Consider the following 72,089-nt stretch of genomic DNA (forward strand, 5'->3'; position numbering starts at 1 on the left):
TGAGTTGACGCCGTGAAAGACCATTGGTTTAGCCTACCCTAAAGATAATCTGTGGCCGTTGCTGAACTAAGCAGTGATGCTCATGGAGCATCGTGATGAAGTAATGTATTGGCCAGGAGATGATATTTGTTTACCCCACTCTTGTCAAAAGTATAAGAAATTTGAGAATTTGATGGAGGTCCCCCATCCTCTTAATTTGAGTTTTCTCAAGTTTTTTTAATTATTGTACACGATACCCTACTTACATTGGTATGGGTAAACATGTTTATCATTCTAACTGTAAAAAGTAGTGTTGTATGATGTACAATAAATCAAAATTCATCATGAAGAGTTGGTTATTTTTACTTCATTTCAAGTATTATTCAATATATAATGTATAAGTTTTCAACTGTCTTGATGATGAAAATACAAGGCCAAGGGGATAACACGCAATTCTGTCACATTTTGATTCGATGTCAGAAAATGCCCTTACGGTTTTGTTATTACAGACACGTCCATTTGCTTATCTTCAGCCACCAAAGATTCCTCCATTTACTACAGGATGTGCAGGAAGTATGAATGTGTCGACAAATGGACTGTCTCGAGAGCACATGATGGTTTGAATCTACGTGTATATAGCCTCCCTTTCCTTCAGCTAAATGAGCAATTTTTCAGCGGAAACTTTTGAGGTAATCATAGGGGTCGATTAAGAAAGACGTCATTCCATACACATTTCTTAAGGGGACTATGGACAAGAGATACTAGGGCTCCAAAAGGTTGGGATCCAGATGACTACTCGAAATCAGCAAGCTGGGTCTGCTTGACTTAGTAATATTCCTCCGTAATCCTGAAAAGTGCTGATACCGTGAGCCATTTGAGACACACTGCGGCGACTTTATTGGGTATCTAAGTCTGCCCCACCTTGCTTCTAGCTACAGTGTCCCTTTAACGAGGGGTTTACATCCACCGTTGTCAAACGCCCGGCTTTCTTCCATTCGATAAGGTACGGATTTAAAGTTGGTTGCCCGTCATCCATAATTACAGAGTTTACCTAGTACGACTCGATTGGTGAAATTAGAGATATTCGAGAAAGAGCACCGACATGACCGAGTAATTAACAATATTTGGATGAAGAGACGGTGTGTCCGTTATATATTCTGCTCTCGACTCGTACTAATTTCAGAGTGAGGGGATGGTGTAATTAAGGAGGTAAAATCGTCATGACATTCGATATCAGTGGAAAGGGAAGAGTCGGATTTTGTGTCAAAAAATTAATAAACTTTTCTGTCATGAGAAAAAATGGTGGCTTCGACATGTTCGAGCTTTTAAGCTAATATAATGGGAAAACCAAAGAAATCCTTCCCCTCCGAAGCAATAAATCTTCATTTATGAATAATCTGCAAGAGTTCTATCATAGGTTAAGAGGCATATTGAAGTAGTAATGCCACAATGGGTGAGTTTCCTGCTTAGGGATGTGTTCTTTGTCATTTCCAACTCATTTATTGTTAAATAATCCACCCATCCCTAAACAAGTTTGGAGAAAGCAACATGTGATTTTAACCCCCTTTTTCTTATTCGGTCTTTTGCACCAACCAAGTACTGTAAGCAGTGGCACACTGTGACCAATATGTTTCAGAATAATGTTGATCTAGGGGTACCTTGATCCTGGATTAATTTCTGACTTAATTTGGCTACCATGGTAATACGTCTACTGCACAGAAATGTTGGGACATGGTGACTTATTCCATCTGCATGCCATTAACACACACAAATGACGGGTGACAAAACCATTCAACATCCCATGATTCAGATTAGGGTACATAATAGAATCCGACAGGTCATTATCGTGGTGATAACGAACATTCAGACTGAGTAAATGTACATTGGTTGAAAATGAAGTGTTTGATAATTTTTTACTAACAAACCATTTAGTGAGTATATACGTAGTTAGTTTCGCCAGATTTGATTGTTTATGGGCAGCAGGAGAAGAAACCACAGTTATTCAAATCATTTAAGAATCCTTCCACATAGACCATAGCATTCAATAATAGAAATAATTTTTGATTATCTATTTCGGTAGGTGATTATTGAGCAATCGCGAAAGCAAGGCCGAAATGAGTGCAACAAGTGAGGCCGACATGAGTGCGATACCGAATGTCTTCCAGTGATACCTCGTCATGGTGACCTTTAACAACCCATACAACTCTTTTCCATTCTACTATGAATAAAACTACTAATCATGTTCCTTACTTATCCAGGAATGCTTAAAATAGTACACTACTAGTTTGCTTTAGATTGTAATCGAAGGCTTCCCCTTTTGATATTTGATAGGAAAATCATAAAACTATCGGTGAAACCCTACGTTCTTCATTAACAATGCGTGCTACACACGGACATGGCTTTTTATAATGTGGTCAGTTGACATAAATGTTACCTAATTGGAGTAGAAAAATCCTCCTTCCCGTCTCCTTGTTGTTTTGACGCCAGACGTCATTCAAGTGCAACCCACGAAAACGACTAAAATATGGCCCATTTCAACCGAGTTGAATTTCTTAGGGCGTAGATGGTAGAGTGATGTCTTGGCAAAGGGAGTTTATGGAACATACTGGCTACATCCGGCTTTGTATCTAGTGTTAAAGTTAATGCCAGTAGAGCACTTTAAATGCACCATACCATGTTGAGCGGGATTATCGCAGTTTAGTTTTAACCGTGTTCCTGGAGTGGTTGATATTTTGATGTCGTCAAAAGCGAAAAGAAAATAGTTTTCCAATTGTTCTGCCATTTTAACCGGAGGTTATTTTGGAAAACGCACACAAAAGTTCATGGAAAAATCCGCTTAACACTTAGCACAGATGAGATTAATTGTTGGGCATCCTTTCAAAAAGGCCATTTATCGCTTTTTGGAAACCTATATCAGTTTCCAGAAGGAAAACAACTGTGCTTTTTCTCAAACCTCATGCGCACGAAAGATCACTCGATGGGTTGGCTTTGGTGTTCGTTTAACAACGTCTAATCGTAGACAATACTGCCATTCAGCTTGTTCGTTGACGATGGGTGCATGGCGAAACAGAGCTGTTGACTTTGAAGTAGCAGTGCAATTACATATCGCAATCGCCTTTTAGAATCTCACTGGGAAAGTACAACGTTGGACGTCGGATGAACATCATCTACATGTTATGGCGAGGTCACGCAGTTATGGCTTAGTATGGAGTTTTTGCAAAGGCCCCCCCCCGAAACCCCAACGGACGCAAACGCCATCCATTCTTCGACATCCTGATGACCATGTTTGTAGAACATTTGGTTTACCACTCTCGTTCACGTCTCGGGCACTTTGCAAAATCTCCTGAATGGCCCACTACTTTCCCTTAAACTTAACTTCCGCCAATGCTGGATGTTTTACGTCTACGTATATTTCTCTAAATCTCCCTTTTGACAAGCCTGCTCCATTACATGATTGTTTTACATCTCATCAGCTCATGTGCACCGTGCTCGCAAGCTATTATTAAATGCACCTTTTGTGTTGATTGTCATCGTTAAATATAGTTTCATCTGCAGCTGCTATTCTCCTTTTCTGTGGGAGTGGCAACTTTCGCACAGGAAACGAGTACCTCAACTAACATCACATGTGAAAATAAGTCTCATCCTGCTGTGATAAAAGCTACTGTGGAACCTCCCTTTGATACCACTGCAGTCACCTCAGTTAGCATCATAGGGACAGGGATTTTGGCCCAAAATGGGCCATTTCTGTATGATTTGATCTCTTTTTCAAGACACCTCTCTACTAAGGACAGTATTCGACTGACGCAAGACCCAACCATGTCCTTTATAGACAGGTTCTATTATATGTATAGTTGACGAAATAGAATCAATTGATGCATAAAAAAAGTAAGCAAGTATATACCTTTTGGAGACAAGGGCGATTGTCGGCCTTGCAGCACTTATAGTTTTCCGATGTTACATGTTACACCGGAAACATTTAAAACAGCCCGTCCACAAAAGGAAAGAACAGGTATTTCCATACGAAAATATTGCATTTATTACATATCTTTACATCTGTCACAGTTTACATATTAGCTCCACCCGCGCGGTGTTAATTGGTGAGACAACATGCAGTTAGTGAGACATCCATTATTTAAACTACCACGACATCTCAGGCGGCCCATCGTATCTGTTTAGCTGCCATCGCACAACTTACAGGCCCATTAAAGCTAACAAGCTGCGATCCCTCAAAGGAATTATAATCAATCATGTTGAAATACCAAATCACTTGCCTCCGACACTTTCCTGACTTGGAAATAGTCGCCAAAGATGTTTTAAGCATTATTATTCAACTAATTTTGAACAAATTACCATTTTGACGTCAGAGATAACCATATTCTGAGAAATCCCGGTTTTTGGTTAGATCGCCCGCCCAATCCCTACATGCGCAACCTTGCCCTGATCATTGACGACTTAATCTCAGTCCAGTGTCCGTTTCTGAGCTTCATTACGTACAACCACTCACGAAGTATCGGCATAAGTACACCATAAGCCCCGAGATATATTTTTCTATGATGAGAAAAAAAACATTAACCCGCAATCAATTTTCAAATAGTTCGTCCTGAAGAGTCCCATCCTGTTGACGACAGTCACATTATTTCCTTCTCGTGATCGATATCCGTTTTCTAGTCATGTCGTTACCGCACCGACATTGTAAATCAACAGTTAACAGCCACATACCAAATTTACGCTAGTCCTCCGACCAACTTCATCTATCACACTTGCCGCTGGCAGTCATGTTGCCGCCTTGTATCATTCGATGCCGTGCTTCAGTCACCTTCAAGTTCCGCCGCGTGATTGCAGACCCGAATTCACCACGTGACAATCACAGCAGAAAGCAGAAGATGACTGAAATTGTTTGTTTACAATTGAAATTCGTACTAGATCCAGACATAAATCCTTTTCAATAAATTATATTATAAAATCGTTTTCCATCACAATTTAGCCGTTTATCAGGCCTACACAGTTTGAGTTGCCGCTCGAGCATCGTCTGCAGCCACATTCGGCTGCCTCGAACACGCGGTAAGTTCGCTGAGGATAACCCTCATCACATTCACTGAGTTCAACGTCACGGAATGCAATGCGTTGATACGTACATTGCACATGATGGCGGTACAGGTAGGGTGGTTGATACGTTCCTCTCTGAAACGACACAAAAATAAGAATTGCTGTGAGTGACAGAAAGGTATTTTGGGGTATAGCAATCGAGCGAAGGAGGAAATATAGTAGGACATATTTATATAAGCAAAACGATTGGCTATCCCAACCAATGTCAGACTGGCTTGTGTATTGTGGTATCAATTAAAAGCAGGACAACGAAGAGATCTTGAACTGTTGTAGATAATGGTTTTGAATGCGATAATCAAGGTGACTTCACCAACTCCTCTATGTACCCAAAACTCGTTCCTAGCCAGAATGACATCGTCAGAGGTATACCTTGGATGCGGTGATAAAACAATTCTTGCGCTTTTCACTAAGACTTACCTCGAAAGATTCGCATAGACCTCTGCATCCTCTCACCACTACATCCCCCTTGCATTGTAGCAGTCGACCAGAAGGTGTTTGGAAAGGCGGCTTCTCGACTCTAATCTTCCAGTTCTTTACTGTGCATGGTGTTACGTTTGACTCATAGCCTCCTAGGCCGTCACTGATTAAAACCATCAGCCATAACACAAGGAAATGTGTTTTCATCATAACCTGGAAAACAAAAGATTGATTCCAGTTAGGAACTTGAAAGATATCGTTCACCATTAGATATAGGACAAAGTGTCTTCATCATAACCTCTAAAATATAAAACAGACTTTTTATGAACTGGAAAGACAACACAACACGCCTTATTGCGATGAGAAGTAAGAACGTACACGATCCACGTCAAACAAAAATACAAGCAAAGGTGTTTTGTCATCATAGCCAGGAGAATAGAAAGCAAATTCAAAGAAGTAATACATCAGACATAAAACAAGGAAACCTGTTTTCATCATATCAAAGAAAGTTGAAATAATCCGTCGTTTCCTGTTTTGGCTGTCCCGGTGATGCCGCTGCTCTAGAAAAGTTTCTGTCAACACGGCCGATGCAAGCCGTTCATCTGCGTCCCTACTTCACGAAGACGGACATATCAGGATCGGACTGACCTACAACGCCGATAAATCGGCATGAGCTGTTGAGTGACGGATCGAGAAATCGGATGTTGGTAATGATCATTCATTTTAGGGATGCTCAGTAGTTCTTAGTAGACCTTCCGTGGTAATGGTGTCCATCAAATTATGATCAGGTTTGACCTAAATTTTACCTTGAACTACTATATTGCTATTAATACGCTAGATTTCCTTTCATCCAGCCTTCATCACTTAAAAAGGTCTCCGACCGGATAAGAATCGGGCACGATCAAATTAGATATATATCACGTACCTACCACAACGTTGACACAATCCTAATAGCAACTTTGTGACAACATCAACGTAGTTTGCACATGAAGCCCAATTCATCTTAAATAAGATAGCCACCATCATCGCCTGCCCAGAATTCAGGATGCGATGAACTTATTGTAACCTGTCAATTTTCATGATGACATTTACGTCGGAAGTGAAATCGAATGGTTATAGGAGATGTGAAGGTCGGGAACTAAATACAGAATGGCATTTCATTAACAAAAGGGCAAGCTAGTGCTACCACTCCCGATCCAGAGGTGAAAGTGTAGGTGAACAACGGTACCTGATAATCCAAATTGGTTTAGACACGGCACTGGGTACAAAACCTTTTTACTTCACCGCCAACAACTCCTACAACTACAGTTTCCAGGAACTGACAAGAAAAAATGAAGCTGGGATACATGTACGTCGTTAAATGATTTAGGACGAGAGTTGTTTTATGAGTAATATTGACACACCATTGCCGATATTTGGGGTGGGGGTGGTGGGGGATGGGGGTGGCGTGGGACGGGCGTCCGAATATCAAACTAGAGAACATATAATATATAATGAGGTTTCGATGTGGGCGATGTATAAATACGTTATCTTTGGGGAAATGATTTTCGCTTGCCATGTGCTATTCCGATGAAAAATATCGATTTTATCTTAATTTAATTGTGAAAGTAAGAGGCCACGATTAAGAAAGCACGTTCAAAGGCGCAAGAGTGACGGTTTCCTTATAATTTACATCTTTCTTACCAAAAATAAAACGTCCACTCTCCACTTCCAAACACGACACGTACACGTCTGATCAAATTCGAAGAATAACTGCTCACGGCAACTCTTTGTGAATGCGACAGTTGTGAGAGCCCGCCGTAAATTACTCGACCACCAATTATCAATTATTCCCAGCCGCAGATTCAATCAGGTGACGTGACCTGACCAGTATCCCAACATCATGGATTGCCCGAGTCGGCAAACATTAATTCACCAAACGAATACTCCACCTATTAAGGAGGCGATAACACATCAAGAGGACGATTATTTCGAGGATCATTTACAAGTGATGAGATTATCAACGACCAGCTGGAATGACGTGACTATTTTATTCTACTTCCGCGGCAATACACCGGAATGTTTCTCCGAAAAACCATGTATCAGAGGTTGATATGGCAAAGCTTCATTCAATCTTTGATGATGTCATTGAAGATCACAACAGCAATGATAGACGATATGATGAGTTTTCGCTATCCAGGCCGTCAGGAATGTCAAGGTAAAAAGTCAGGTCAAGAATTAGACAAGCGCGGCCAATCGCCATTAAACTGATGAACTGATTGCCACCAACCTTATAGTATTGGCCGTGCTCTTTCTCTTATAAAAAACGAGACGCACGTTTCTGGTATTTTTGTAAGAGACATATTAAGATCATAACTAAGAATCGTATAAGGACATTAGCGGGGCTTTCGACTTCGGTTGTAACCAGTCTATACAATTTATTCGATAAGAGTCTGCCCGCAATCACTCCTCTCATGAGAATTAGTCAGATTAGCCATAGGACAGGGCCGCTAATGACAATAACGTCCAAAACCTCAGGGGAAGCCAGGCGATTTTGAATGAGAGTATTGACCACAGGATCGTTAGTTGATTTCCGCGTTTGGGTCACTGGCTCGTTCCAGCCCACACTGCGACGGCTGCTGACAAAGTGGAAGAAATACTCAGGCTGCCGTGATTTGGTTATTGTGGAGCTACGACGGGTCTAGGCCGCCGTGATTTACGACTGACCAGGCTGCCGTGATTTGGTTATTGTAGAGCTACGACAGGCCTAGGCCGCCGTGATTTACGACGGACCAGGCTGCCGTGATTTGGTTATTGTAGAGCTACGACAGGCCTAGGCCGCCGTGATTTACGACGGACCAGGCTGCCGTGATTTTGGTTATTGTGGAGCTACGACGGGCCTAGGCCAACGTGATAAAATTTCATTTGACCACGCTGGATAAAAACATTTTGGAATCAGTCCGGACTGATTTATTGAAAAAATCAAGCCAGTCTCAGATGACCAATAAAGGGAGACCATTCTTATGCATGAGATATTTTAGTTCACCGGTAGACCCTAAAACGTTTACATGTAATATTGGTGATCGATGAATTTTAAGATTGGGCAAAAGTGTTTCCAAAGTTAGCACCATGCAAACGATCTGTACATATACGCTTTGAAAAATGTAACCTGCAGAAGAGGAAGAAACACCCGCACTTATCAATAGAATTTATGGCAGATCAAGATAGAGTGACACACCTCTGAACCCGTATCTTCTATCTATATATGAGTTGGCACATGGTCATATCTCAAATGTCTCCTGTGAGTCTCAAATGACACTTGAGTGCCGGACGGAAGACAGTCCTCTATCTTCAGCAATCGCAAAGATCTGTTTACTTAATCGGTCATCAAATATTGATAAAATCGAGACATGCTTATCTGCTTAAGGCGGCAGATTTGGGTTCACGCAGTCATACAATGAGGTATGATAACGATGGAGCTGTAATGCACCGTTCTCCCAAATCCTTTAGGGAATTTGCGTCTATTTCAGAACTCAGCAACGAACCAGTTAAACTTCTAAACAGACCATGCGTCTGTGACAGAGTTCAGAAATTTACCATTTGAGCACTTCCTGTAATGAAAGGTTTCTGTTTCAGAAGTCAGCAAGCAACAACTAACCAGGAACGAATCCTTCCTGTCAAGAAGGAGCTTCTGTTCGAGAATAGAGCAACTAACTATTCGAACATTTCATATACATGTAAAGTGCCTCTGTGTTTCAGTGTGAGAATAAGAATTTATAAGATTTTGTACCACGAATGAATTCATGCATTCAAGCAATTGTTTTAAGAGACATCACGTCATGTATGTCTCTGGCAACGCTGGCTTCCATGTGGGTGATACGCAGCGCTTTGCCGTTCAGAAATCGCGTCAATTGATCGAAGGCAGAACGATTTAACAATTTTATCATAAAACTAACAAGACAATCATAGCCCTTTGAAAAGGATAAAAATGCATGCACGTGAATAAATCCCTTGTCGCCCCTGTCTGTATGTATCCGCGTATAATGTTACTCCTGAATCAAGTACATGTACTTACTAAATTGGTTTTCATGAAAGCGAAGGAAAACGCCACGACCGAATTATTGAAAACGAAATTACATGTACCGGGTATTAAAGACAGCTTATTTGAGGTACATGTACATGTATTTCGTCTTGTTAGTGGTGATATGCAGGGGAATATCTAGAGTATCATCTGAATATGTACCTCAACTAAACACGTGTTAATTACATTAAGTAATTAGGAGTAATTAAATACCAACTTACCTTCCCTCACTTCGACGCCTCATATAGAATAAATGACCAGGCCCGGTCTTAGGTTCAATTCCTCTCTGGCACCATGCTCCTAACATTAAAAGCCACACTAAAGTTTCGTTCGAAAAATTATCCTAAACCCGGCTAACATTTTACGTGACTCTTGAATGAACCCCTGCGGTGGCTAGTTTTATTGACTTTTAATACTGAATGTTACCAAGGATCCTCCTACGGACGATGAGAAACCGACTGCGGCTGACGTATCTGGTGCACAGTTCGGCAGATGAGTTACTCGGGCGGCATCTTTGGATGGCTCGTGGTACTGGAACTGTCTTTAGAACTGCTGAAAACGTTGGGGCTGCTGATTTCATATTCCCCAATTGCTTAATCCCGATCACCGGACGATATTGGTTGGGATTAGCCTTTAGTATTGCGCCACTGATACTCACTTCATGTATCTTAATTTTAGCTCTCGGCTAAATTTCATCTTGCTTAATACAGTGATAGAAAATGATTGTCACCGTCATAAAATAAATGCCCTAGTCACTATTTGCCAAATTGACATTTTCGCCTAAGTCAGCTCTTTACCATAAGACGATAAGAGTCACTTGTGGTAAAAGTGCTTGACTCGATGTCTCATCTCCTGGTGTGTAGGAAGGTCAATGGAATAACTGCCTAAGTCAAGCTGGGGAGTCGGGCAGTTTTACACCAAGCAACATGGCCGCCAGAAACAGCACACTCAAGAAACACATCTCACTTAATGCTGTTATTACTTTGATTGGAGATAAACTCTCAAGTGGTAGGTTGGAAGAGATACTACAATAACTCTGAAGTGGATGTAAAACCCACAGGCTGGACTCTTTGATATGCTTAAATTGCCTAAGTCAGATATAAAACTGCCTAAGTCGCATTTTGAATATTTGTCCAACTGCCTAAGTCATCTTGGCCCGATATGAAACGCCATTAAGACATATTATCAATTGCAAGTTCATTGTCATGTTTTTACATGTTAGGCTATTCTTCGTTAGCTGCAAAATAAATATGAAATAGTTAGGAAATGAATAAGTTTTTTCCATTTTTCAAAAGTAGAAAATATGACTTGCGCAATTATCTTATTGAGGGTGACGATATAATAACATGCTGCATGCCGATCTACCGGCGTCTGTGTATTATCTATCAATCAAAAAGACTTTTAGGATCGATGTTCACCGCCGGTAACAGGCTTAACATGCTGTCGTTCAGGCCCGTCATTTTAGTGGCGCCATCTCTCTTCAATTGACTTAACTAAATCTCCAATCGCCTGAACTAAATCTCCAATTGAAACTCCGGAGGAGGGAATAAAGCTTCTCTAATGACGTCACTTCCCAAATCTATTTCGGATTTTCTTGTTTTTTTTGAGAATAGCTGTGATATTTCTTCAAAATGCCAAGCAAAAAGAAAAAGTTCAATGCTAGGTTTCCGCCGGTTTGTAGATAACGTTGTGGTGCATCCACTGATACATTTGTCATCACTGTTTTCGGCGAAATAATGGAAATATAGGTCGATGAAGTTGAGACTGTCGAGAGAGATGTAAACAACAACTTCACAAGCCCAGCAATGCACCACCGTGACCATGCATGCCACCGCCACAAAATAAAAAAAGCATGACCCTCACCCCCTAGCCTCTGTGTACTCTGACACATGACTCTAGCGTAGTTCATCTTTTCCAGGCTCGAATCAAAAAGATCATGCAGACTGATGATGATGTTGGCAAAGTCGCTGCACCTGTTCCTGTGATTATCTGTATCCTTCGTATTACCTTCGGCCTATATGTTTTTATTGTAAAGAGTCTTGATGGAATGGGCACCGCGACCAACTGACCGAGGCCTTGCTATGTTAGCAACAAAAGCTGCCAAGAAATCACACTTAAAGTTATATATACAAATATTGTGCAATTGTGTTTCAGTTTATATTGCATGTATTGTACAATGTTCCTTAACAGACATTCTCAGCTCGTGCACTTGAGCTCTTCTTAGAGTCCCTAATCCTGAAAACAAATGAAACAACGCGTTCAAGAAATGCACGAACTCTCACGTGTTCTCACATGTAAGTATAATTGCTCAGTTGCTGGTTATCAAAAACAGTTGCTGAGTAGTCTATGTGACCCACACCAGCATTTGAAAAGAGTATTTTTAAATGACAAACCATAGCAAGATTGTAATGTAAAGATACGTGTATGTTGAAGCGGCACCAAAAATCACGGTGGGCTCTGATGAGAATCACATTATCGAGCCTTTAAGAGCCATTGGCAACAGTGGCTCTCTTCATCATGGAATATTCTCGTTAGTTTTTCATTATTTCATCATTTATGTCTTTAGAAAACAAACAATCCTCTCTGAAGGCAAGTTTGACTTCCTGAAAGACCTTGTAGCGAATGTGCCAGATGTTCAGGTTGAAGAGGAGGATAGTAGTCCACCCAAAGAAGCTGGTCAAGCTAGTGGGACAGGCAAACCCAGAGGAAGGTATGTACTGTTATAAACCTTAATATGCTATGTACACATTGCAGTTTATTACTCATTTCCAAGCTGTCACTCAGTTACAATTGCAGAGAAAACACCCCAGCTGAAATCCTGAAAACATTTCTTTGAAAACTGAAAGCTTACACGTTCTTCATGTGCATATCTTTAGAGCCAGCATTGAGATATTTGTTATTACAAAATGTATGTATCATAATGCAGACCTCGGAAGCCACGTCCTGAGGGAGCGCCACCTCTTGGCCGACCTAGAAAGAGAAAGACGCCCACTTCTTCTACAGATGAGTCATGTGACAATAATGAGGTAGGTTTGGTCATAAAGTCACGCTTGTCTTCTTCTGTGTACATTCTGGAATACTCCAGCCTTCTTACTTGACCTACCGACTCAGACTTTCCCTCAGGTTGCAAATTTAAATTCTCCCGAAAATGAAACAGTTTACAGTATTATTGTGTTGTTGGTGCAGGCAGCGGGTCTTTTGGCTGGAAGTTAGGTTGCATTTTGTAGTATGTTTGTGATGTGTTTTTTTGCTACTTCCGCAGGCTCGAACAGATGAAGAGGAGACAGATGAAGCCAGCGAATATAATGATCAGGACGAAGATGCTGATGTATCAGATCCAATGCCAACAGCAAACTCTGAGCAACCGCCCCTGGTGGAGGTTGGCAAAGGTACTGCCTCAGTGCGGTCTCCTAATAATGAACACAACAGTGTAGAAGACAGTGCAGCTATTAAACCTTCAACCTCAGAAAATGAAACCGTGGTAAAACAGGAGATAAGGGAATGTGAAAGTGGTGCATCGATGCCATCGTTTATGTCAGAAAGCAGTGTTGCACCAAATTCACCTCATGAACAGGAGAATTGTAAAAGAGAGGATTTTAAACAGGTGCATGAAGAACAACAAGAGGTTTGGAAGCAGGATATTAAAACCGAGGAGAAACCTTCGGTATCAGTATCCTCACAATCGCTCTTACCAAAAGTTGAAGTGTCATCGCCCAGTGTACAAAAGAGAGATACTGCCATGCCAAATTTTCCACATCATATCGAAAACTTGATCCGGCCGGATGGACCAAAAAGAGACGGTGCACAAGTGAGCTTTCAGAGTGGGATGAATGATTCTCATCTTCCAAAGGATCACGATAATAATATTGCCGGGAAGTGTCCACCACAGTTGGCTGGGATGCAGCTGATGGATCTATCAGGGAAGACCCCTGCTGGGTAAGGTGGCTCAAAGCTGTACATAACCTTTAGCTCAAGACAGTATCTGATTGGACAGCTCATGTTTATACATGTATTAGTGGGGATTGAAGGACTTTAAACAAAAAATCATATCCCATCAAATAGGCTAAATAAGGAAAGAATGTGTTAAAAGTCTTCCCTAGAAAACATTCATTTAAATCACGTTAAACAATAGTTACTTGCAACGATTATTGTTGCGAAAATTATTCATTGCTTGTGAGTACTGAGTGTAGCTCGCTTGGCAGATGGCAATATGGAAATCTCATTTGCCGGGCATTAATGCCGAGTAAATATTGTGATGATGTGATGTTTATTTCATTCCTGACATTGATGCAAAATCTAATCGTATCCTTCCTCTACAGGTTTCCCATGCATTTACCTCCACAAATGATCCTCGCTGGCCCTCGGCCACCATGTCTACCAGTACCACTGCCAGTACTTACCGATGCTTCACCACTGGCTATGACGCAGCAAATGCAGCTGACCATGCCACCTCCTGTTGCAATGCTTCCAAACACTCAGACACAAGAAGACGATGACTATGACTCTTGACCAGTTGGAAGTGCTCATCATCAGCAAAAGACTATCAGTATGTTTACGGGTTGCAGACCTGCTCTGAGTCATGTATAGTTGGACGTTATGTCATGGGCCATCTCGAAATGACCGTCGGTCTGCTGCTTTGCTACTTAATACTTACTTTCATGCATGTACATGCATCCCCACTAAAACTCGTGGTAGGCCACGAAATATATTCTGATCCAATTTTTGTCTGTCTTTTGCCACTCTTTCCAGCTTGGTTCGCATTGGTTGGGGGGAGGGGGGTTGATGTTGGTGCAATACTACATGTTCAGGCATTACATGAAGAAATTAAGGAAGTTTTTGTGAAAGATAGACTTATTTGTAAACATCTTAGGGCCAGTAGTGACAGACAAAGATATTGGATCAGGAAGTAGGCCAGTTCAGAAACATGCATATAATGTCATGTTGTTGCTGTGTGTTATTATCAGGCTTAGTGCTGGCTGCACCTGACATGTCATGACAGTGTGTGTCCATGTCCGACCTATTTTTGGTGAACGCAGCATTGATGGGCATCTCTTGTGAAAGAGTTTCTACCAGTCTGCCCACAGCACTTTCTGGTGGCAAGTTAGATTAGGGACTGACTTTTTATTGCGACAAACTACAAAAATGTCAATGTATTTTTGTACAAATCGTGTAAATATTGTATATATTCTGTAACAGGTTACAGTGTGGTTTTCAGACTGGTGCACACACTGATATCTTGTTAGTTTGCATACCTGGATTTAACAGATTATCCTTGAAAATATTCCCCATGTTTTCATTTGAAGTTTTAGTTTTTTGTGTCTTTGAGTTTACTCTCAATAAAAATCTTTTTTTGGTCAATTAACTGTTATGTTACGTCTTGAGGGTGCCTCAGTTCCTGGAATGAAATATCCAATTATGTGGCTGTGAGCTACCTGTAACAATGATGAACGAATTCTCATAAAATCATGCTACAATACATTCTATGAACAAAAGTTAAATGAATTTCTGCCGAAGCTTTATCTAAGCTGTATGTAGCTGGCTTGGAATCAACCTCATGATCATTGTAGTAGCCAGACCTCTGATTTGTGTGTGTGCCAGGATATTTCTTAACGTCACTTTTGTATCTTGCCCACTGATGTTTTTATACTGTTGTGTTATAGTCAGTATTACATACTGGTATGTAGAATAATATTTTTACTTCAACTCCATATTACTACTTGTATATAGAATCATATTTTTACTTCAACTCCATATTGTGTACTTCCAGAGGATTTCACTGTTTACATATTGATGTATATGTTTGAAATCGTATCATGGAATATGTGTGTTCAGATGGTGTTCTCACAAGACAATATGCAGGGCGGATTTAATACTTTGCAAATTTTGTGTCCGTTGTACCGAGAATTTAGAAAGACTTAAATTCTTGGCCGCAGACGTATTTGCTGAAAAAAACACCAAAAAAGCCGACGTAAAGTCCACAGTCAGAGAGACTGTCTGGTCTATCAGCACTCCCTTTAATATGTGCACATCTGAAAAGTCCACAGTCAAAGAGACTGTCTGGTCTATCAGCATTCCCTTTAATATGTGCACATCTGAAAAGTCCACAGTCAAAGAGACTGTCTGGTCTATCAGCATTCCCTTTAATATGTGCGCATCTGAAAAGTCCACAGTCAAAGAGACTGTCTGGTCTATCAGCACTCCATTTAATATGTGCACATCTGAACTCCCATCCATAAAGCTCAATATGGCGAAGTTGTGAAGTTGGTTGAATTCTCTTTGACCAAGGACCGATTATCTACAGACCCAGTCACAGTACCCACTGCCCCTCATATGCTTGGTTCCACCCACGCTCTGGGGCTGTGTAAGCTGTATGCAGCTTAACACTGGTCGCATGTGCTACAGTGCCAGTCACAATACCCACTGCCCCGCATAAGCTTGGTTCCACCCACGCTCTGGGGCTGTGTAAGCTGTATGCAGCTTAACACTGGTCGCATGTGGCTCACGCAGAAGTGACATAGATCATGGTCAAAGCGTTTGTGCAACCTATGAGCATGGTTCCGTATAGGTCTCTTGTAAGTTTCATGTACACTGCCCCCAACATATGCAAAATTAGGGATGTCAATTGTGATTGGGACTGTAAGTAAAACAATGAACGTAACGATGAACTTCTGGTAGATCATTTAATTAAGAAAGGAAAAGACTTTGCTTGGTTGACTACAAGGAAATGTGTATCAATTGCATAATAAAAGTAGTTAGACCATAGAAACGTAGACCTGTGACTGAATTGATTGTTAATAAATGCACTCCTGTCTGACGTGATACATGTATGAATATATATGAGTTCGTTAGTTTGTATTTATTCTTGATGTAATGCATAAAATCAGACTAAACACCAGGACGTACATACTCTAAACCATGAAAGCATGAAAAGACCTCCGACATAACCTCGTAGACATTTACCGCCTAAATGCCTCCTAACCATCATATCATCTGACAACTCTCTTTATCGTGTATAATTAACAATACACCATTGGCCTTGCAGTCCTATGCGGAGCCGAGTGTTTGGGGTTCAAGACGTCTCATCAAGGTCAACATTATACACACGGTCTTTGAGATCATTAATAATGCCAATCCAGGTCTTTCGGGACTGCCATCCGTCTATGCGTCTCTGTCCTTCCAGTGTTACATGGCGGTTATGACCAGCAGAAAATAGCACATGTTCCCATGTGGGCTTTTTCTCTATGCCAGTTATGAAATGATTGTCATCAATAAGAATGTCGCCTTTGATAATAGTTTTATCAACGGTAAGAATCATGCGCCTCAACCACTCTCCACCCATGTGTTTCTCAACCCATTCGTACTTTTCTACTGTTGAACACCGGTATGTCTTCAACCAAGGTGTGGTGCAAATGAACACGCTTATACCATCCATGTTCGCCATCTCCTTCAGAGCTTCCACGGCCCCCTCTATTGGTGGTAGATCAAGGAAAAACCTTGGTGCATCTAATATTTCATAAACATCCTCCTGAGAATATATGTCCTCGTCATTTAACAGAAACGTCCGACGGTCCTTTATCGGGACAAATGGTTTATCAGGCCATTTAGTCCTGAACTGCTGCAGGAAGTAACCCTCGAGTTCGGCCAGAACACCATCCATATCAACCAGTATAATTATCTCCCTCTTGTTAGAAGAAGATGCCAAGGCCATGATGTCGGTGATCTCTTTCTGGTAGAAGGATCCTGAAAGGAACATAAAATACACAATCAGATAATACGTGTCGACACTATAATATGGAACATTCATGCTTGATTGATCTGGTGGATCCGAATAGTTCCTTAATCATTTGCGTATTTTTGACATTTTGACTTGCATCATCAACCCCTTTAGTAAGGAAGCTATAGTGAAATCCTAGTCCATAACTTCATTGCCTTCAGCTTCTCTGAGTCAGTTTGACTTATGCAATAATAGGCATTGGGTGAAAATTGGGTCTGTGAAGTTGGCTCACAGTTCCCAGTTCCCAGTTCCTTATTCGTGCCCATTTTGAAACATGGTATGTTTGGGTACGAATAAGGAATTCCGTTACCTGACGAGATGCAAGTATTAAGTATGCGAGTGTGAAAATCATGCATTAGCCGTCGGGCTGCGCGAATCATGGCGGTCCAGCATCAGTTACTGCAAATATAAGACACCAGATGGTACCAGTGTCATTCTATGAGATCGAGAACTGAAAAGTGAATAAGGGGGTCGTGTGTCACAAGCTCGTTGAAAAGTGTTTAATAGCATTGTGGCAGCCCTGAATTCACTCTTTCTGAGAAAGCTTGACAAGTTTGAGGGCAAACGGAAATTTTAACCCCCTAAAATAGCCCCTCACCCCAGAATAATCACTGATGCACAATTGACATACAAACCAATTCTGTCCACCCCTGACTTTTGCCCCCATTGCTAACCACTTGGGATAGGTTTTCATTTGATAGACAACACCCCAATCAATAAATTGGAGCGAAACGTTTACAATGGCACATCTATTCGTCAGGAAAATTCAAATTTTAAACATGGATATCGGTGATCCACCGTCGTTGTGCGTAGGACCGATATTCACCGCCGATAAGCCGGTGTGACAGCGGATATAGTCCCCCTGGAGTCATAGTCCGGTAGCATTGTATTTGACCAATTAAGCAGCATGATCTATTGTACCGCTAACCCTAACCAAAACATTTAGCAATGCGGGCTATTGTTACACGGACTATCAGCCCTAGGACTACTATCCCTTGCACACCGGCATGATATCGGTGAGCGTATATAACAAATCCACCTTTTTGGGTTCCACTTTGTGACATACTACCAAAATACACCTTTAATACAAAATGGACAAATTTTGATATAAACTAATCGTATTTACCACTACTGTGTCCACCATTTTTCGACAGTTGAACCGTGTTGCAACCTACCTTATTCAATTCTGTGGTCCGTGATGGAAGACTTGATCGAGGTAGGCTATTCTTTATAAAGGCCAAAACGATAGGCCTACAGTTTTGTCTAGACCTGGCTCGCTCTGTCCGGACAGGACGTGAAACCGGGTCAACCAATCACGTTTTTTTAGCTAGATAGTCCTATAAAACTTCCTTGTTCAAAACACGAACATGACATTAATTGTCACGTCCATGCTCCGATTGTTCGCAAAACTGGAAGCACACAGATGTAAATGTCTGTGAGATCATGTCGCTAAGGTCTTGTAGAAAACATTTGCTTTGCATGCATCATCCCGGTGGCATCATGCATGTCTCAGACTACTCTAAGCCACAAATCGAAACGTAAAAACCCCTACACAATGACACGATCTGGCAGACATTTGCCTCTTTTTTGGACTAAAACGGGTCGACTAAATGACTAATAACATATTGCGGTTGCTATGGATACCTCGTCGGACAAAGCAACCCGACGAATCTGATAGTGCGCACACGTTCATGCGATCGATGGCCAGCATGAATGAATTCGCGTGTCGCCTTTGTGCTGATTGCACACCTGGCACGCGCTGGTTAAGCCATTTTGCATTAAGGTGGGATCGAGAGGAGATATCGCCGTTGGGTTAGAATCTAAAGTAGGCTATATACCTGGAATAATGTTGTCTGGTAGCACAAAAATGATATTTTGTCGAATGGAAATATTCTAATATTTGCCTTTGTAGGTCAAAAGTATTTAGTATTTGTGAATAGAACAACTGACCCCCTGTTACCCCTATTAAACGTGTTATCGACTAACTCACATTGTGTGACGTATTCGTATCGTCTGCAGGCTGTGGCAGGATTGAGTTCTTACGGGTTGGAATTATTTGGTCTAGTATGCCGGCATACTTACAGATTACAACCCATGCAAATGCAGAACTGGCTCGTTATTGGTTGTAGTGTGGATTTATCACAGAACATATCAGTCAACAGCAGGCCTACTCTCGGGGTATATATGAGGCGTTTAGCCTTTTAGCTGTCCAAGCTAACTCAACCATTTACTCCATTAGCTGATCAGGTGAGTGGGGAAAGGTACATGTATGCATGTGTTTTCAAAACATTACTACTTCGTGCAGTTATAGGATATGTAAAGATGTATATATTACCTTGCAGCACAATGCTGGTGTTCATGTATACTTGGCTTTCATTTTTAATTCAGTCATTGTCCAGACAGTCTACTCTCATCTATATTGATTTCATGAGATCTCATTATAGACTTTATTACAGTACATGTATTTGAATATCATAATTTGTATACCTTTCTGTGATAGCCCTTGTTGGGTTCTACATGGATTGTATTACAATCCATGGAATATATGTATACGATCCATATAGCACCTATATGGATTGTATTACAATCCGACCCAAAATTCAATTCATTAAATGAATTGAATTGAATTGCATACTGGACGGTATATATCATCTTTATATGCCGAGTAAAGATGTGAATGATAGGCCAATGCGTGACTGCTGTGAAGGTGCCTTAGCGCTTTTTATTTTAACATCGGTATTACTAGTACATAGGAGCCTTCTATTCACATTCAGAGTTTCTCTAGAAATTGCAGGCCTTCGATGCATAACCTCTAATTTGTCATATTATTTTCAGAATCTTGAATTGTTGAACATTCCAAGTATGGCTTCAATTCTGTTTGTTTATGCCATCAAGCAGCAACGACCAGTCACTGTCATAGAATGCAACAGGAAGTCGCAGTCCAGTGAATTCGCCTGGGATAGTCACGGGAACTTGCCCCTTTATTCAAAAGCAGACGCTTTGAAATTTGCCGTTATGTATAGACACACGAAATACGTCAAGTTTCTCTGTGAAAAATTTCCGACAGAAGTTCTTCGGGAGGATGTTTGCTGTCCTTTGTTGTTCATGGCTGTGATGATGAAAGCAGACGACATTTTAGAGCTTCTTTGTTCTCGCTCACAGAGGACGCGCGTAATGTTCAAGGGAGTTCCATACATCGACGGCAGGGGCTGCTGCAAGCTTGAAGGCGGGAAAACTGCTCTCCATTTGGCGACAGAGACTGCGAACGTGAAGGCCGTAAGAATTCTCCTCAGGTATGGTGCAGACGCTAGCGTCACCGACCGGTTCGGAAACACTGCTCTGGACAGTGGCTTGTTGACATTTTCTACCCTAATGGGTCACCACGACGAGTTCCCACACGTGCGTGGCCCGGGACGTGGCCTCAGTAAAAGAAATTTCGACCCTAAACAGAGTGCCAAGGATATTTTGATATGTCTGTCGGAAATTTCTAAAGGTTTGTTGCAAGTTGGAGTCATCACAGCAGCCATTTTAAAAGAACTGCTGACAATTTACAATCCTCAGGAGTGCGATTTGAATTTCATTCGTTTTGTGCGGACGATCAAGTCCCTCTTGCAGCCGGCGACTCTTCTCCGAACCTGCCGCTGGACGATTAGGGAGGAGGTGGGATGTTTTCGGCTGCCGGACGGGATATCTAGTCTAGGGGTTCCTCGTCTTGTTGAAGATTATCTTGATCTACAATTAGATGATCAAGGATAGGATAGCAGCCCCTGAAACACGACAAGCGGATGCCTACCCTATCCTATAGTTTGACATCTTGATCAGGGCGTCGCCTGATGGGATGGGCCTTCGCGATGGCATTTCTGGGGCTTTGCGAAACAACTTACTTAACCCGTAATGTGGGCATACTTCCAAATTTGATTCTCTGTCTACACACTTGACAATGAGACACTGCCTGAGAATTACTCAATACATTCTGTACCACCGGAACTGATATCTTGTGGGCTATCTCATCGAGAGCATTTCTCCAGGCAGACCAAGACCTGTGGTGGTCACCCTGGGTTCATAATGTACTTTACTGATCTTCCAGGGTAACTACAGTATGTATGTATGACGGGAATGCACGGCATGATACCAGGCCAATCGTGTTTTAAAACTATTACAAGCCCCTTCGGTCATGAAAAATATCACTCGCCACGCTGTTCCTTGTGAGTTATGCTCCTGGGTGCAGCCTTTTATCATTTTGACCTATTTATTATCTGTAGGCCTACATTTTTATATTTGCAGGTGTCTTTTATTCGTCATTTATCTTATATTTAATTTTAAAGTTAAGTGAACTTTACATCATGGTACAATGTATTTATATGATAGAAATTATATTTGAATATTTTGGAGATGGGTTTATGAAACATCAGCATCTTATTACCAGTATAAGTCATGTCGTACAAAGACCAGGCAGTGTACAATGTTCAAAAAATCTATCAACATGTAAATGAATTATTTATTCTCAAATATTATTTTAATATATAACAGCATAAATATACATGTGTATTCTAATATTTATTTTAACTGATTGTTATTAATTTATTGGTGTTTGCTGTATGTATACATGTAGTTAGAATGACACGTCGCAAATTGATTGTTTTGAATACTGTGTGTATATTCGATATGCATTGAATTTGTAGGTACATGTATCAACAGATCACAAAATACAACTTATGCAACTCAATTCTAGCATCTCTTATCTGTCATGTCTGTAATTCACTCATTGTAGTCCTTGAAGGGTGGGACCATGGCAGATAGTAATCGTCTGTTAACGCAAAATATGTCGCCAGTTAACTCTGTTTGACGAATTAGCAATGCTTATTTTTTGTTGCTCTGCTTATATCGCCCACAGTTATGTCGCTGGTGTGTGCCGCACTGAAAGCCTATCTCACACCGTGTAAAAATGTGACTCGCTCTACCAAAACTAGGCGCTTGTCGCATCTGAACTCGACAGGTTGATTGAAATCTATTACAAACTGATTTGGTCACATTTCACAAAAGGTCTACAATAGGGAAATGAACAACAAGTCCGTATCAACCTGTCCAGTTCAGATGCGACAAGCGCCTAGTTTTGGTAGAGCGGGTCACAAATGTGTAATAGACCTGTCATGAACGGGGTAAAAACCTGCCAAATTAATCGCTGGATTGTTCTGGTTCGTCGAGATGTTCGAAGATGGCGTGCAAGAAATTCTCTGGGTACCAAGAGAATTATCAAGTCGGTCGATAGGTGGCATATCTAAGCTATGACATGTATACAACTGCTTCCTACATGTAGTAGTGATGAGATAATGACACCATTAGCTAATAAACGTATCAACTGTAACTGGACGCACTTAAAAGGAAACGCTCGGTTACTGGAGTGTTGAGACAATGGTTCGGTAGGCGGTGGCGAGAGTGCAGCGCGGGCAGGGGCGCGTATCGTGGCTTTCTATCAAGATCGTGATGGGACCAATTAATACTGATTTTAGATTAATTAGAATGAGGTAAATGATATTGATAACAGTTTAATGTTTTAGGTGAAGATGTATCTTTTGGTGATGCCTTCTTTACTTTATAGTACAGCAGGGGTTAACGCGCTTTGGTCATACTCTTTGATCATACGTGGGCAGATTGTGGTTTCTGCCAGTATCTTTGTAAATACTTGGAATATTAAGCTTAGCATCGAGTCAGGCGTGGAGCACTCTCAGCATGAGTCAGAAAAGCCCAATAGGTGAATTTCACAAAAAGTGAAAATACTGGCCTTGGTTGATCAGTCGCATGCGTTCTTCTTTGTCCGTGAAGAAGTAATGAAGTCACGGGCGCGATATAGAATACACGGATTTCTTCAACTGTATCAATTGCGAGCAAAACAAAATCGGTCCAGTCTGATTTTTTCTTTGAAATTTTTAAATCTTCAGTAAAATTTAGGTATGTTAACTTCTTCTTCTTCATCGTCACTAGTCCTTAATCGTCTTCGTTCTTCTTCTTCTCCTGCGCCAGAAGGAGCAATGCCAACCCTGATGGCTGAGGATTCTGGACCCTGTGGATCAAAGTGCCGAATCACCCGTACGAAAAGGCTTGTCATCCCCAACACACTGATTCACACCCCGAACAGCCATAGCCCGGAGGCTATCGGTTTCCTATTGACAAGCAGTGGGAAAATAAACGCTGGGTCCAAAATTGTAGTGTACATGTCGAGCGAGTCCCCAGCGTCATCTGTCACCAGTCAGGGATCATGCTGGTTTCAGTAATGACACATTTTCCGGAATATACTGCCTGGAAGAAAAGGTCAATAAACCTGAAACAGCCAACGGGGAGTCCGTTTAGACCAGACAATTCAATTCGCATTGCTTTCGTTGCAGTGGTTAATCGGTAAACTTTGGAGAAGGTAAACTTACCGAGCCCAGGATATAGATGCATAGGCTACTAGCTTCGCCCGGCCGCGCCAGCCGCGGCTGCGGGTCTAGCCCGGCGGGACATGCGGACTGAGTCGGTTCTTCTGGTCCCGGAATGTCACCATACGACTAGCGGAGGAAAACACCACTCAAAATTCATCGTTTACACATCTTGACAATGCTTAACAACATCATTATAGGGTACAATGGCCATTGAGGCCGCCTTGTAAGCTTCCGCTTAAGACCAGCCTCACAAAGCGGACTGGTCCATGACACAAGACAATGGGACGGCTTTTTCCTTTTCGAGTGCGTTGTTATTCATGATGATAAAAAGTTGCTCTCAATTAGTTCTGATTAGCCTGTTAAAGTGGAAATTTTGAATGCATCTGGTATTCCGGTTGATTTAAGGATGAAACTCTTCGCGCCAGAGGGAACATCCGAAATGATTGGTCCGTTTGGTCTGAGTGGTGTCTGTCTCCGGCAGCTAGCGGGGTTCTTGGACTATGTTTCGAGGCTTCTGCACGTCATATGCCGTAACTCCCTATTTCGGAACCGGTCCAAGCTGGTGGCGTTTCTACTCCTCGTTCCTTATGGAAACCAATTTGAAATGTTCTGTATCTTTGGGGAATACCTCGCTGTTAAAAGATGATTTAGGTCCTGAACATCAATATACACAATATATTGACTTTAAATAGAGTCCACACACACATTGGTTATAAGGGTCAAAAGTTACAAGGACACTTTTATAAGGGCAAATCTTGATAAAATCGACCCCCCACGAAACAGCTTTCATTGGGTTCGGCAGGCCTAAACTGGCAAAGCCAAATAAACGTCATAAAAGTTTATAAAACCAGATTGAAACGTTCCTCGCCCTGTTAAGATATCATGGTGCAGTCTCTATCGGATATTGTGTGGAAACACTGAAATATGGCGAACTCTCAAAAACACTGGTACTGGAGGCAAAAAACCGCGTCAACGCAGCCGGCAACGTGGGTGTTGAAGTGATAAAGAGGTGTGAACAATGCCTCAAGGGTCATTTCATGCTTGAAAAACGCTTTTTTCGCCTTTCAATAAAGTGATCTTACATTAGCATAATATTTCTATGCAGCCAGATTTGCCACTTAGCTGGTGAAAAACATTCAGTTTATCATAGCGATATGGGTATCACGAGCGGGAATGACCGGGAAAATTGCCTGTTAAACATTCTGACAAAGATGTGCAAAGGGTATGCAAAGGATGTGCTGTTTTTCTCGACGCTAGAACGATAGTAGTGTTGAAGTCGCGTAAGAATAAGCTTGATGAACAGTCAAGTGTACGCTATTCGAGTTTATCAATAAAGTAGATAAAAACTGACAAAATGAATTTGAAAATATTCACTGAAAAGGAACGCTTCGAGTTTTTGTTGATGAAAGTTGGAATCCAAAATGCAAAATCAAATTCACTAAATTTACAGCTAATGATGATGATTATTTTTTAGTTGCAACAACTTAAAATACAATAAGCAAATTGGATGAAACCATTCGCCGGTTTCAATAAATAATACATTTCAAATAAAACGGCATTTTAATAATAAATAAAAATCATCAAATCATCAACAATGACAAATTGTGTTTTTGTGGTTAGTTTTGCTAACTGCGGGCGGTGGATGTGGTTTAGGAGAGCTTTTGATATTATTCGCCCGGGGCCACTCAGTTTGTTTCTGATGCAGCCCGGGGCTGCATCTTCCCTGGGGCGTGCTCAGATTCAAATGAAAGAATAAATAAAGTAGACAAATATTATGCGAAATCATTTTGATTTGAACCATTTGAAGATTATATTTTTATAAAATTTAACTGTGATGTAATTGAGTTTGACTTGATTTACACCATATTGCACCATTGAGACCATATAGTTTCGTGTCAATTAAAAAAAGCTCTTGAAATTTCCTTTTAATTTCGGCCAAGTTAGATTCTATCAGCGTTCTTAGAATTGGGTTTATAGCAAGTAGTTTAATTGGGCACATCTTGGGAAACAACCATGAGGATGATCTGTAATGATGAGCGTATCTAAGAAAGTTGAAATCGTTATACTATTACTTTGTTGGAAATCGTATTGTGTTTTTGCAACAGCCATCGAGCCAATAGTTAATTACGGGCCTGGCCTTCTCTTCGAATCCAAACTCTTTATTCGTTGTGTCTGTGTTGTGAAAATCGCCAGTATCCACCATGTGACCTGTGAATGATGAACGAAAATCAGTATGTTACATAAAGCATTAAGATATTTGGCTTCATATATAAATTTGTGTACAGCCCCACACCAAAAGAGTACTCATGAAACTATCTTACATGTACACTGCGCAAGGCTCTTTTTACAAACATGACGAGCTCGTCGTTTTTATTGTTAGCCACACACAAGACACTATTTGGGAAATCATAAACTTTGAGCAGTTCTTATAGTTGATCGCGAGACGATTCGATAACTTTGTTGACAGCCTTTTGGCAACTCTTCTCTCAAAAACCACAGCAGTGACTCCTGACACTCCAGACTTCAGGTCACCTATCATCATGTTGACAGAACACACAAAGTCGTCCCTTTGCCAGCTGTGAGTCCGACCAGTTCCAGTGGTGACTGCAACACGAGCTGGTGGCGCCTTCCGCTCGCCAATACCCGGACTAAAAATCCATTAAATAAACGCCCGGCTAAATTGATATATTAATTTCATATTGTGATATCTCGTGCGCTGGTTGACAAAGCATTCATTTTATTGCGCGGGGACGCCTTTGATTGGCCACGGAGCTGACTGACGGGTTGGGCCATAGATGTTTTAAAGAGGGGGAGGCAACAACCGCGACGGAATGTAGCCAATAATAGCTATACTTAGCACACGCTCTGATGCTAAATCTGAGGACCAGTTAGCACATTACCGACACTTAATGGCGATGATGTATATGTGGACGTCACCTTTAATTGGAAAATGTCGGTGAGGACGGAGTGCGGTCCTTTTGTACAATTGACAAAACACTGATGATTAGTTTTGAACGCAGACTCCCGATCAGAGTGTTGGTCTTTCGTTATCTCCGCGAGCTAGGCGCCGAACGTGCAGAGAAGGATTTACGGAACCGAGATCGGCAAAATTTGATATTTGCCGCTTATGACTTTATAAACACTTTAACCAGGTTTCGATGTAAAAATAGAACAACATCTGACGTGAAGATGCATGTATCTTTGTGCATGAAAAACGTATTGTAACCTGTGTTAAAGATGCAAGTGATTTTATTTCATTAGCATCATTGTCAGATGTCACGCACGATTTCATTGGAATCACAGAGACGATAGCAACTTTAACTGAAACAGGGATTCAAATACGAGAAGTTTTAAACTGTCCGAAACACGATACCATATGGAGACACCCTCGAGGATAACTTACTACAGTTAAAAAGCACTTGTCTGCGATTGATATTGTGTTTGTGGCTCAGGTTGATCGGAGTGGAGCTTTTTTAGTTTTGCGATGATGAACCTAGCCTACCCCCTCGGCCACAGCCGCGCGGCTGCAGGACTCATGGATTCTCTGGCAAGTTCTTTCGCGTCATCGCATCCCAGGTCATCATCCTTCGCTATCCAAGAACTTCTAGGCTTTGGACGTTCAGAACGATCACTGGCCTCAAAGCACCCAGCCCACGACGCCCTTCTTGGGTCCCCTTTATATTCACGCGGGGGCGAAGGGACTATTACAAGTGCGCCCAGTGCAGCTTCTATGGTATCATGGCCCCTGATGGCATTTTCTGCAGGCCCACCAGGACCTGGGCAAACTATGTTAGGACTTGGACCAACACCCGAGTTTTACAGACCGTCACCAAGTTCCCCAAAAGGTAGGTGAAATCAGCTATAACACGTCAATGGCAATGATGTTGTACCCAAAATGTATATAAACATATGTATCGTTGGTTTGATCTTCCGTTTTTTAGGACATACAGACCAAATACCAATGTGCTTGTAATGACTGTTGAACCTTCATGTAAAATCCTTCATTCCTCATTCAACAACATACTTAGTTCCACTTTTAATGTAGGTTTTGCAATCGTCATATTACTGAAGTAATGAGTCCTTACATCATCAGGCATATATCATCCTATTTACTACATTTTGCATCCAATACCCCACATTCAAAATTTAGCACTGTACATCTGTGCACTGGTAAAATGTACCCTTTCCATGGCATCGTCACGTAATAATGCATCCTGTCAGTTTATGACAGCAGTACCAATTAGCATCAAGTTGTCATCCGAAAGAAAAAATGGCAAATTTTGTTCTCAGATGACGATATAGGAAATTGGCATCAGTGACAAAAATCCCTCCATTAAAGTATCAGTACACCAGTGACGATTTCTTTTTCGTCATACATTGCTTATATACATGTAACTGCCATGTAGAACATGCTTGTCGTGCAATAACAAGGAGCTGGGAAATTTTACTTTACGTTACCTTGAACAAAAGTGGATGAATTTTTTAAAACACTGACGCCATATTTTGATGTTGAGTCTTTCTAACTTGTTGTAGTCCTTCTAACCTTAACTAAGGAAAATAATTACTTATCATACGTCGTTGAGTAAGTTCACGTTGAGTTCGGGCAAACACAGTGCGGTAGGCAGACTGTAGACCGACAGTAACATACACCCGAGAAAAGGTGAAACGTGGATCATGGAACTACAGGGACTGATTACTCTGATTACGCCCATACCATGAGCTGGGCAACTTATCATATTATGACTGTGGTTGCAAAAAGTAAACTGATCCCAATTTGTTTGCAATTTCAACCAAAGCATCTGAAGTGGTCCAATATTTTCCCAGTTCATTAGAAGAAAAGACGCATGAAACATAACATGGTATAAACTCGTGCTGCTCTTTCACGTATTTTGCTTCAGCCAAAATCTAACTGCATTTTTATGAGAGAAACATATGTTCATCTTAGTTGTAGTAAAGTTGAGATGGGGAAATTCTAGAGCGATACTAATACTCTAAGCACAGGTAAACTCAAAGTCGCCAAGATTTCTGCTTGTCGATGATAACGATTGGAACTTGCAGGGCTAATTGTGGTAATTAATGCCTCCAATATCTAATTACCGATATGAAACTCACTCTAAATCCAGTCGAAAGCTTGGTTAGATCCCCAGCATAGGTTGTTCTAATTGGCAGTTTAAAGATGAATTAAGCATGCAATACTAGAAACCTTGGGGTGTTCGAATAAGCGCAGTAGCTTTATAATTTATTGTTACAGTTGAGTTGGGAACTATTTCCACAAACACCGCTCACCGAACGCATGTTGATTTTTTTTTCCAAATCCGAGGACGTATGATGCTGTAAGCCGGCGAAAATCCAAAAATTAAATAATAGTGCTCGGAAATCATGCATCGTGAAAAGTATACTGTAAAATCGCTCAGGTTCCTGGATGAGGTTGGGTAAGGAATATCTAGCGCCTGTTGTACAGTATAAAGTACTATAGACATCTTAGAACTTACAGTTCATTTCATTGTGACATGTTTGATAAGTATCCGTTAAGATGCACGTCACATTTCTGTACTCTACCTTTATCATCATTAACGCAGATCACTTGCAGTCTCAAAACTATCATTACCGCTTTTGCTGCGCTAATTAGCAGGTTAATTAAGGAAAACCGCGACGAAGACGAGGTCATTGATCAGACCTGAATGTCAGTCGTCGTGGCAGCAACGAAACCACTGTTCCTTTGCCCTTGAGATATGGTGTCGGGCATGGTGGGAGAAAACTGGTTGATTATATGGCGTATACTGTACATTTTGTAACATGGTCATTTTACAAATACATGTACGTATGTATAATCGTTGTCAGAAGTCAGTTGTGCCATTAGTACATTTTCACGTACATGCACTACATCTCCAAATGTGCCAAGCTTCATTTTAATATAATCCTCTGATTAATAGTCCAGGTACCACCAAAATCTTCAATAGGCCACACTGAACAACTATGTTTTACTTGATCAGCTTCCTTAGTCGTTTTCGCGCAAGTGCCCAAACGGACCCGGACACTTCTTCCCGACAGCGACTGATAGTATTGGTGTGTAAAGCTGACTAGACATTTTATATGGGTTAATTTCGTATAAAATACATCGATGCAGATCACTAAAAGACGCGTGAACAGGTATCCGCTAATTAGCGAGCGAACCAGTGCGAGCATCAATCAGTCAGTCAGTGAATGTCTGGCTTGAAGGGATAAAGAACGCTGTAAGGGATGCGGGGATATCTTCCGAGTTAATGAGCAGGCGCAAAAGGTACATTGTGAACGCTTCCGACGCGAGCACATTCGAGCAAACAGCGGGAAATCGGTATTTAAAGAAATATTTCGCATCTCTTCAAGAGAGGAATTTAAGATTTTTAAAAGCTTAAACGCTAATTACTGGGCTGGGCTGCTGTCGCTGCATGATGTCAGCGGAGACAGGGCATCTTTTTCAAACTGCAGGTGTGGTTTGAGGATTCTGTCGCGATAATGATGGTATACATGCAGGACCTGTGTAAAAGTTACACTGCTAACGACAAATTAGTGATGTATTTTTAGTGTCTAACTCGCCGGTTTCCCGCATGTGTGGCATCGCCCCTCTGGACATCCGAGGGTACCGAGGCAGTTCCCAGTGGAGGAAGGTGGCTGTGGAAGGAAGAAGTCGCGAACCTAGGTTGCCCTTTCCGCACGAGTGAAACTCATTCGCAACATTGCAGAAACGTTAGTTTTTCAGGCCCGGCCCCTTCTCCCGGCTCCGAATCATCGTTCAATAAGTTTTCAGGAAAACGAACTAAGTTTTGATGCAATTATTGCTATTCAACGAATAAAGGAATTATTTGCATGTGTATCTTCTTATTTCCATCACTCATTCAGTGACCTGAGTTGACTAGCTAAGATAGAAAACTATCCATCAGCTTCGCCTCGCCCTGCGTGCATGTTGCCCGTGATGTGTGCGTGGTTCTGTCGACAGTGTAGTATTTCCCAGGCGAACATGTGGACAAAGTGCCCGTCAATGTGCTGAATGAAGTGTCCAGTCTCGCGGCTGCGACAAGACACAAAAGGTTCTCTCAAATTACCAGTAATTGGGCCGTGATCGGGGGTAATGTACTGTACATCGGTCAGCAAATACGATTGCAAAAGTATATATCGAAACATTAGATAATTAAATTTGCCCCTGAACGCTTCTGAGCCGAAGCGTAAAGATGACTGTGTCTAATGAGGGTTATTAACTTGCATAATTGGTTGATAGTTTGTGAGGAAGGAGACCTGCACGCGATAGGTGGTTCTTTTTCTCCGGGATAAAGAAAGCGACTCATCCGTCCACACACTTCAGAACGTACTAATTAAGACAATCTTTCTACAGAACCGTACAGCATACTGTTTCGTATGCTTGCAGTGCATATGCAAAATGTATTTTCAGCAGTGCATACCATACTGTAACATTTGCGGTTGTCCCTCAGATTTCAGTGTTTCCGTACAATGTACAGCCAGAGAGACCTTGTCATTTCAATATAGGGAGACACAGGAAACACCTCTCAATCTATCTTTCAGCGTTCCCAAACGATTAGAGGAAACACTAGAAAGCGGAAACACTCAAGATCGTTTCACCAAAATACGTTCTTTTGCAGAATATGCACAATCATCCATCCAATATGCACAGACGGATTCTTTGATTTGTGAGGCCTTTCCTAACTTAAATCGCTGAGAAGTAAGAAGGTGTTTGCACATAGGTAGTCTTCAGAGCTGGGGAAAGAAATGTAAGCTGAATATATTTTAAATAATAAAACATGGTATTATACTTGTCACAAAAGATGAAATGTTCCTCGATTATACGGGTTTCACAATATTCCTTTGGTCTCAACCTTGGCCCCAGCATAAAGATCTCCAATAGCCTCCAGCCTACGAGTCAGACTCCGCCTGTCATGCCTATCTGTTGGCGAGGCATCGCTTTAAGCACGAAGGCAGCTTTTCAATATTGGAGAGTCTGTCCCATTGAATTATCTGTACACCCTACGATTCCTTACCTGGGGGTTACCCTTGGGCTTGAGTTCTTCTGGTCCATTGAATATTTACCATCTTCATCGTTTCCGATATGTCGCATTTTACACCTCTTTACTAACAGGATTAAATGAAGTCCTGATGTTCTGACACCCGAGTACCATTTTGATACAAATGTATTGGATTTCAAATGGAAAAATACCAATAAAAATGGGGGGAAAATCTCACTTATAGTGTCGATGATGATGAAAACGATTTTAACGTAGCTACAACTGACTGGAGAAGGCACAACAACAACACCCTTCCATTGCCATTGCTTGATAAATTAACAATGTTTGGAGCATAAAGTTTCACATGAAACTATTTTCTTGTAGGAAAAGAAAAAATAAATTTCAACTTATCACTTTAGCCTTTTGGAATTTCACAAAACATAAAGGAATTAAAAAACATGCAATTTCGGCAATCACAAGCAAAAAGTAATGAATATTACTTGCAACAATCAAGTTGCATCTCAAAGCCTCTCTCAGCAGTGTTTGATCGATAGTCGACAGCTCTTTTTCTTTTCTTTGGCACTGTGCGCAAAATGAGGCAATTACTTGGTTCAAATATTGGGACAGCTGAAATCCACTTCACATTGCCATTACCAAGAAGCTTGGCAAGAAGATTCTGCTATCTAATACAAATTGTGGTGTAGTTACTCTCGAAATAACCATGTAAATTGACAACATTTAAAGTTGCATATTTATCTTAGCTTTGCCCCCTTACCGTGCACTAACGATATTTTAAGATAGCTTAAGTAGTAAGATATATATCAATTTGAAATTGTTTGGCAATCATTATTATCTTTACATAAAATTTTTATTTTTTCTTCTTTATTTGGATTCGTTCTTATGACAGCCTGAGTCACTCAAAATCGGCTCATTGACAAGATTCGACATGCATTTTACATTCGTCATTCATTTTACATGTACCTCAATTTGAATGTATCCCAATTTTTTTATGTATTCTTCTCTGCTCTATGACATTACATACAAAACGGCCAAGGCACGTTTATCTACACCGGTTTGCTATTCCATTACTGCCTTGTGTCAACACGTTGACATATCCACCGGGTGGGTGATTTCAGCTGCTGATGGTGTAATCACCATTGCTGATTAGAGGGTAATTCATCGAATAATATCATTACTCGTTCATCCTTGCAGCTTCCGTGTCATAGCCGTATCAGAGCGAGGACGCCTCTTCGCTTACGAATATATCACAAGAGCGGTGCCATTTGACAAAAATAAAACAGGTGGTAGAAATCGCTGTTTTTCACTCACTTTTTAAAATAAAAAAAAAGGTTTTTTTTAAAAATATATTTGTTCGCGAACTGTCTAGTTCCCAAAAGCACTAAGACAAAGACAAACTGTGGACATTTCTTCCCTTAAGTGAAGAATTGTCTGGAAGTGAGACAACGCGTTTGCCTTCCTGTTACAGTAACCAATGACTGATCTAATCGAATGGTTAAAATCAGCACAGAATTTGCCACTAAAGAAAGGAGATATATGCAGCTCAACTCAGCGGATTCTATAAAACCTCATGCATACAAAACCAAAATGGCCCAGTTACTTCAGAGTACCGCAACTGCTTCATCGCTGTGCTATTCTCTACTCTTATGGAATATTCTATTAAATAAAGTGTCATCGCGACAAGCTAACAAACAGCCAATCGTGCTTGCCGGCAAATGTATCTAGTGCATAATAAAGCAACGCCTTCCCCGATGAATTACCCCTCAGCTCTGAGAGCGATTCCATCAAGCCATTTGCCATGATTAGTTTGTAATTGACTGGGAGCTTGAAGATGGATGTAATTGAAATCTAAATGCCCTTCCTGGCTCTCGGAATCTGTACATCGCGTTAAGGATAGGAGCGGGGGATAGAAGCAGCTTATTGATGTGATTGAAACTGATTTTATGGGAAGATGTCGGCGGCACTGTCAGCGAACGCGGACGAGGTCCTCCTCAAGGGAATCACGATCCAGATTAGTGTAGAGCAATTCAACAAACGAGAGCGCCGCAACTACAAATGAATGGGGCCACTGGAAGTTTCAATCAATTAGATTTATTTGCTTAGAAGGATGATTGGTTTACTGAAGGGGAGGTCGGTGCTGTGGCTGGCGGTCGTCGGTCGTGTAGTGGAACAGGAGTCATACGTTTGTAGAATGTTAATGTCTGGTCGGAAGTTGTAACAAGAGATCACTGGGGGCGGAATGAATTACACCTAAAAAGTTTGTTTTTGTATTTTTTAATTAAAAAATTAATTTTAGTATGCTAATTAGTGTAATGTACCTTCGGTACATCTGATGACTGAAGAAAATAACAAAACAATGTAATGTTATTGATATCGCGTTTTCAAACGAAGCTTTGAAGTGTATTGCACACGTTAGAGAATAACGTATTTTTCACATACAATGTAACGTCAACATTCCAATTTGGTCAAGAAGAACAATGACAAAGAATGCACACAGCAAAATACATTTCTGCAAAATAATGAAGACGCCAAAGCGACATCAATGAAAGTGATGAAATAGAAGCGAGCGAAACACAAAAAGCTCTAATCAATGAATTTATTACTTAATGACGGAATTTACTGTATCCAAATAAAACCCATTGTTCAAGATTCATCACCTCGCTAGTTTTCCACTAATGAGTCGTTGACCTGACAATGAAAGGTAACTAGCAACATACTGTGTCGCGGATGATGCTAATCCGGATTCTGAGCCCGGATTACCAGCTACAATCTGCCGCGACAAAGCCAAGCAGTCACGTTACTTTACAAACGTAATGCCACATTCAACTACATGATAAACAAGTGCACGACCTAGTGGATCCAAGTGACATTGGGTTCAATTAGGCTTAGCAAATGGATTTCATTGTGGACGTATAATAAAATAAGCTGGACAGGAACATGCCGTGCAATGAAAAAAACTGCAGTTGGCGACTGATTTGAAAATCTTAGCTTTGTACAGTACGTGTAGTGATAAATAAGTAGAGAAGTGTCCGAGATTACAATGCATTGCCAATCAGAAGCACTCAGTCCCTTAGAAATCGTACGACGAACAAATCTTTGGATCTCACTACAGAATCGATATAAATTTGAAGAAGGAAAAGATAAATTAAAAAATGCACTGACATAAAAACTATATGACCGGCAAAAAAATGTACAATGGCATACCTTGTGAAGATGGACGGTACATGTTTCTCTTCATTACTTATCCAACGAACATTTTGGCTTAGCCTTTATAGCAGATTAATCACAGGGATGGTACCACTTATTCGGCCATGATAATGTGGCCGGCTTTCGTGACCACTGTTGTCCCATTGTGATGTAGCTAGCCAACCGGACAGTGTGGAAGTCGGGCTCATCTTGCACCTGTCCCGTGGACAGGGACGGTAGCTTTGACAAAGTTGATAGTTAATCGCATGGGGATGTCAGACAATTTGAAATAGCGTAATGTTTGGATGGTGTTTTCGATATATTCTAGTAGTAAAACCAGAATCATACAGTCTACAAAACTCTCTCATATTCGTATACTTTTATCGGTACAGTTATGAACCAAAACAGAAGAACATGCTTGTGCTCTAATCAATATTGGTGATGCCCCCGAAAACTTCATGAGTAAGAACCTGTTTGCACTATCTGATTAGAGCATGACAATATTTCTTAGAAGTAAATCATTGACTTGATTCTGGTATGTAATGACATGAATCATACGTAGCTTGCGGTACCGTTGGCGTCTATTCTTCCATAGAAGGTAATAGGCCTACGTACGTAATTGGAATTGCATCTTTTTTATATCAATCGACAACAAAGTACGTAACAGTTTAGCGGATTTTTTTGTCGCATTATTTTCAGATATCTTGTTCGTTGTCTCGAACGAAGCATCTCCTTCATTGACTGCTTTTGAGACCTTGATACGAATGTTGTTGCAGACAAGAGACAATATGTGTAGAATTGCCATCGAAATCTTGTAAACACGGCGGGCGAACAATCACAAGTAGACATCTAACAGAAATAACCCCTATTAAGACGAGGTGGCTAAGAACATTCTGGTCACACACGTTAACGGAGATGATGATACCGCAGGACGGTGGAAATCTCAGATATTGTCTCAGATAGTGCAGCAATGTACGGTATGGAGGCGGATGGCGCCGAAACCGTGGCGAGGTAAGGCGCGCGCCGTGGGCGGCTGAGAGACTACCAGGGTACAAACTCCGGTCGCTGCCTCTCCTGGTCAGGTCGAAGAAAGGACGAAGTCAAACAAATTCGAAATGTAACTAAGATAACATGGTACCTTGATAAAATCTAAACAATTACCTGATTGCTGCACTACATTTCAATGTTTGAATAACACTACAATCGCTAGTTCGAAAAAAAATCATCCAATCTCTCAAGTTTTAAAGTAACAATTTGTCAATATGCATATTTTAATTTTTTTCCCGTTCCATTTTGACACTCATCAGTAACAACGGAGAGATGAATCGCCTGGAATAAGCACCAGTCGGTTCTTTATAGTTGCAATAACAGATGACCAAGTTGTTAATTACTCATATCTCGGAAACCGGTGCTTAGTGAAAGTGACAGGCCTGAGACATAGGCCACAGAAACCACAATGAATCACTACCCAGCAAATTAATAAGCTAAGATTTTTAATTATCACTGCGGAAGTGATTGTTACCGCGATTAGCGCTAATTTTATATGCCTCGGAAACCTTTGAGATAAAGGATGCGGCTGACTACAGGTCAGGGAGGCCATTTCTCGCCGAAGCTTGTCAGGAAGTGATCATCATTGGTTATTGTCGCGTATTATCCGTATCGTTTAGTCAAGATGTGTCATTATCAGCCTCTTACCGCTTGACACACTCCTTTTGTTGTAGCGTCATCGTTTGTGACATCGTTCTTTCTATACAATTCCTCCTGTCGGATTACAATTTATTTCGTTGTATTTTTGCTCCGTTAAACGTATCATGAAAATGAATGATCGCGCCCAGAACAATCTTCTAGCACGATCCGATCAACGAGATTATGATGGTACTGATTTGGTGATCAATATCTGGGCAAGAGCCATCCCTCGTACAAATTGATGCCAGGACCTACTAAATATTTTGATAGGAAAAAGATGATAGTTCTATTGGAGGGGTTGGTTGTGATAAACTACACGTACATGTAACATGGCGTTAAGCTTTATTACGGCAGTATCAGAAATATCATATAACTCTTGCATTCCCGTTTCTTTACTTGCAGAGGTCTTAGACGACAGACACACCGACTTCGAAGGTTACACGACTCAGGGTATAGGAGGGAAGAAGAAAAAGAAGAAGAGACGACATAGGTATGTTTCGATATTACTCATATTGCTATCTTCCATTAGGCTTGGAGACATTACATGTTCAACGTATAATACAGCTTCAAGTCCAAACCTCATTTTAAGTTATGTCGTTTTATCAAGATGGTTCGTCCATTATAGTTCATGCTAGTTGGTATAACGTCTACATATTTATTTCATCTAACACTGCTAGCATATAGTTGTCGTGATATCCTATTCAAGTTAATTTTTCACAGCAGAGGCGGCCAATTAAAGCCGACCAAATCGACACATCCAACAAAAATTGCAACCATGGACCCTGGGTCGTAACATATGAGATGTATCTACATGTAGTCCGTATTGTCAGTGAGGGTGTGTTAGTCAGTCGTGGAGCGGGGCTGTGGAGGGGCGGAGGTCTAAGCTCTTTATTTTCACGTGCCTTTGGCTTGGTACACGATCACCACAGTAGAACTTACATCCTGAATATCATAAAGATTTCCGTCACGCGTGTACACATTCAATCTCACATGCCCTTCAACATAACAAACCCATACCAAAAAGCACTCAATATATACATGCCAAATATATATTATCATGATGTACCAGAATAATCCAGTATGTTCAATATATCATTAAGAGTCAACGAAGCAAGCGAAGACGCTTATATATCACAGTCATACCGCAAAACAATGCATGCACTAGACGATTTGAGCAAAATACAATACAAAAATTCGGAAATTCATGTACAGTAGGGGCCTACATGCACACATGAAAACTGGAGGCCAACTAACCCACACAAAATATGTGTTCACTTTGCCTTCCAGCGAAGTACTGACGTACAATGCATACACGCAACGTTACGTCAGTTGTGTAGACGCCGTGGTTCACGGGGGCATTGTGCGTGCCCTGGCCTACAGTGATGTAATAAAGTGTTGACCGCTCATGTAGTTTAAGTACATGTACTTTGTTCGCGTTTCATGTGTGACGAAGATCTCTATTGTGCGACGACAGATCGGGAATAGATTTGCTGGTTCGCACTGGATACGGTTATTGTTTCATCTGCTCTCGGCCCTTTGTTTCATGTAATAAACTCTAGATGCGAAAAGTATTATTCTTTTTGGGCTGCTATATCTAAGTTGTAGTAAAATGATTTCAAAGTAAAGTTTATTAAAAAGACTTAGCATGGTATGAATTAGACGTTATCATATCATACATGTAGCATTGGAAAAAAAGGTCTAAAGGTCTAAAGTGGTCAATTCATGTCTTGCATTGATAATACGTTACAAGGGTCAATTCCAGACAAGGAATACTTATTGGGTGGGACATACCCATACCCCATTTAATCTACAAAAATTGTCAAGCAGAACGAAAGTGCCTGAATACCATCTGTCGTTTATAAGTAATGGTTGCAAATAGCTAGAAGATAAGTAAGTATAACTTCAAAATTACAACTTTACAGCTATACAGCTTACTAATATCATTGTATTTTCTTCATTGCTACATGTAGCCATCATTTCGGTAAGATGACCTGCCAAATTACGTAATGACAGCCTCCCCTGTGGCAAATGACGACGCTGGCTACAATTAGCATGATTGCATAACAACTGCTGACAACGTACGCATTTTTCTTTCTTTACCCAGAACGACAGTCGTGAATACTGGCGGATCCCCAAGCAAGCGATCACATACAGCGGCGAATAAAACTCACTTTCACATTAAAAATACTTCATTATAACCCTGTATCTATCCCAAGAACATCCAAAACTGATAACAATGATTGCACAAACACTGCTAACGACGTACGCGGTGTAGTTCTTTTATTGGAGAGGGATTTGTGCACATTCTCTTTCAGACACCAGTCTTGAATATTATGTACCGACTTTTCCCCAAGCATGGAATAATCTTAATCAACAAAATACTGGATGGCAAACCCCGTAGCTAGAACGCAGTTGTCTCGATATTCACCGCCACAATACGACCATACTTTGCAATATTCACTTCCCGGACTAATAACCAATTTTCTCTAGATTCATAGTCTCATTCACTGTCCAATATAAATACATTTTAATTAAAATTATTATGCTTTTTAGGCAGTTTGTATTATTTATCGGGTTTTCCCTCTCCCCATCAGCGGATAACAAGCATAATCAATCGCCGGGCCCACTAACAATCTGTCATGCATTTCACTGTCTGCTTTCAGTATTATTGCGAGTAATCACTCGGGAACTAGACCATTCATGTTTTCATCACTGTAAATATCATTAGCAAATTGAATCATACGCATGGTCAGCTCCCAATGCTTGTTCGTCTGAATGCGGAATTTAACGGTTTTGTGCGACATCTCAAATAAAATAGCAAGTAGTGTGGATGCAAGGCTAATAGGCTGTAGTGCACAAGGGCACGCGTTCACGCACAATGCTTTCTTTACATTTATACTCATTTATGACTGAGACATAAATGAGCGATATTACCTAAAATGATTACCACACATTTGTCAAAAGTAGTAGTCTGCCCCATACCTAATCTCAAATGACATCGAAAGTCATCGAAACTATTCAGCCTGAGTACCGTTACAGTTCTCCTTTCACAGATTATGTAACCAAAAACCAAACAACGACCATTCTGGACCGGACCGTGTGCAGCAGAAAAACACCCACATACAAAAAAAACGCTAACATATACTTCACCGGTTGCACACTGATAGACAATTTATAGATGTTCACAGCTGATTGGTGACTCATTACAAAATGCATATTACTAATTTATCAACTAATTAATTGAATGCACGTTTAATTAGAAACTTAGATAATGGAAATGATAAAAGTTTATTTTATACATCATAAACTGTTGTAAAGTACAAAGTAAGTGTTACTTAGTAATCAATTACTGTAGTTTATCAGGAATTTATGTCATTCATCCAAGCATGGCACATATTAATAACGTTTTTGTATATCAGATATCAGATAATTTAAAACAATTTTTTGAATGTTATTTGTTTTTTTAGGTAATGCATTTAATTGCCATGTGTGGTAATGGTAAAGTAAATGCAATTTATTTAAAAAAGACAATATAAAGCCTGCTTTTGTCAAGCACGTTGGCCAAAACGATCAAATACATTTGTCATTTGCTATATTTGAGCAAAAATATGCGGAGTGGTTCTCATAATAAGATAACTGTTAAAGTATAAATCTATGACTCCTGTTATAAATGGCAAGCGACATCTCAACGTATTACCTGCGATATTTTCTACTCAAGATGATGCATATTCCGTAATCTCTCAACATTGCACTGGTGATTATTAAAGGCTACGCTTTTAAATATTCCGTTAAAATTATAGTTGCGATAACGTTCATCAACAAAAAAACGTGGCAATACAAATATTGTATACAGCATATTTTGTATTTCGCGTACAGCTGGCAAATGGTCTGAACCACAGACTAAAGTGGTCTAACACAAGTTAAAACAGCGCAAACTTTGTTTAACAAACCCAATATAATCTGAAAATCCCACTTTAAAATCAGAAAGTTCACAATTAATTAATTTTGAATCATTCACCATGTGTATATTTCTTGGTTTGAGATCAAAGATAAACCCAGTACTCATATTTAGCTTTAATTGGAGAGGCAATGAATATATTGCTCAAGACAAACCCAGCCCTCAAGGAGCACTTTATCTCACTTTATATCCAATATTCTTGTTTTTGACGACATATGCCAATGATGGAACACAGCAGGCTACTTCAGCCGCGAATATTAATGAAATAATTATCCGATTTTTAATAATGGTTTAATTAATTCTCCGCATGCTTTTCCCTTGGAAGAATCGTGTCAGGGAGCAATTATTTGTTAGTGTCATTATAAGGGTTTGGGCAGTATAAATTATTTATGGGATTTCAATTGGTGGAAAGTCAAGTGTCGATATGTTTCCTTGAGTTTTGCAGACGACCTAAAAGAGTTCTTGTGAAGAGCTGGCAAAAATGCCAAAATATTCTTTGGGCCGCTGCACACAATTTCTCTTGCTTTCTCGCCAGTGTCAAATGAGTTCAGCAGCACACACTACTTGGGTCCGAACATTACTGTTCTTCATCGTGTACCATCGGGGTATCGGCATTGACAGTGGGTGCGTACGACCTCGTTTTCGGGGGAAAAAATCTTTGATTACAAAATTTGACAGTGAAATCCAACTTTGCTGAAAAATATCTCAAGGATTGATCAAGAAAATCCATAAATGTTTGGAAAACGCCCCTGACACTGACAAGAAGACCTCTCTTCTAGAAATCCTGGCTATACCATGAGAGATGCCATTTTCTGAACTCGACTGTTTGTAAGCATCACTAGTTATGGGAACATAAAACACAGATACTCATAGCTGCGCCTCAATGCCAGTGTGATATCACCACTGGCTCTGTTGTTCTTGTCAAATAGGCAATGAAGGTTCCCCGCAGCGTGCTGAGCGAATCCCTGTATCAAACCACAGCCAGCCTGAATGTCCGGCACCGGTCGCGAGAGCCGACCACTCCAATTATCACGAAGAGTGACTCCAACCATCCAGCCCATTGTCCTCCCTTCATTATGGCACTATACAAGAATTGATGGTCCACTGAAGTGTCTTGATGGGTTTCTAAACGACTTGCTCATCGCTCTCGCGAAACAGATGTAGAAGCACGGGCTAGCATATTATAACATCCGGAATGATGAATGCTATTGTAACGAGATAACAACCGACATGATTCTCTGCTAAATTTAATTTCCACTTCGATCTGGCTGTCGAGAAGTGGATGCCTTCCATGATGAAGGTGCAAACAAAGAGCTAGTTAGATTAGGGCAGTGATGTATCGAAGACATGGACCTAGTGACGCTGATTTCTTTTCAGACCAAACTGGAACAAATTCAAGATGATGTTATCAGAAGCTGATTACTAATACTTGTACTTCTTTATTTCCTTATTACAAATTGAGACTATAAAGAATGATGTAGTGAGTAAATGTATACGACTTTTTCTTGCCTTATGAAGTAGTTCAAAGTAACCGGTTTCCAATCGACATTTGGATCTTTATCGTTCCAGGACAATATTCACAAGTTACCAGCTAGAAGAGCTCGACAAAGCATTCAAGGATGCTCACTATCCGGATGTGTACGCCCGGGAAGTTCTATCACTCAAGACAGATCTTCCTGAAGACAGAATACAGGTAAGTGTTCGCGATTCTACAGCGGCCAATCCCCAATCCTATTTTGTGGGGCCTGCGGTGAACTTTCGACGGACAGTGGTGACCTGAAATAGGACTGACCACGCGTTGCTGCAACTCAATAGTAAAAAAATCACATACACTATCTGATCTTCCTTCGATGGGAATTGATAACCGATTGGGGAGTTTGCTGCTGCTCTATTTAAACGATGCCTCAACAGGCTGAGTTCTGGTCATTGCATTGTGTGGCTTTCAGAGCTTTTTAATGTTTCATTTCCTTGCGAACGATGAAACAGTTATTAGTTGTCTGATGACGGCATACAGTGATCACATGTTATCAAGTGATGTTGCCATATCTGTTGGAGATTTCATTTATACAATGACAACCGAACTACTTTTTGGTTGAAAAAAACCCAACCGATACGCAAGCCTTGTTGGCGTGTTCTTACCAGAGAGTTCATGATTTGTATGCTTCCACCACTACCAGTATACATTGAAACCAAAAACGAGAAAGCAGCACCTGACATCAAGTGCATTTAAACGAGTGGTACAAATTGTCGCGAGTGCTAATCAATTGAAATCACCAGTCTAAGTGGCGTGAGAACATTGTTCTTTGAGGACGGTATTCACGTCATGGCAGTAAGGTTAATATCAGGTCCATGAATGGCCACAATCATGACAATTCGGCGTGAAGATCTTAGAGAGAGAACTCAAGTAGCTGAGGAGATTGCACTGGAGCAGTTACGGTCACGACACCAGTGACAAGTCCACTGCCCCTTCCGCATGGCTTGCCTGAGTGGAGGAATACAATCCCTTCATTGATTTCCATTCATAAACAAGTTTTCACCAAGATTATCACTTACGTATCGATAAAATGTGTCTTATTAGGCTTCTCGTACAAACGTGGTTTTAACGTGATCTTGATCGATTGTGCAATCGATCTCAATAAGACGTCACTACTTTCCTAAACCCGGTACACTTATTCAAAGAATTATCTACCAATTAGTGGCATTTGCAGAGTCTTTATAAAGCGAGACTTTGCCCGTCTTGGACAAAAGAACAACCATAGTCCAACCACGAGGTACGTCTTCGTTTAATCGAGTTCGACTTGAACATGTTATTAGCTAATTTCTGGGAAAATTATCGCAGAGCCTAATCATAGCTAACCTCCTTTTGCTGTCGTATTCTTTGACAAAGCATGCTCAGACCCTTTGTGACAGGGACGTGATATGAAGACTGCCACCCGTCTTCGCCGCTCCAACAATTATTTATATAAAATGACCACGATGGCGACAAGCAAGACAAGAAGTCAATGCTCCCATTTCCTTTCGCGCTCTGTGGCCGAGCAAAACTTAATTACTTCGATATTGTATCAAGACGCTAGCCTTGCGCGGCCAATGACGGTAATTAAAAGAAGGAAATCGGCTAATGAAGGTGGTGGTATTGTTCGGGCAGCATGGCCCTCATTGATTGCATCTTGAAGCGCCAGTGATTAGGGCATGTGTAAGTGGCGTGGATGTCTAATTGGCCATGGATACGCTCCCGTGGTGTGCTCAACAAGGCTCTTGATCGGTAAGCGGAGGACGGAACACCACCGCTGAGGAAATAGCCTTGTCTTGTGATTCTGAGGCCAACTAGGATCATGCTGAATCGATGGTGACCTGTCTGTAATCACAGCGGTGGAATCAGGTCTTTGTCAGATAGGTTCCGTTACAAACCAGTCATCATTGCTGCAGAAAGTGTTGTGTTTGTCGGAAGACTCGGGGTGATTAGAGGCGGTGGCTTCGTCGGATGGTTTCAACAGTTGATTGTCTACATGTAAGTGCAGCATACATATGTGAGACATTACACTGTTACTTGCGACATGCTTTTACACCAGGCAGAGATTTTTACAATGAATTGATGTACATGTTATACGGTTATTTGAAGATGAGCTGTTTAGCAAAAAAGGTCAGTCTGGATGAACATTTCAATACAAGCCTTTTGTCAAATTGTCGTTTTAGGTCTGGTTTCAAAACCGCCGTGCCAAGTGGAGGAAGACAGAGAAGAAATGGGGCAAGAGCAGCATCATGGCTGAATACGGTCTGTACGGTGCCATGGTCAGGCATTCCCTGCCTTTACCCGAGACCATACTCAAGGCTGAAAATGAGGAAGAGGACGAGGAGAAGGAACCCACAGCGCCTTGGTTACTCAGTAAGTAACCGTTCTTCACAAAACCTGTCGAATGCCTACATGTGGTGCGTTTACCAGACTTCCTGTGTTAGTAATGATGCCTCGACGATACGGGAAAATTCTCGAGACTAGGTTCACCTCTACTAAATAATGGCGATTGCCAATCTTCCTAATTGGTTTACAATTTGATTTGGTAATCCGATAAGAAGTTTTTGCGCTTTTGGCAACGCAAGGTAATTGATAATTGGTCGAAAGTGACTCTCAGCTTATTTCTTCTCAATCTGGACGGACAGTCGAGCCGACGGCAAACTTATGGTAAAATGTGACTTTGTCCAATCGAAGAGCTTAGTTCTGCAGAAGACACTGTAAAACCATCTCCATGTTTATTTATGCGAGTTCAAAAATTTCCTTTTTGTTTTTATATTTTAGGTATGCACAAGAAATCCATGGAGGCCGCGGAGAAAATGAAATCGCCGGACTTCGACGACCAAGAGAGTTTAAAAGGAGCTGACGAGTGTAAAGACACCAAAGACAATACGAAAGCTAAGGAGGATTTTAAATCGGAGAGCATTGCAGTGCTCAGAGCTAAGGCACAGGAACACAATGCCAAAGTATTGGAGGCAATGAAGACTGTCACGGGTGATAACATTGATTCACAGACAAAGGGAGAAAAACATGATAAGAGTGACAAAGACCCGACGATTAGTACGAGAAATAGTTAGTGAGACGACTGCGAAGGTATAAATTCGTGGGCGATAAAAATGGAAAAGTCGCCCAAGGCGTTCACCGGACGATAATCGCTTCAATATCTACTGATACTCGAACAGTCGGAAGGTGCCTTTTTGTCAATTTCTAAAATTTAGTGGCGTCGATTAAAAAAGACACTTCAGAGCGCCAACGAAAGCTAAAGTAATCTTTGAGTTACTGTTCCCTGAGGTTTTAGTGATGCACGTACTGGTATAAACTGGGGGTTATTTCTGAAGTTAGGAGACCAAACTTGTTCGAGAGTCATTCTCTGATAGAATTGGTCCGATCTAAACAAGAAAAAAACGGCGATTATGATGATTTGTTTGATGGATTTTTTTTTATCCTTTGCAGTCAGATAAAAAAATGTTATAAGCTCTTTGGATTTTTTTCATTAACTTTCGCATTTTCCAATTCTTGTAATATATAGAAGTAATTGCAATATTCATGTCGTAAATTGGATGTGGTGGATGCTTCAAAGTTTCAATAGTTTTATGAAGTATTTTCGTTCTCGATTAACAGACTATTTCGGGCACTACATAGCAACATGGTCAATGGAAAAGCAAAACCCCAAGATAGGCACGTTGGTCGCAAGTCTATAGAATGACGAAGTATGTATTAAGGACGCTTTATCGACGCTCTGTTTTGGGAAATCTTTACCGGTTTCTCCTACAACTGCAAAAACGAGGATTTACGAGTAAAGCGTAGATAATTTAGTACAGGAGTTGATGACAACGTTGGGAAAACTAGTCAACAAATACGTTTAGAACCGGTGGAAGAATAATTGAATCTGCACACAATCGATAATAATGTAGAAGTGACTTCTTATTTATTTCAATTACTATCATTTTGATATTTATCATAAGTTGTATATATTGTGTTTCGTGTACAGTAATAAAGGAAAAGTAATATTAAATATCAAAATAACTTCTCATTGGTTGTTTCAAACTGAAATACAAGAGGATATGGCGATTGATGACAACCCTGAAAAGATTAGGAAAATAGACAAGAGCTGTTCTGTGATTATACAGATTGACTTTCAAAACATGAAATATTATTTGTGAATGATGACTCCAGCGTTATTGATAGTAAGATCGTTCTCATTGAAAAAAATAGATTCAATAACTTAGAGTTCGACCTAAATACACCATGGTTCCAATGCACGTACACAGTTATCTTGACCTCCGTTCAGAAATATATTTTAAAGATATTTTCACAGTAGAGTTCTTCCTCTCCTTCTCGGGAGTCGGATAATGGAGCACTGCTATCGACATCAAATTTTGTGTCACCAGTTCAACGCCCGACAAAAGGATGAGAAGACTCCTCGATTTGAACTGCTACGGTTATTGTCTCCGAATTATTGAAACATCATATTCATTACTCAAGAGGATGAGATTGACATGGACAAAATTCAGTCAGGGACGTCGCCATTTACCCACCTCTTCGGGAAACCAAACTTCCGATTCGACGATTCGACATATACTTTCAACAAATTGTTAGCACTACTCAACGTACACATACCTCTTCACATTGATCTGATTAATTAATACATGTTAATGTTCTACTTTGGATCAATCACTTCGAATCAAGCTAGTTGAGTCAAGCAGATGATGTTGTGGGCTACACGCAAACTCGCTGTTGAACAACAGTGGGGTTAAACACCTACATGTAGTGTCTCGAATAGGCAGCTTCGAGCCGAAGATGCAAGATATAGTCGAGAGGTTGTAAAAACACTGATACACCAAAGGGGTTGATCTTTCATTAAGACGACTCTAGAGGTTTAAAGTGTTGCTATATGATATAGCTGGCGGTCAGGACCAGAGATAATCAGCCATAGAGTGAGTGATAGCCTAACACACCAGCTCGCCAAGGAACCCGTCAGCCTAACGAAGCTAGTTACGGAGAAACTGTTCACATGACAGCGATTGGCTGATATTCCTAATCATGCCCGTTACCCATCACGGCGTGTACAATAAACTGGGTTCAACGGCTGAATTGGCGGGGCTACTTGGAGGCTGACCGAAGCCAGGAAATCAGTCTAGGTAGGCACGCTCGCTTATGCTAAAAACCAATTTATTGGCGCGATGATCGAAATTAGAGGACCTTTGAACTGCGCTTGCTGTAGGCGGTGCGATGTCCCAGCAAATGTATTCTACTGCTCTATCTCTTCGAAGGGGATTTCTTCAAGAAAAAGTGCGGGTTTATCTTTCCGGAAAATTGGGCTAATTAAGGGAATGGCGGTTAATTAGAAACAATCTAAGGGCTGTGCACGTCTTCGAGGAAAGTTGCTTGAATATGTGTCTTAATTATGCCGACTTTGTGACTAATCAAATGTGTATTTTTGGGAAACCCGCGGCTAACGATCTTATTAAAATCGTCTAAAGGTCTTTCGTGAAGATAGGTTAGCTTTAATCTCATGTTTTAAGAGCGTTTTTGACGTTTAGCATCTTTAAAGAAAGACAGCATTTTTACTTCGAATGAAAATTTTCATTTCAATGAAACACCTGGCAACACCGAAAAAAGTTTTGGCGGCTAAGCTACAAACTAGAAGCCAAGTCTGGCTAGCTATTTTGATAGGGGTGACAATATAAAAAATAAATTACCGCACCAAACTTTATACTATGAAGACTGGTGTCTTTTTGCTTGCAATACAACTGCTGACCATCTCTGGTAAAGAAACAGTCTTTAGCATATCTTTAGTCGATTTTTCATCCACATTAGTTGTCAATGGGATAATAACGTCAGAGATCACCTTTCACCTTTCATTCCTCTCCATCAGAATTCTTCCGTAAATGATACACGAAATTGACAGGGCAGCGTTTGTTTAAATACTTAACCGGTAACTGCAAAACCAGGGTAATTTCCATTACCAATAGCCAATAAGACCCAATAACTTAGGCGTCTACAGGTCAAAGTATATAAACCTATAACGCGGCAATAAGCTTTATAGGGTAGATAATGTCGGAGGAAATCAGTATTCACGCCGTCGCAAATTGATTCCCCTGATATTAACTGGCCAACTGTCAGCTTCGAAGGCACTTTAATACATTTAGGCTAATTTCATCACAAGAGTGAAATTGGAGATCGGGAGTTTATGAAAATATTATTGAATTATATCTCAATCAGACTCAATAATATATTCATTCTGTTACGTTTAACGAACTCGTTAAAAAAGTTAGTTTAGCCAAATGTTTGTAATGAATTATCGGTAAACTAAACTTAGGCACGCACAAACACAGGTTTCAAAGATTCAGAGATGGAATCAGTAAACTTCAGAGATGGTTGTGGAATCAGAGATCCACAAAAACAGAGGATGCTATGGAGGAAAGTTGTCAAGTGTCATCTTCCCATTTCGAGAAAAATGACAAAATTCGCCGACGACGAAGCAACAAATGCAACTTACCATGCACATGACAATAACTATGTGACTGTTCAAATATCTCCATTCCTACACTTTGCAAAGTTCGAAACGATCAAGATTCGAAAAAGGAACCGTCTTCCTCAATTACCATGTAATTAAAAACCGTTTATGATACCGATATAGTTGTTACAAAGAAAGAAAATTGGCGGTAAAAGAAAGCCATATTGGTTAGCCATTACATTTGAAAGTCTTCAGCAATTAAGTATTAGACAGATGAACCAACAGCGGTGGTTTGCTAGATTAATAAGAAGACACAAAAGTTGGGGAAATTAAACTCCAATCCCGACTCCAATAGGCTCGTCTTACTCTCAAGCCCAGAGGACAAGGAGAATGGAAGGACGGCACTTGATGCCGGTAAACGTGTTTGGTTGTTTCTCTGTTCCTTTGCTTGGTGTTTGCCATGACTTATCGATAGGAGGAAACAGAGAAAGACTTGTTATTGTCTTTCAGCTTCAGCTAGACAATGAGGCGAAATACTTAAAAATGGAAACACTCAAACACGGTACGCTAGTCTGCACGGTCGTGTGTGAGCAAGTCAACGGACTGATTACACTAAGTGGGTAACCTCCGAGGTTTGCCGTTGCGGCGAAGTTTTAAATAGGAAAAGGCAAACTAGAGGAGCAAACCGCCGGAGTTTTTTTACAAAACCGCTACGTGGAATCAGTCATTTATGAACACATGATCCAATGAGGAAAGCTTTGATATATAGCCAGTCTTTACATTAAACGAAATGCATCATATCAATTTATCAGAAACTATCTCACCCAACTCCTAATAAATTGTTTTCAATCGGAGAAAGGGATTCATCCAATATATGTGCCAACCAAAGTGAAATATTGATAGCTTATTGCACACGTTATGATATTTGTACGAAAAGTAGGATATTTATTACGGGTCTTCCACGCCTAGTTGCCTTTGTTTGGCGAATATTACAACCTCCATATTGGACATTGATGTAGTTTACGTGATGCATAGTCCAGGATGGGACGTTCAGATGACAAAATAGCTAATAACGACACGGGATAAATCAGGTTCGGACAATACGAGTCCCTTGCAGTGGCCGCAATAAACCTTTGGTAGAATAATTGTAAGCTATTAGCCTTTTAATTCAATAAACCTTGTCAATGCGTGACATTGTGCCGGACAATTCATTCTGGGTATCTTCTCATATTGGTAATTATTTAAGATTCATATGAATATTATTTGGTCATTATGGTGCGATGACTTTTCTAATAAGAACAGAATTAATTAAGGATCGCGACATCAATCAGACAGCAACTGGATTACATTTACGAGCCGCGGTTGATCTGCCTGGATTTATGGTGAACGCCCCATCCCGCAAAGGGAGGAATGCCACTTACTGCGGTTTATGGTGAGATGATGGAAAGTCAAAGGAATTACCAGCTGACTATGAACACAAAAGAGGTAGGGGGTACTGAATTGATAGTAAGTTGGCTAGCAAATCTGTGTGATAATTCATTGTGGTTCATGGTTATTTGGTGGAAAGCCAAAGAGATATCAACATAGATAGAACTAAAGAAGTACTTATTAATGACTTTGATCCATTCAGTGGATCCACAACTTCATCTAAACACAGCTCCCGCGAATTTGACTATAACCGCAACTGCTACAGCGAATTTGAATATCATTGATATTAAAGGCTTCATTACTTGCGTCGAAAGCAACTTGATCTTGGACGACTTGATAATCTCATACATGTATGCCTATATAGTCGGCCGAAATTAACCTGTTAGTGATATATTGGAGTAAAGCATATTAGACATATACTTTATTTAGTGCACACAACACAGGTCAGCTCATAATTTTGAACATAAGGAGTACATGGCAGAGAGCCGCAATGTCCCTTAACCAGATGCATCATAGCTCCGTTGTTAATTCTAACTCCACCATCGGTCCCTGCCTCTGGAGCTTTGTCCAAGCAGGCGTAGTTATGTTGTCCCTTCTCTGTGTAACGCGAACTCACCAGATACCCCCGGTATTCCATACTCCATCCGGGGATACACTCGTTCGTTCCTGGGATCATGACCTGAAAAACGATTGATTTCAATAGACATGTTTCTCAAGCCTTACGAAAAGCTACGAACGACGAAATACGAAGCATACCGGGTAAATGCATTTTATCGTAGATTCTTTTTGAACATATTTCCCATGGACGAGTGTCGCGTGATTGAATTAGCACAGCACTTGATGAAACAACACACCTCCGAACGCCTACTTTGAACGTAACTGTTCGTACGGATTACGAAACCTGACATAGATGAAAGAAAAGATTGATCGAAGCAAATTTAAGAGTACTGTTTCTCAACTCTGACCCCCCCTTGAACGTTGTATATTCTACGGACTGTTTTTCGGGCGTTTAACGTTGTGATGGTTCTGTTAATGTATTTAAAAACACACATGGTTTATTTGACCACAGTTCGCGAATTCTTTCGTTTTGTTGGGCTTTGAAATTTCCATATGATGCCACTGCATTGCACTTACCATGCTGGTTCTTGTCAGACTCCTGCAGACCGCACACCGGATGTCCGAGTTATTCAGCGGGCTTAACTTTGAATTACTGGTCTCCAATATGTTCTTCGAAGTAGCAAGCTTAAGCTCCACACCATAAATCCATGCTCCCATGTCGGATACAGCACCAGTATCATACCGATCATACTTAGGTTCACTAGAAAGACACACATATTCTGGTGAGGCTCCGGTGTGTCTTGAGGCGCCGCTTCCTGCGTAGCCTGAATGTTGAAAATGTAAGATGTAAGCTAACGGTGTTGAAACAGTATCCAATGGTTATACAAGTAGCAATAACTTTTCCCTAATAACAGACTACAAGTCACTAGCGATGAAATTTAGAAGGCCGACAATGATACTCAACCGACTGTCCAACCTGAAGGTCCAACGGAGTCGTAGCAAAAGGCCTGCCTGCATATACAATGGTATGTGTCTTGAACAAATCACGTGATGAGCACAATGAATTGCGCAATCCACTTACCCTTGTAAACGAGCTCTGCATCAACAGGGCACACTGTTCTCCCCCAGCGGATGTACATGGCGCCACCTGACAGAATAAAAAAATGACTTGTGAGGGTCATGTGGGTTGTGTTTGTTTTATTCCTCAACAGCTGAGTATTTAAGCTATGTATTGCGAGATAGGAAAGACCCTTAACGGCGGCTTTGTGTAACATAATCTGACCTACCTGGCTCCTGCTTATAGTCTCCCTTTAAATGAAGTAGATGATGTTACCTCAGAGAATGTCAGAGAATGTCAGAGAATTTTTCAGTTCGCTGCCAAACCCAAATAGTCTATGGTTGGCTTTCATGAACATAACGCCGATTTTGTAGTTTTACATTTGCGACTTGGTAGTGGTTCGGGGTTAATTTATTTGGTTTCATCCAATGCAAGGTAATTACCAGGTGTTTAGCATGCGTATCCTGACATCTAAATGACATTTTGGTCAAATCAGTCCTCATTCTGTCCACCAACCACCGGCAGCGTCACTAACGTCAACAGCTTCCTGCTGAGTAAATATATCAAGACGGCGAAAAGGATAAAATCACTGCAACTTCAAAGTTACAGATGCGACCTTGGTTTATATTTAGGCCCACATGATGTACATGTATAATATAGGCCCTATACCTACCAGTTGGCGGAGGTCGGTTACCCAGAGAACGCTTGATCCGCCTGGAGGTCGCCTTGTCGATGGACTGAAAAACAGAATAATAAATTACTCGGCACAATCATTTTGTGACGTGACTAACATAAGCATCGATCAGCCGAGTCGAGAGACAAAAAGGCATAGGACGTGGTAATTGAAAATAGTACAGAGAAGAGTGAGGGCAGGCAAAAACATTGAATAATGATAAACAAACTGCAAACACTTGTAGGCCGACTTACTTTAATAAGTTTCTGGTGCACTTCGAAATCGCCGTCATGTGCTTTTAACTTTCCTTCGAGTTCTCTGAGATGGTCATCTCGTGTTTTAAAGCTCCGTTCGTATTTTGTTTGCAGCATAATATTCCAACAAATAAGTGCGAGGAAAGCACAGCCGATAATCAGAGACTTGATTACGCTGCGAGTGGCCATCATCAAACCGAATACGTCCTAGAATTATTGCTAGATAACACTTTCAGCGGTGATGGTATTATTCACTCTAAACAGGTCTTGTTTGAATCATGTATAGAAATGTTGCATTGTTCTACATCTAGAACAGGAAGTACTTTTTTGAAGAAATAAGTAGAATTCCCTTTTCACTTTATACGGGTTTCCAAATCACTTGACATGTCTGATGGATCTAGTTCAGACGATGGCCAAAGAAACTGTTTTTTTACATGTATAGTATCAAGATATCCAATGTACACAACAGCATTATAAATAAATACATGTAGATGAATCATATTTATGCGTAGAGACGGACTTGGGGGTCGGGGTACAATTCTGGCTACGCTATAGCTGTGGATTCCACGATTCCCAGTTTATAATGAAAGTGAGGCTGCGTAGTTCATAAACAGAAAGCAATGCTGTAGATACTGATTTGTAGGTCAGTCCTCAGAGAAGTACTCAAAAATACTCAAGGTGTGATTGAATAGGGCCTGGACCTAATAATACTGCCTTCATTTTTACCTGATACACAACATATGATGCCTTTTGGAAGATGGCCTCTCTTTTTCTACCAATGCTCACTGAAACTAGGAGTACCGCTCGATATTTACTTCAGGGAACAACTTCGTGTTACTAATCGAATAAGCATGTCGTTGCTGCCATGTAGGTTTGCTAATAAACCTTCGCTGACAGGCCCAGGATTTCCTAAGCGGCTGCGATGATCCCACTGGAGATGCCCTGGGTCAACTTCTGCCACCATTAATCTGGAAGTTAAGCAAACTAGGGAGATGGTGCGGTGACTAATCGGCAAACAGTCAATCAGAGCGTAATTAAATTTTCTTCTCGTGTAGCGGTGGCTTTGCGATTCATAGGCTGTACGTATTTTCGGGTACTTAGTCCATATCAGGCCGGTATGCTATTATCTTGGGATATAATTTGTTATATAATTTGGAGGTAACTTCAATATACTACTACACTCCATTAATAAAATACATGAAAACCAAGTAAATTTGACGACTAAATATATTGCAACTTCAGGAACTTTCCTCCATGAAATATACAACAAACAAATTATCCGATTCTAATCCTATTCTGTAACAGCCCAACGCCGGAGTAGATGAGTGAGAAACAAATGTAACCAGGGCCCCTAACGTGGCGGGATACAGTCCTCACAGCACCAGACGATGAAGCCACGCCAGAACTTCAATCAAACATTCACCATTTGTCATCAACTCACCCGCACAGGAGATGTTGTTCCCGTGATTACCCGGAGGGTCTAAGACGAGATAAATAACTTTTAATCTTTAATGTCATCCGCCACGATTCGTGTACACTAACCAATCTTTGAATACATAATTAATTTAGGTAGCGCCGTCTTGTCACATTCAATTCCATTCTTTATTTATATCATATCTGTCAAAATCCTATAAAGATCACCGAGGGATTGACTCCCAAAGAATGATTTGCTCCGCAATCTACTAAATTGATAATTAAGTTTGATATCTTCTCTGTATTCCGTGTAATCGGCGGCCACATGGGGGCTTGTGTGTCGCAGTTAAAACTAATTTGTTCCAACCATTGAGATTAGTAATATTTCATGAAGGCATTTGCTTCGTTTAGTTAGCTGTTGGGCGATGACAATTCCCCGTCTGCAGTGGAACCTTTCATTCACATTTATATGTTTCCTTCGAAGAGATGATATTTCACATAAGATGGATATAACGTTTTTTTTACCACTAGTAAGAAAGGAATACAAGAGTCGAAAAGTATAGCGATGCAAAAACAATGTTATCAATTAAGGCCCTGTAGTATCTTTTTAAAGAGAGTGTATAACGACCGCGGATCATCTTCAATCTTATGTTCTTGTCGCCCAAATACTGCAAACATTCCAGAAAATCTTCCACCGTCCTCTCGCCATTACGGTTACGGAGTTTTCGCAAATACCCGAATCGCTGACGTGAACGTCATTGTTTGACCTCCTCATACCTAAGTCAACAATGGGATAGCCGTTCACGTTGACGTTTCTCCGGGGGCTTTGTGAAAATTCCAAAATAGAGGTAGAGGTACCCGGTACGTCTATCAGGCTAACTGGTCGAGGACCAAATCTTCGACATGGTCGGGCATCCTTTTGAAATTGTTTCGTGATCTATGTTACATACGTTGAGGCAAAAATTAATAAATACGACTATAGTGATATATACGTGTTTATTCCTTCCGGTAGAAAACATGTGGTTTACAAATTACAAATTTAATGATTATTTGCTTACAAACAGGTGTAGCACACAAGAATGGAATCGGTAATGATAGGAAGAGTCTAGTCACGAGGTTTTTTTCCCCGTGTCCAGACCTTTCAATCAAAGGAACAAAGCGCGTGTTTTTCAAACCGTACATGTACATATCATTGCAGTGAGTTGTTTTTTAATCAAAGGGTCCCTTTGTCGCAAAATTGGTTTGCATCCAAGTACTTCCGTCAACATCGCTGTTGCCATCTATCCGTGGGGCTATATCGAATTCTCGTAAACTGCTCTCCACGCTGAGAAGTTATGATTGCTGTCGTCCCGGCCAGTGAATGGTCTGCAGGTTACTGGCCAGTCACACAAGCCGACACACACGCTATGAATGCCAGTAGAGAAGTGATGTACTTTAGTTTCGCACGCCTAACGACCACTGTAGTAAGCCAGTGTATGTGTACATTTTGGTAGGCTCATGACGGGTGGTTGGCCAGCAGCGTCAATGGCAATAGTGGCTTGAATAGAAGGCCTAAAAATTATCCCATTACGGGCCTAGAAATGTGTAAATATCTGGCTGGACGTTAGAAGTGAAAAACTAGAGTATTTGGTTCATAGTACAAAACGTATACACGCCTCAATAAAAGAATATCACCAACAACTTTTACAGGCACTTGGCAATTTCATAAAGCAGAGTTAATTGATCAAATCGATGAAACGCGATGTTCCAAAGTTTGCGGTTAAATGACTTCATTCACCCCATACCTAAATACAATAGACATGAAACTAACAAAAGAGAAGGTCAGACCGGCGAGTAAACATAATTTTTTTTCACAAAGAAGTCGTTGACGCTGAACATGCGTTAGGTGCTATTGTATGAAACACCCGAGGTGTTGACGTAACGTACACGTAATGCCTGTACTCAATGCAATGTCAGTTCGTTGCGAGAAGGCACGGTGAACACATGGTTGAGTGGTCGTTTCTCTGTACACGAATTTTGTGTATACGAATTTTGTGTTGTATTTTTGTTTGATCTTCTTGTGCTTGCATATGGTCCTAGAGAATCTTAGTGATATATTGAACATAGTGAATCTTAGACTAGGGGCCAAATGGTAAGTATGGTTTGTCATGGTAAAGGACTTGTGGGATGTATAGTAAGCAGCATGTGTGACAGTTGTCTTAGATTGATGTTCAGGATTGAAGTTATTCTGGGATAATTGTCTGCCGAGCTAGGGTATAGCTGCTGACTAGTCAATACATTACACGTTGATATATTTTGAAGTTGGATGCAACATATAAGCAATGCAGGGACGAGAATTTAAAATACCCAGGCAAACATAGTCAATTGGTACAAGGCAACAGCGCCAGAACGTATATCAAATGTTCAATGACACCGTCGCGTACTATTGTCAACTGTATCATCAATTATGTGTTATTGTACCGTCATTAGCTAAATGGAACACATACAGGATTTCATCATCATTATCTCTGTCATGGTGGCCAGACAATGGCTGCACTGGAGTGGAGACAATGTGGTTTAAGCTCATTTTCAGAAAGATGCTTACTGTGGATGAGGTGATGCGTCTCTTTGATGGAGTTTCAGCAGGGGTGAATTTCACGCTCGTATGACGTATCCGTATCGGTTTTACGTATGACCGCTACACAAATTACGTTACATCATACGTAAATCGATACTGATAAGTCATACGGGAGAGATTTTTTTCTCTGCTCAACTCACTAACCAAAAGTCGCGAAATAAAATCGAGAGAAATAATTTTTTGATCAGTTCCACGTACACCTGGCTTCTAATCATTAAAATGTCGCTGGCCTCGGTTCGACCCTCAGAATTGCAGCACTATTTAATCTATTTGTCATCAAGCAATATGCTTTACCCTTAAATCGAAACTGTTCGCGCTAGTAAAACTTCTCTCTCCCTGAAATCTGTCGCGAATCTCCTTTTTGCCTTGACCTTGGATAAATCGTATTCCTTGAACGATACAACAAAATGTTCCTCTAACAGAACGAATTTGATCTTTTTCCTGGCGCTAATTAGTTCGATTTTCTGATTGGATGTTGGCCCGAATAACCTCTAACCACTTATTGAAGAACATCCAGCTTATTTGCAACGTCATCAAAGAAGAATCATCCAACTTGTGAGAAGGGATAATGTTTTCCGAGGAGACACCGCTTTGATTTTCTGCACAAAAACCTGAACAAAGGCAAAATCCGTTGCAAATCATTAAATGTAGAGTTGAATGACGAATAGGTTGCTCACCATCTCAAGCTCAATTCTTGTTACATGCCTAATTATTTCATTGCTCGGAGGGACAAAGGGAGCGGACGTCCTGTCAACGTCACTCTATAATCTTGGCATCCCCTACAAGTTCCTGTTACACAGCCATTGACTCGTCGCCTTTTGTTCGATGCGTACGCCGACGTGACATGGCGGAAAGTGACAATCATGCAATCGGAACCCGGCTGTACGGCAGGGAAACCATGACAAGGCGACAAAAGTCCGTCGCCCCAGGCTTCGTATTCAAATCGACTACGTGAGGCAACCGAATTTTAATTGGCCATTTTAATTAAAAGGGTTATTCTTGCGTCTTGTGCACGATCAATGCTTCGGTGAAAGAGCTGGTTGCAGCATGGAAGACACTTGTCTTAAATGCTGGTTTCTAATGAACTATAATCACTGCCGTTCTTTGAAAAAGAATCGTCGTGCTTTGCATAGTATTTCGACTGTGGCTTTCGACTGACTGGGGTGTCCCGTTGTAGAAATTCGCCGGAGCACACGCCGCGAATTTGTTATACTGCCATCTTTATAGTCATTATTCTCCCTGCTCGAGGTGGCAGTACCACATCCTACACATGCTGTAGATAGCCGAACGCCGTTCTACCACTATGAAGATTTTTTTCTTCGACTTACCATGCCTTTATATCTATCAAGTAGGTTGTAAACTAACGATAGACAACATTGAACAACAAAATTTGCTTTCACCTTCCTTTTTTATTACAAAACCATAAACATTGTACGTCGTCATTTCACTTTGGTTTATTTACAAATTCTTTTGAAGGGTTTTTATACCTGCAATCAACTTAAAATATACACTAAATTTCCCACTTAAATCAGAATACTGTTGAAATAATCCACCTTACAACTATTATACGTACACAATTGATTGTCTATAGTAAACACTCGTTTAAGACAAAGGTACACCCTGTGACCGTTTACCAAACTCAACTTCAAGAAAGAGTTATCGCCATTAATAAATAGCAAGCAAGTCAAATGATGAAGAAAACCTGACTGGTTTGCCCTTTCACTTTTAAAACACTGGTACCAAAATCACCGCAACAAAGACTATGTTTTGTAACTCGTGGCAAAAACTCCATACCTCACCCAAACACACCATAGTTTTAAGACAGTCTCTAATCCAGCATTTCCAATGGGTAATAAAGTTCGATAGGCAACTTAGTTCAGCCCTTAAGGAAGAGTTATATTTTTTTCCTCATCTTACTGTGGGTATCTTGAAATGTTTTGACTAGAACACACACACGAGCAGAATGTATCATGATTTCTGGCCAAGACTTTTTGACGGAAAACATTGAAATACGGGTCACACTAAACAATGCCGAAAGTGTACTGACATCAGCCAAATTTTTGCAAGCGTTATTCGTGAAGATAAAAATCGAAAAGAAATATTCGCGAGACTTGAAAACAAAGAGGCTTTACGGTTTGCAGTATGCTAAACTATGGTTAGCACAGGGCTCTTTATTCAGGTTTTGATCCAACAGAATAAAATATTGCTTCAGTGTACGCAAGCCTTCTTTAGTCTTATTGGACACCCATTATGATTCAAACATTCGGCCAAATTGTTCATTCATCCTCGAATCATCTCGATGGGGATGACATAGCGTTCGCAACAACCGACTGTACAGTCTGTGAAGGATTTAAGCACTGCAGTGTCGCGCTGCACGAATTGATATTGGCCGCCATTTGACATGACGTCGTATCACCTGATAAAGTCCCAATAACGTCCATCAGCTTCGCACTGTGCTGCTGCGCTTTTGCTCTTAGGTTAGCAATACTCTCAGACCGGAAGTCCTCATGTTTTCTTACTGGAGCTCCTTCCGCTTCACCCTCTTCTAGTTCCTGTTCCTTCAGTCGCTGTGATGCTTCTATTGACTTTTTGTGCATGCCTGAAAGATAGAAGAGTTTGTTTTGAAATGCATTGTAAGCTTATACAGTACTAGGTGTTCTTAAATCACGCTGTTGTTACAGTTGTGGATAAGTTCTAGAATGTCAGCATCAGCGTGGCAAAGATTAAGAATCCCCCATCGGCAGAGACACACTTTGATGGAACCAAAATTATAAAATGTTCCTATAGTTCCAAGTTCTATTATTTTAGGCTGTTCGGCGACCTATCTATAACGGACGAGTTCATTTTTGGGGTTTCACCGACTGAGCATGCTCAACCAGGGGTTTACTTACTGAGCAACCAGGGGGCTACACTATCCTTCACGTCCCGGTCCTTGGCTGACTTGACAATAGTTTCTGGTAGGGGGAGGGAGTGCCGCACCATCGCCCCGTACAACCCGTATTCCGCCATAATGCTACATTTCCCCCATGTTTTCTCCGTCTTGCGCCATTTCGCCCGTCTATTCTGGAACCACACCTAAAAAGTAAAAAACACGGCAACAATTTACAAAGGGGTTACCATTGGCTTCCTTCAAAGTAACCAAAACATTAAGAGATCTAGGAGCACATCTGTCATTGAAAAACCGATCACATATCTGCCAGATCGCCCTATCGCAGACTCTTTATAGCGCTCTGAAGTGATGATGACATCTTTCCGGTAGGCTTCCGATGGTTTTCGGTTCCGGTAGATGGTATGTCTGTTTACACGAGAGGTGATCTGGGGATCGCATTGCACACAAATTTTGGGCAATACAGAGATTGCTTGATTATTTTTTCGCTGAAGAGGAGACCTCATTAACCTTTGTTTGTTTAGGTACACTACGATGACGGATCAATTCTGACTGTTATGTGTAAACTTATCGTAAACCGTAAGCATACGAAACATTCAGTGTATACATGTAAGATGACATCCGTATGGTTTGATTTTCAAGGACAGCCCATTGTGTGATTTTGTCAACTTTCTCCATGAAGATAGTTAGCCAGGTAATAAAACGTATTCTCTATTCTTGCACACGCGTCACAGTTTTTCCGGCACTCTGATTATGCTTGACGTTTGAGTATCCACGGTGGGTCAGCGGCGGAAACCCGGAGGCTGAGAAATAATTAGGCATGTGTAATTGGTAATAAAAGATACCAGACATGAAACGGACATTATCACATTTTATAATCTATTCTGCACCCTTCAAGGCATGTTGTTTGTCGATTTGGAGAAAGTGCTATTTTGCTTTGTGATCTGGCACGGATCTGAAGACATTGTAAATACATGAATACTAGACGCCATCTTGTTTGAAAAAAGGGGTGATGGGGATGACTGAAATCCTAAATGAAGCTATCTATGCCTTATAAAATTTCAGCCTCCTAACTCGTTTCTGCGACCACTTTCTAGCCTCTCTAGAGACTGTGGTTCGTGTGACTCGTTGTTAGCAACTTGTTATTCACCAAATTGTGGCAAACCCAACACCAAATGACGTATTCAAGAAAGCGATTTTCACTGTATAGGTTTTAAGCAGTCTCTACAGAAGCACTAGGGGTATCAGTGGCACCAACATTGGAGCTTGATTTGTGAAGGATTGAGAGGTGACTCGGCTAAGGTTCGGACCCAGAACCCTCGGATTGCTAGTCGGAAACCTTCACTTGTACGTCTCTATCAGCTAACTGAGCAACCCTACCTCTAATCTCAGTCACTGCAAAGTATTCACAGCTTCTAATTAACAGATTCCAAATTAGAAAAGCAATCTCTTTAATTGGCTCGTTTGATCAATTAGTTGACGTGCGCGGTTGACAGCGTGACGAGATGCCACGTGACCAACCCGTTAGAGAAATCACCGATTCGCGCCGAATCAAATTATTGGGTCCCAAAGGTGGATGAAATCGCCAATTTCAATGATTAAAGAAAGATTAATCTAATTTGGTTGTTATTACTTATTTGGAGACAGGTGGCTCTCGTGCAACGACTAATAGAGCAGAGGGTTACTATCATGGCGCCTGAAAAAAGAATGGATTAGCAACTCACGCAAGTGACATGTGTAATAAGTATGCTTTTCAAAATAAATATTGTTCTTGTAAATTGTGTTGAGAGATTGAAATCCAAAAGGAGGACCTTGTAGGATCTCCATTACAGTTATTCGGGCCAATCGGAAGGCCTCAATCTCTTTTCGGTGGCGCTGTCATCTGATTTCAACCAACCGTATGAGAGCACACCGGAAAAGGGTGATGGCTTGAGAAGGATTTAACGATATGCCGAACGCATCTGAAAATTAATTGGGCTTCAACTGTGAATCAGTGGGACCTGAACATTATTTTCTAATAATGCAGTGTAGGGAATCACATATGGTTTATTTGACTCATAATTGATATGTGAATTGGCACATTTTGCATTTGGTAACTTCTACTAGCCCGTCATCGCTACATTTACCTAATTTCACTGCCTCAAATAAACCCATGAAGGTCAACCATACGGGAGACACTCACAAAGCCGTACAGTAAATATTAATTTCATACCTCGTGTTTGTCAGTGTGACAAGATTGCCGGATGAATAATTAACGCGAAGATCAGCGAGAGATGAAAGCATCCCATGCGGGAGCTCCCCGCCCGATTATTCCGTACTCGGCTAACCAGATTGCGTTTTAATACACCAATGAGCTCCGCGCCGCACACCGCGCCCGCGCCGACGCGCGCTCCGCTGCAACCACTCCTAGCGTGAGACGTGATTAGAAGTAATTGAAAAATTGCCATGATTCCGATTCTGACATTTAAGGGTACAAATGTACTAATTGAAAAATAAGTTGTTAGTGTATTAATCGCTTGGGACTGATGTTCGTATGATTGCTTAGCAAACTCGTGGTATATTGGTGAAATCAGAAACGGGACTATTGACAGAACCCGTCGGCATGGAAATATCATCACGATTGCGTTAGCATTTAATTTACCAAATTAGTTTCTCTCAAACATTACATCAGCATGATTACAGTGAAGTTGAAATGGGTTTATGTCATTAAATTCCGATTAGACGGCGTCATTCGCGAATCGATTTCGGGTTGAGTTGCGTTCGTGCAGTTTGAGTTTTTGCAGAGCAATTTTTTGGATCGGTTAGTGCTTCATGTTGATAAAACCGAAAATGTCTGTCGCGGAATACATGTACGCGAGGCACAAGGGGGCGGGGGTCAGTACATTTATAGGAAAATGTTCATCTTCATCTTCAGGACTGTGACCTATTATGTTGCGACGACCCCATCATTTCACTGCATATTGCTCCACGGCAGCATAAACGTATCAGACAATTAACAATAATGATTTTATGAACGATAGATGGTACACCTGAACCATCATCTTCTTCTGTGTTAACCGCTGATAGGTCTTGGAACGCGTCAGATGCTGTGGAAGAGGAGCTCCGGCTAGGTGTCACACAAAAAGCAATTCGACCGGAATGGAATGACTTAGACAGCCTTTGACTAAAAGAAGCAGACTTACTTGTATTCGGTCCTCGGGTAAATTCGTTTTTAGTGAGAGCACCTCCCTGGCGTAGACATCTGGGTAATGAGCATCTTTGAAGGCTTTTTCGAGTTCCTCCACTTGATAGCTGGTGAAGATGGTCCTACAAAGAGAAATTGGATAGAAATGGGGCTACATGTACGTTGAATCACTTCATTTTTGTTGTTGTCAGCACATTTTCATGTATTTCGACTTAAATGCGGAAGGTAAACTGATCCATGACTTGGTTACTTCGATCATGCCAAATAACGATAAAGATGAGCAAGTTGTTTAGACGATGCGGCTTCCTTGACAACAAGAAGAAATATTCGGTGTTCCTTAAAATTAGTCATATCGCTACTCGACTTGGTTGCTGTCGGTATACGTGTGGTAAAACCTGTCAAAACACATTGAAATATTCAGGATACTTTATAAAGCAATGTAAAACACCCTCAGACATTTGACTACAACTTGTAAGACAGTTGTATTTCTTGTAACTGTGTTAAAACGTGCCCGATACTTGTCGATTCTTCCAAGAGCAAACAGACAGTCGTTTGAAGTTGAAACAAAATCCGCAAGTTACATGAAACTTTGTAGTGTTTAGCAGCTTGTTAAGTGATTCAGTTACCTGACCAGATGGTTGAGAAATGTTGTCGATGGCACACTTGTCTAAATACCGCAAGTTTGTTTGAATAATAGAAGGTTGCCCTGTCAATAGGCCCCAGTAACTGGCAAGGAGGCAGGTGCGGGACGTGCAGAGGTGATGGTTTGATGAACTAGAGAGACCCGTTGCGAAGGAAGCCTGTATATTATATTTGATATTTATTATTATTGGAAGCACTTGCGAGTTAATTGTAACAACCAAGTATTAAAGTTTTCTTTTGCTGACTGGTAGACCTAATGCGGTTTTGTTATGTAGCTGCTTGCGTGTACAGAATCCATTAGCGTAACATTGGTAGCTTATCGGTTCGTAGGCCCCCGAGATCCTTTACTTTATTGGACCTCGACAGCAGATAAGCCTCACCGTCAAGAGAGGAGGACACCAGCTAACTATACGGTGTCACGCGGTTGTCCATGCATAGCATAGCGATTATTTGAGAGAAAAAAATACACTTTGGCCATGTGGTAATCAAATGGTAAGTCCTTCTTGCACTTCTAAGGAATTGGCCCTGACCGTCAGATGGTTGAAAAGCTAATTTGTATTGTCTTCCCAAGGGTTTTCAATTTTCCATACAACACGTCGAGTAAGCGACGACATTTTCAAAACTAATAAGCAATTTCATACTTCAACAGAGGAAAGCTGATCTAAATTAGATTTGCCTGTCTGTCGGGTATACACGAACCCACTGGAAGCTTTAGTGGCTGGTGGCGACACACGCTAATACAGTTCATTTGGGCTGTGTTATCGAAATTGGTTCATTTGATCCGCCTCTGTCGCCTAGTTAACCGCTGTCTGTGTGACAGGGGGAATTCGATTAGGTATTCCGTTTCGCAAATTAATATCATAATAACAAAAGGCACTAACACTGCTGTTCACCCGTGGGTTCTTTGGTAAACATCGTTTTGCCCATGCCAATTTCAATGATGTTTTTCGTCCGTATCCCTGGCTATCAAGGAGACCAACAACACTTCCATTACCAGGACCAAGAAGATCGGCACATTTCATATAATAAGTACGAGTATAAACATGGTTGACTATTTTTTTCAACATTTGAGCTTTTCGTCTAAACATGTAGTGTAATGTGCATTTGTTTGTAACAGTCATGCAATACACTACCAAGCATTCAGCGTTTGATATGTAATCATTACTCAGTGTATTGTGAACCCTGCTTCTATCTTATTCTTGACAGTGGAATTAGTGCTCTCCGATATAATATCGACAGCAAAGCTATTCAGGTTGATTATGATACGTGCACTTGATCATCCTTTACATGTAGTTAGGATGCAGGTATTGAAAGTACAGATTTCTGGAAGTATGATAAAAAAATTCTTTTAGCACTACCACTAGTATTGTGGACACTTTAGAAATCCGTCAAAATAAAAATCATGAAATTTTGGAGTGCTTTAGAAGATTTCGCGATTCGGTTTACAATATTTTGGTAATTGATATGATTCTCACCTATGCCGTCTCCGCTTCTTTTTCTTTCTGTTGCTGCCGTCAACGTTGGCGTAGCCATTTACCTCTGACCTGTCATCCTCCGAACATACTGAAAAGAATGGATCACGACAAGTAAAGAATAGCTGTTTTCAATATCAAATCTTCTCCGTAACATCATCATATTTTGGATGAGTACAGCATCAGAACGTTAAGTCTGCCGGGAAAAAATGCATTCATTGGATGCTAATCTGTCTGGTACTACCAAGAACCGGCCGGTAGAAAATGATGCATGTACATTTTTACACATAACACAAGTTCTGTCTATCGATAAGAAATGCAAATCTTGATTGTGTTTCAGTGCAACTTAATCGGTCTGCAACCGAATGCCTATGAGAAGAAAAAAAACGTTTTGTATATTTATTTGTATATTTTTGACTAATATCAAGCTTCTGACCCCCTCCGCCCCAACCCCATGTCCGCGAGAAAATGATGCGTTAGAATACAACTTTGATCTTTCAGCGTTCCTCTATGAACGGCCCACAACACGGCAACACTGTAAGTGCGTATCATCGCGTTAAAGTCAGCATGTTGGCTCAGGGACATGCAGAAGACAAGACATCGGGGTATATAAAGCAACGAGCCCTCAATCGTGAAGGAATTTCTTCTAAATGGACACTTGACCCACGTAGCCAAGGAAATTATATTGATATAATTATATCTGATATTAACCTTATATTAGGTTTCAAATAAAGAAATCGTCTAATACTGGGTGAAAAGCCACTCATAACCATCCGACGCCTCGTCCTAATCAAGTCTTAATTGTCCAATGTGAAAATTAATTAACCCAGATTATGGTGCGCACTCAATGTCTCTTTGTGTATCCTTCAGCGAGCCGATGCATAAAATACATAAAAATTAGGTATTTGTTTCGTGGATTAATTTCATTAAGCTCTTCTTCTGCGGGTAATAGGCTCGCGACGTCAGCTGAGGAAGACGGGTATGGCAAAAGAGTTTTCGTTCGTGGTTAGGAGTCCAGCTTCTATTGGAATTGTATTGGCAAATGCAGTGTATTATGCTGAGTGGCCGATTCTACTCGACGGACAATTTAAGGACATGCTACTTGAAGTAAGATTCGATTTTGATAAAGATGTTGTAAATATTCATCACTGGCCAAAGCAGTTTCTTTGCATGAGGAGATTGGGTCTTTTGTAAATATCAATGGAAATCATAACTATATGCGGCTGGTTGGTTCTTCGCTGTAACGCAAGCATTTCACAACCATCCCCTGGGGTGGTTAATGAAGATAACCTTGATACGTTAATGCCGTAACTAGCTCAGTATTACGAGTGGTCATCCAGTCTCCGAGTGGTCATCTAGTCTCCCTTCATCTGCTTAGCTAGATAGTAAATGGTGAAAAAAGCAAAGGGTCAAAATCGGTTTTATGCTTCTTGTTCAAGAAAGAAGAGACGCCTACTTTGAGTAACAACCAGAGTACAAGCCATGAATGTATTCATACACTTCGGACTTCAGTGTAGCGAACCTGCAAGACTTGCCTAAGCCTTGGTCAATATATATTTCATTCCGTCTTCCCCGCACACATTTCGGCATCATAGGAACACATTATCAGTGTAGTGAGAGACCCATAGCGCCAATTTTATAAACATTAGCTACTCGTTCGCTCTGAGGAGAAAATATCGTTTTTCTCTTGAGCAAAATGTTTCCAGATTTCTTGCGTATATTTTTCCCCGAGTCAAGAAATCTCATCCTAACGTTTTCTACCTTGCTTTCTCTGCTTTGTGTAGCCTATAGCAGAGTCAGAGGTTGAATGTCCAAGATGGGCGTCGATTTGGAAAGGCTTGTTTCATTTCGAATTGGCGGCTAATAACAGGGCACTTTTGTATGAGCCTGCACTTGTTTTTATACTGAGTGTTGCTGAAACACTGTGTAAGGTGAACGGAAGGTAATTTTTTTCATTATATTCTATCAACAAACCCTCTGGTACATGTACCCGGAAATTAGGATGGAGGAAGTGGCTGTTAGTTTCTACTGTGCCAGCGGAAAATGAACGTAGAGATTTATTTATTTACCCCCGTGCAATTTCTATTGAAGAAGAAAGTCAATAGAACACTGATCAGTACTCTCAGATACAAACAGCCCGATCCATTCTTGGTAGTGTCTATGTTTGCAAGTCACTGTTTTGTTGATCTGAAGAAAAACTGATTCTTATCACTAGTTTTAAATTTCAAAATTACATGTCTGTATAATTATTGGTAAACAGATAAAACCTCAAGAACTCCATATAAATCCGACATAACAAGTTATTTACTGTTTTCACCGGCGATTCGATGAATATGGTCAAGCCTCTGCTGGTCTCATCGATCTCTTTCGCGAAGTCCTGATGTGAGGACATTGAGCCAACCTTAAAATGCATCTTGAAGACTGCGATTATACAGGGTTCACTTTTTCACATGTGACATGTCACTGTTCACTTTTCATGCGTGACATGAAGAACGAACAAGTCATTTCCAAAGAGCGGACTACATAACATTCACGTGGTCACTTTTCACCCCACGTCATTTTTCAAGCCTTATTCATTTAACTCAACGTTACAAGTGAATCCCAGTGACAAGTGACACCGTGAACCCTATATAACTCAGGCCTAACATAAACTTCTCGAGTATTACGTTTTCCAAAATATATCGAAGAAACTTGGCCAGATTGTAAGAGAGTGCAGTGTGGCGAGAACGTCTGATGACGTATCCGGACAGAATATGTAAAATAACGACAACTTATATATTAATATCATATCTCAAGTCTCCAAGTCAATACATTTGAAAACTCATCACACATCAATTATAAGTTAATAATTAAACAACATAACTTAAATAAGTTGGATACAATAAGAGCTTATCTGTATATAAAATGGTAATTGCAAATTTTGATATCCCCAAATCCCCTGGAGTAGCTGAATCAGTCGTCTCTTATCTTCTGAAAAATTAATTCGCATCCAAAATTAATTTTTGATTGCAGAGTGTAAATTAACAATCGCTCGTCAACCAGCGCGAGTTAATTAAATGAAATTACTTGATTAAACAATTGAATTAATTTTCTAATGAGTTTTTGTACATTGTATACGTTGGCTATTCCATAACCCTTGGGAGAGGCGTCTGCGATAACCAATAAAGATATTCAAAGCGAACAAAATCTGTTTTTCGGGACCGATATCATGAGGTTTGAATAAGCAAAGGTACCAAAAAGGGTGGAGAAAATTGAATATACGTGCAGTTGTTTAGGAAGTTCACCTTTTTTTCTTTTTGTTTATTCATTTTCGAATTTCGAAAATAAGCATGCCAACAGAGAGTTCTTCAGTCCGAAACCATTTATATTTTGTAACTTATATTTGATAGCTATACAATATGTTTCCAATCTCTGTCTAAGAGCCCAATTGAAGACGGACGACGTCACAACCATGCCTGACGAAAGGACAATATTTGGTTGTGTCTCCATCTCGTGGAATTTCTTGAACACTCCCCTTCGGTGATCCTCTGATCATGATTAGATTGTGATTTACTCATCTATTCGGTCGTTAAAAGTCAAAAAGTGAGACGCTTTTTTAGTAGATATGGCATTACAATAGTCAATTGAACACATGTTCTTCATTGACTTGCAAATGTGTATTGCGTACAAAATCAAAAGTAACAAGGTAAGTAAAAGGGTTGACATTTTTGGGAAACCCGATATAGCCCAGTATAAATATGCTGTATGTAGATTTCATTGGCAGTGAATATTAACACTGTGTATAGATATATAATTAGAACCCATTGTCTTACTCCGAATACTTCCAATTATTTCTCATATATCTAGATCTAACTAAGTGCAGACAGTTATAGAAATCAAAATTCCAATCGCGCAATCGTCCCCATCGAAATCTATCGACGCCGGGCCCCCGAGGTTCCGGAGACAATATGATGGGCGCTGGTAGTCTTAGCGTCTCTGTGAGATAAATCTGAGCTTCGCCAGACTGTAAAATTTAAAATTTATGCCCAGGTTTTCTGTATAGTAACTCAATCCAAAGTATGTTATATTATTGAAACAATACACTCGAGTTTGTGGGAAACGAGAAATCTATCAATGTTGGTGGCGTATCCAACATCAGATAGGAGGAAAAGCCCCAGAAAATAAACATAAGCACTTAAGAGTGATTGTTACTTTATTACTTGGAATTTGATACCGGGTTTGAGATAAGGTGCAGTTGCAGTTCCTTAGTTGTGTTTACACTGAATAATACACCACTCTCTATCAGCGTTTAGTTTAGGTTTGAACTCGACGAAAAAGAAGAATCCAGGAACTGCCAAATTCTTTCGCACAGATGGGCGTGAACTCCCTCACATGGTCTGGGCAAGATCAATACGTTTGAGCATGAAGTTCACTAGAATACGCACACCACCCGTCACCAGGCTGTTTATAAATGGTCCTTGGTTATGCGGTCACGCACCTTCACGCCTCTTCATCAAAATCTGATTGCCAGTGACTACGTATCGAGTCCAAGAGTTCTCTCAAATGTATGTTATGATATTATTATCAGAGTTTTTGTGAAGACGACCCCTTTGTCGTTGACAGTTCTATCTGATGGGCCGACACTGTGCACATGAATCTGAAATACTGCTATATGCTCACCGTCATCAAGGGCCTAACTGCTATTGATATAGTAATAGGTCCGCGACCTTGCCAGCATTCAATCTACATCAAGGACAACAATCTACGCTTGATGTCCCCGCCAAGCACGCCATAGCCAAGGACATGAAGGATGCCGATCTATCGCCTTGGACTCCCGGCGGGAAACCGGCGGTGTCTTAGTCACCACCTCGCTGAGGACGCTGATGACAGATTGCATGCGTTTGCTGGGTCCCCGGAGTGGACAAGTGGAGAACAGATTAGACTAAATGTCTAGATAAATTGTTATTGCTGGTTGATTAGGTCACAGATTGGAGGGGATTCCGCGGTATTGTGTCGCAATTTGGTGATTACTTTTGCCGTCGGGAGCTAACGAGGTGCTGATAGATTTCATCAAGATTTCTAAGCTATTGTTATCTTGAGTGGCGACCATGGATTACCTTTGGTCCGATATCAAGTATTTTAGATTAACAAATCACATTGTGCAAAAAGGATAAGTCACATTGGCAATAGGACATCAGCGTGAAGAGGATGGAGAATTTTTTGCCAATTAGCAAATAGAATTTTGGTCGTTTTCATATTAGTAATGTTTTCTTAATAATCTTGACCATACAAATCAATATTGAAAGTATCATTAACATATTTGTTGGTGGTAAACGGTTTATTTGATGGCTGAGAACAATCATGGCTTCTTTGAAAATAACGGAAAGGGGGAAATGTTATTTCTTTCAACATCAGGAATAGAAATACCTTTTATCTGGAGAAGTCATGGCACAAAAACTCCTGAAGCTCGATTTGTTCTCTTTTTTCGATTTTGGAAGTTGGCTGCCAAGCTGAACAAAACTGAATGATGTCAATCAATGTAATGTCAAAATGTGGTAACAGTAACAGTACGGCGACAAATAATTTTTGGATGAGAACTCTGCCTCACGGGATGACTTCAAAACAGGTTTCGGCATCCGTGTAGCTGCATACCAGGAATGGCCCAAGTGCATATTCCACGAGTCCGAGCTCTGGCAGTGTTCCCCGGGTCCTATGTTCCCCAGTTTCTATGTTCTTCGGCTTCTAAATTCCCCGGGTCTGTGTTCCGCAATGAGTCTTTCAGTCTAAAAGTCGTTTTCAACGAACATAACGACCAGGGAACATGACCCAGGGAACATAGAACTCGGGAAACATAAGGATGATCTCCTTGGAATGAACCAATGATCTCGCAAAAGGAATGTCGTTGACTTCAGCATATCAATCAGCTATCATGAAGTTGCTGATTTAGGCCCGCATGGCCGAATAACCCCCTGCTTTCTGCTTTCACCTTAAAAAAATCATTAGTCAGCTTTTATTAGTTTATAATGGGCCCTATTTACTGCATTTGGATAAGAACCAATCGGAAATTTCACCTAATATTACATCACATATCGACAAGGTGTATATCTTGTGAGATGATGTATTTTTTCATGCGGATCTCATCACACTAATCAAGCGGATCCGGGCGTTGTTAAGTCATGTTTAAGTGGCTGTACCATCTCCGTATTACGGACCTCCCCAGGTTAACCCTAGATTAGCGCGGTTGTATACGAGAAGACGTAAGCCTATATAGCTCAATCCCGCACCTTCCTGTACACAGTACGCTAATCATGATGTCATTTGTGGTTATTAACTCCCTCGGTTTATTCCCTTGCTAATTGCTTTAGACATGTTGGATGATATGTGCAGATAGGTGGAAGATGATGGAAAAATATCATGCTGATTGATATGATCAGACAACTTGAGGAGCAATTACTTGATGGACGACAGAAAAGTCCTTGCAGCCAAACTATACATGTGTACAACTTGCGTACAAGAAAATATTCATTGTCAGTTATCTGTACGCCGGAATTCGGGTATCTGCATTTTCTCCATCAACTACTAGTACTATTGAACCTAGGTGACATTTGCATCCGTAGGCTAACCGTATCCTTGACCACCCGAATAAAAATTTGTATTTTTCAAATGGATGGAAAATGATATTTTTGCATTCTGTTTACCACTAGCTGAACACTTGAATGGAAAAACCCTAACAATAAAATATCGGCCCGAAAGATCGAGTTGGCCGTTTTGTGACTTTTAATAGTCATGTTTTGAAGTCAGCATGTTCCATTCATGGCGTCGCTGAGAGTCAAAAGAAACTATGACGCAAACGGTTGCCCACAAAAGCAATATATTATTACTAAGACATTGACTCACAAGAAAACTGTATTAACAATGCTCTCGATCTATCCTTTCAAAAACAAAAGACAGAAACAGGCATTGCTGCAGTGAGGTATCCATATCCTTATATCCGTCTTCACGGCAGCAATGTTGAAATAATTTTTCGAGTTTCGATCTTGTGTGAATCACGATCGGCTGTTTTGTCAATCTGTTTTGCTTTTACCATTGGCTTTTAAACATTTTTCAGCTACACCTGCTAACGAAGGTATTCCCAATATCATTTTATTCTAAGAACAACCTTGATTGACGTCTATTTTACTGAGATAACTATGAAACTATGGTGACAATATTACCACGACAGCGCCGGGCCAAGAGGTTAATTTTTGAGGCTGTTTCATGCGGTGAAAAGATTATCAAAATACTCCGTGCGGCGTGTGTGAGTTTGCTGCCTCGTCAATACGACGACTAGTACATTGGACGAAAGTATTTGTCAATATTAT

The 72,089-nt window shown here is 40.7% G+C and overlaps 5 protein-coding genes across 7 annotated transcripts in view; 2 read left to right on the plus strand and 3 right to left on the minus strand.

Annotated features, from left to right (window-relative positions):
* The first annotated feature begins 11,134 nt into the window (after positions 1 to 11,134).
* Positions 11,135 to 16,395, plus strand: LOC135485413 (uncharacterized). 2 transcript variants are annotated; one of them, XM_064767410.1, is made up of 7 exons: positions 11,135 to 11,225; positions 11,481 to 11,553; positions 11,763 to 11,856; positions 12,129 to 12,272; positions 12,489 to 12,588; positions 12,825 to 13,498; positions 13,882 to 16,395. In XM_064767410.1, exons 2-7 carry the CDS (start codon positions 11,499 to 11,501, stop codon positions 14,069 to 14,071), a joined length of 1,257 nt encoding a protein of 418 aa, XP_064623480.1. In that variant the 5' UTR covers positions 11,135 to 11,225; positions 11,481 to 11,498; the 3' UTR covers positions 14,072 to 16,395. The 2 variants fall into 2 exon arrangements, with proteins under 2 accessions (XP_064623480.1, XP_064623479.1); XM_064767409.1 differs by having other exon boundaries at positions 11,143 to 11,235.
* On the minus strand, positions 16,380 to 19,029 carry LOC135485414 (5'(3')-deoxyribonucleotidase, cytosolic type-like). 2 transcript variants are annotated; one of them, XM_064767413.1, is made up of 3 exons: positions 18,512 to 19,029; positions 17,647 to 17,735; positions 16,380 to 17,302 (listed from the first exon to the last, which is right to left on the minus strand). In XM_064767413.1, the coding sequence occupies exons 2-3, from the start codon at positions 17,714 to 17,716 to the stop codon at positions 16,632 to 16,634; spliced, it is 741 nt and encodes a 246-aa protein (XP_064623483.1). In that variant the 5' UTR covers positions 17,717 to 17,735; positions 18,512 to 19,029; the 3' UTR covers positions 16,380 to 16,631. The 2 variants fall into 2 exon arrangements, with proteins under 2 accessions (XP_064623483.1, XP_064623482.1); XM_064767412.1 differs by having other exon boundaries at positions 17,647 to 17,787.
* Positions 19,030 to 26,595: 7,566 nt separating this feature from the next.
* On the plus strand, positions 26,596 to 46,104 carry LOC135485415 (visual system homeobox 2-like). Its single transcript, XM_064767414.1, has 5 exons — positions 26,596 to 27,600; positions 37,042 to 37,129; positions 42,167 to 42,290; positions 44,291 to 44,480; positions 44,889 to 46,104. Exons 1-5 carry the CDS (start codon positions 27,240 to 27,242, stop codon positions 45,179 to 45,181), a joined length of 1,056 nt encoding a protein of 351 aa, XP_064623484.1. The 5' UTR covers positions 26,596 to 27,239; the 3' UTR covers positions 45,182 to 46,104.
* Positions 46,105 to 46,113: 9 nt separating this feature from the next.
* On the minus strand, positions 46,114 to 52,751 carry LOC135485416 (uncharacterized). Its single transcript, XM_064767415.1, has 5 exons — positions 52,535 to 52,751; positions 52,281 to 52,344; positions 51,632 to 51,697; positions 51,127 to 51,374; positions 46,114 to 50,671 (listed from the first exon to the last, which is right to left on the minus strand). Exons 1-5 carry the CDS (start codon positions 52,724 to 52,726, stop codon positions 50,414 to 50,416), a joined length of 828 nt encoding a protein of 275 aa, XP_064623485.1. The 5' UTR covers positions 52,727 to 52,751; the 3' UTR covers positions 46,114 to 50,413.
* Positions 52,752 to 57,969: 5,218 nt separating this feature from the next.
* LOC135484958 (visual system homeobox 2-like) overlaps positions 57,970 to 72,089 on the minus strand; it is a 15,324-nt gene continuing 1,204 nt past the window's right edge. Inside the window, exons 2-5 of the mRNA XM_064766675.1 lie at positions 64,753 to 64,840; positions 62,634 to 62,757; positions 59,456 to 59,639; positions 57,970 to 59,163 (exon numbers count right to left, since the gene is read on the minus strand). Coding sequence (XP_064622745.1) covers positions 58,856 to 59,163; positions 59,456 to 59,639; positions 62,634 to 62,757; positions 64,753 to 64,840 — 704 coding nt within the window. The 3' untranslated portion in view covers positions 57,970 to 58,855. The remainder of the gene's footprint in view (positions 59,164 to 59,455; positions 59,640 to 62,633; positions 62,758 to 64,752; positions 64,841 to 72,089) is intronic.

The sequence above is a fragment of the Lineus longissimus genome, chromosome 3 (assembly GCF_910592395.1).
Source record: "Lineus longissimus chromosome 3, tnLinLong1.2, whole genome shotgun sequence".
Classification (NCBI taxonomy): Eukaryota; Metazoa; Nemertea; class Pilidiophora; order Heteronemertea; family Lineidae; genus Lineus; species Lineus longissimus.

Bases quoted from the DNA above. Each gene is read 5' to 3' on its own strand.
- LOC135485415 (XM_064767414.1), top strand. From the start codon at position 27,240: ATGATGAACCTAGCCTACCCCCTCGGCCACAGCCGCGCGGCTGCAGGA. The intron at 37,130-42,166 runs GTATGTTTCGAT...TTATCGTTCCAG, and splicing joins AAGAAGAAGAGACGACATAG to GACAATATTCACAAGTTACC. The intron at 42,291-44,290 runs GTAAGTGTTCGC...TTGTCGTTTTAG, and splicing joins TTCCTGAAGACAGAATACAG to GTCTGGTTTCAAAACCGCCG.
- LOC135485413 (XM_064767409.1), top strand. From the start codon at position 11,194: ATGCCAAGCAAAAAGAAAAAGTTCAATGCTAGGTTTCCGCCG. The intron at 12,273-12,488 runs GTATGTACTGTT...ATCATAATGCAG, and splicing joins ACAGGCAAACCCAGAGGAAG to ACCTCGGAAGCCACGTCCTG. The intron at 13,499-13,881 runs GTAAGGTGGCTC...CTTCCTCTACAG, and splicing joins TCAGGGAAGACCCCTGCTGG to GTTTCCCATGCATTTACCTC.
- LOC135485414 (XM_064767413.1), bottom strand. From the start codon at position 17,716: ATGATTCGCGCAGCCCGACGGCTAATGCATGATTTTCACACTCGCATA. The intron at 17,303-17,646 runs GTAACGGAATTC...TGTTCCTTTCAG, and splicing joins TAATACTTGCATCTCGTCAG to GATCCTTCTACCAGAAAGAG.
- LOC135485416 (XM_064767415.1), bottom strand. From the start codon at position 52,726: ATGATGGCCACTCGCAGCGTAATCAAGTCTCTGATTATCGGCTGTGCT. The intron at 52,345-52,534 runs GTAAGTCGGCCT...TCTGTTTTTCAG, and splicing joins TGCACCAGAAACTTATTAAA to TCCATCGACAAGGCGACCTC. The intron at 50,672-51,126 runs GTAAGTGCAATG...ATCGTTTTTCAG, and splicing joins GTCTGACAAGAACCAGCATG to GTCATGATCCCAGGAACGAA.